This window comes from Zingiber officinale, chromosome 3A, assembly GCF_018446385.1.
Source record: "Zingiber officinale cultivar Zhangliang chromosome 3A, Zo_v1.1, whole genome shotgun sequence".
Classification (NCBI taxonomy): domain Eukaryota; kingdom Viridiplantae; phylum Streptophyta; class Magnoliopsida; order Zingiberales; family Zingiberaceae; genus Zingiber; species Zingiber officinale.
This window is the reverse complement of record NC_055990.1, coordinates 569,028-640,733: the sequence shown is the minus strand read 5'-3', so window position 1 is coordinate 640,733 and position 71,706 is coordinate 569,028. Positions and strand designations below refer to the sequence as shown.

The following is a 71,706-nucleotide window of genomic DNA, read 5'->3' as shown; positions in this document are numbered from 1 at the left end:
GCAGATCGGGACCCCTGTGTCTTCGCCTACCGCACGGCCCTCAGGCTCTCCTCCCCAAACTCGTCGCCGCTTACGTCGGTTGGGCGAAACTTCCACCATGGGGGAGTCCTCGCATCAGGCGGCCGCGACTGAAGAAGCGCCGTCCGGCCATCCGACCATCAAAACTACCCTCCGATTCCCGTCGGAGGAATATTTACTGTCTTCTGATCGGCCATCAAGCCCTGTCCACGAAATAACCCTGACGGGCCCGCTCGCCAAGCTGTTCGAGGACGCCCAGATTCAAGTGGCCCTCATGACGCCCAAGCAGCTCGGCGATAACAACATGCAGCAGGCCACTCAGGTAAATTCATTTTTCTTTCTGTGCTATGCTACCGTCCAGTTCCTCATTTTATTATTTCCCTTACAGCGCTGGGCTGAGCAAATCGCCACTAGCCATCGGCTAGCCGAGCTGGAGGATCTCTTGGAGAAACTCCAAGTGTCAGGGGGTCCATCGGCCGAGCGGGAGAAACAAACCCTCGAGGCCGAACAGAAGAAGTCCGCCGACTTGGCGACAGAGGTGGCTCGACTTGAAGGCCTGGTCAAGACACGCGACGCAGACGTGAAGCGCGCCAGCAGCCGGAAGAGGCGGGCGATTGCTGATCTGGACAAAATGAAAGTTGAAGTCCGAGCCCTAGATCAGCAATCTAAGAACCTGGAAGCCCAACTGCCGAACGGGAAGGGCGCTCTGCTGAACGCACCAAAGCGGAGGTGGACCCGAAAGTTCTTCAAGATTCGCTGATTTGAGCGGCGCTCAGACAATATAAGGAGGGAGAGTCGAGTCGCCTAGCAGCAGCTCGCCAAGAATACCTCCGCTCGGAGCGGTTCGGCGCAAAATTCGGTGGCAACGTCTCCTCAACTTTCCGCGAGGCGGTCAAGGTCACCATGGCGTACTTGAAGAAGGGTGGCCACCTTCCCGAGGAAATGCACATTCCAGCCTCCGACCTAGCGGCCATGATTGATGATATCCCGGACGCCTTCTTTAATTTTGAAGACCCAGAGTAAGGCGAGTTGTTTCAAGTGCTTTCTGTATTTCATCCGCTCAGCGGATGCAAAAATTTCTGTACGTGCCGTTCGGCCTCCTTATGTTTCTTTGCTTGCATTTTTTTGTTTGCCCTTCATTGTCTCGTTTTAGCGTGTTGCTGCGTATTCGTAGCATCAGTTGGACTCCCCTAGCTTCCTACTAAACGGCCGATCGGGTTAACCAATTGACTTATTTCCTCAGAATCGTTTAGCGCTTGGCTATAATAATTGCCTTCAGTGAATGCGAAGTGTTGGCAAACCGACGGCCGATCGGGTCAATCAATCTGGTACTTGCGAACAATCATGATCGGTGGGGCTCTCGATCTTTAACGACGGTGCTCGTCGGCGCGATTATTTATAGCCGATCGGCGCGGCTCTCGATGTTTAACGACGGTGCTCGTCGATCTTCCGCTCGGGGATTTATAGACGCCGGCTCGTCTCTCGATTTTTAACGTCGGTGCTCGACGGCGCGGATATTTATAGCCGGTCGGCGCGGCTCTCGATTTTTAACGACGGTGCTCGGCCTTCCGCTCGGGATTTATAGACGCCGGCCTCGATTTTTAACGCCGGTGCTCGGCGGCGCGGATATTTATCGGCGCGGCCCTCGATGTTTAACGACGGTGCTCGTCGGTGTCGGCGCGGCCCTCGATGTTTAACGACGGTGCTCGTCGGCCTTCCGCCCGGAATTTATAGACGCCGGCTTATCGATTTTTAACGCCCGGTGCTCGACGCGGATATTTATAGCCGGCGCGGCCTCGATGTTTAACGACGGTGCTCGCCGGCCTTCCGCCGAGGATTTATAGACGCCTGCCTCTCGATTTTTAACGCTTCGACGGCGGATTCGTCCCTCGATTTTTAACGACGGTGCTCGCCGGCCTTCCGCCGGGATTTATAGACGCCCTGTCTCGATTTTAACGCGTGCTCGATCGCGGATATTTATAGCGGTCAACGCGCTCTCGATGTTTAACGACGGTGCTCGTCGGCCTTCCGCTCGGATTTTAGTCGGCTCGCCTCTCGATTTTTAACGCCGGTGCTCGACGGCGCGGATATTTATAGCCGGGCGGCCTCGATGTTTAACGACGGTGCTCGCCGGCCTTCCGCCGGGATTTATAGACGGCTCGCTCTCGATTTTAACGCTCGGTGCTCGACGCGCGGATATTTATAGCCGGCCGCGCTCGATGTTTAACGACGGTGCTCGGCGGCGCGGAGATTTATAGACGCTCGCGGCTCTCGATTTTTAACGCCGGTGCTCGACGGCGCGGATATTTATAGCCGGTCGGGCGGCTCTCGATGTTTAACGACGGTGCTCGGCCTTCCGCCGGGATTTATAGACGCTCGCTCTCGATTTTAACGTTGCTCGACGCGGATATTTATAGCCGGTCGCGGCTCTCGATGTTTAACGACGGTGCTCGCCGGCCTTCCGCTCGGGATTTAGACGCCGCCTCGCCTCTCGATTTTTAACGCCGGTGCTCGACGGCGCGGATATTTATAGCCGGCGGCGCTCGATGTTTAACGACGGTGCTCGTCGGCCTTCCGCTCGGATATAGACGCCGGCTCGCTCTCGATTTTAACGTCGGTGCTCGACGCCGGATATTTATAGCCGGTCGGCGCGCTCGATGTTTAACGACGGTGCTCGCCGGCCTTCCGCTCGGATTTATAGACGCTGCTCGACGGAGCTCGTCGGCCGGATATTTAGCGGATATTTATAGCCGGTCGTCGCCGCCCGGGGATTTATAGACGCCGGCTCTCGATTTTTAACGTCGGTGCTCGACGGCGGATATTTATATGGCGCTCGATTTTAACGCTTGCTCACGACCTTCCGCCGGATTTATAGACGCCGCCGCCTCGATTTTAACGCCGGTGCTCGACGGCGCGCGGATATTTATAGCCGGCCGGCGCGGCTCTCGATGTTTAACGAGCGGGTTTATAGACGCCGGCTCGTCCCTCGATTTTTAACGCCGGTGCTCGACGCGGATATTTATAGCCGGCCTCTCGATTTTTAACGACGGTGCTCGCCGGCCTTCCGCCGGATTTATAGACGCCTGCTCGATTTTTAACGTCGGTGCTCGTCGACGCCGATATTTATAGCCGGTCGGCGCGCTCGATGTTTAACGACGGTGCTCGCCGGCGCTGATATTTATAGCCGGGCGGGTCTCGATGTTTAACGACGGTGCTCGTCGGCGCGGATATTTATAGCCGGCTCGTCGATTTTAACGTCGGTGCTCGTCGACCTTCCGCCGGGATTTATAGACGCCTCGCCTCGATTTTAACGCCTTGCTCGAGATATTTATAGCCGGGCGGCTCGATGTTTAACGACGGTGCTCGCCGGCGCCGATGTTTATAGCCGCTCTCGATTTTAACGTCGGTGCTCGGCGATATTTATAGCCGGTCGGGGCGGCTCTCGATGTTTAACGACGGTGCTGGTCGGCGCGGATTTATAACCGCCCTCGTCGATTTTTAACGCCGGTGCTCGACGGCGCGGATATTTAGGTCGGCGCGGCTCTCGATTTTAACGACGGTGCTCGCCGGCTTCCGCCGGGATTTATAGACGCCTGCCTCGATTTTAACGCGGTGCTCGACGGCGGATATTTATAGCCGGTCGGCGCGACTCTCGATGTTTAACGACGGTGCTCGTCGGCCTTCCGCTCGGGGATTTATAGACGCCGGCTCGTCTCTCGATTTTTAACGTCGGTGCTCGACGGCGCGGATATTTATAGCCGGTCGGCGCGGCTCTCGATGTTTAACGACGGTGCTCGTCGGCCTTTAAGGCTAACTCCTTACCAGGTCAAGCGACCTTGGCCTTCATTTCAAGTCTAGCTTGGATAATTACCCCCTGGCCGAACGGCTCAGGGTCCACTTCATCAAGTATCTTGGCTCGGATAATATACCCCCTTTCGAATGGTACGGGGCCTCCGTTTTTAGAGCGCTTGTCGCCAATTTGATCCGTATACCACCGGCCGAGCGGCTCGGGGCCTTCGTTGTCGAGCGCTTGGCTCGGAAAACCATATACCCGGCCGACCGGCTCAGGCCTCCACATCGAGCGCGTGGCTAAAATGTACCTGGCCGAGCGGCTCAGGCCTTCGCTCCAGGTAATAACGAACGATGCTTATATTCTATACGCAGCCCGGCCGAACGGCCTGGGGTCTTCGGGTTACGATGATAATGCCTTATATTCGCTCTTTTGACTTTTCATCTCTGCATTTCAAGTATTTGGTCGAAAAATGAAATACACGGTGATTTACAGTGATACACCTTTCACCCCGCCCGGTAAGGCTGGAGGTGGTTCGCGCTCCACGGCCTATCTAGCTGCCGTCCGTCCTCGTCCTCCAAATAATACGCGCCCGAGCGGAGCTTTTCGATGATTTTGAAAGGGCCTGCCCATGGAGCTTCAAGCTTGCCGACCTCTCCAACCGGCTTGACTTTCTTCCAGACAAGATCGCCGACTTGGAACGATCTGGGAATTACGCGCCGGTTGTAGTTTTGCTTCATCCGCTGACGGTATGCCATCAGCCGAACGGACGCCTTTGCCCTCTCTTCTTCTACCAAGTCCAGCTCCATGTTTCTTCGTTCGACGTTGTCATCATCGTAATGCTGACTCACCGCCGACTTCGACCGGTATGACAACCTCACCGCCATATACCAAATGGAACAGTGTGACTCCCGTCCCTGATGGCCCACAAGACGCTCGGCACTTCATCCGGCCAACTCCCTCCCAAATGGTCGAGCCGAGCGCGCAGAATACGAAGAATTTCCCGGTTGGCGACTTCAGCTTGACCGTTGCTCTGAGGATAGGCCGCGGACGTGAAATGTTGCTCAATGCCGTAGCTTTTGCACCAATCCTCTAACATTTTCCTTGTGAACTGCCGCCCGTTGTCGGACACTAGTCGGCGAGGGATACCGAACCGACAAATGATGTGTTGCTAGATGAATTTTTTAACCATTTGTTCGGTGATCTTTGCCAGCGGCTCCACCCACTTGGAGAAATAGTCCACCGCCACTAGTAAAATCCTTTGCTCGGCCGCCATCGGAAATGGACCCACAATATCCATTCCCATTGATCGAACGGGCATGAAATGGTTGATGCCTTCATCTCCTCCGGCCGGTGGGAGAAGTTGTGATACGCATGAAAGGCATGTGGATATTGTCCGAGCGGCAGCTTGTAAAGTTGCCCAAAAGTATCCGGCCAAGAGGATCTTGGCCAATGAGCGTCCGCCCGGATGACCCCGCATGATCCTTGATGTACTTCCCGGAGGATTCTGCGTCCTCCGAGCTTACACATTTCAAAAGCGCGAAAAAGCTTTCTTGTAAAGCTGATCTCCGATGAGTGTAAACCGACCAGCTCTTCTTCTGAGGAGCCGGGCTGCATATTCCTCAGATGGTGTGGTGCCCGAACGGAGGAATTCTATAATAGGTGTCCTCCAGTCACTTGGAAATGTGAGGCCTTGCATCCGGTCGACATGCGCTACCAGCAGTATTTTTTCAATTGGTTGCTGAATGGCGACCGGCGTTATTGAGCTCGCGAGTTTGGCTAACTCGTCGGCCGCCTGGTTCTCCGTTCGGGGGATCTTCCGAATAAGCACCTCTCGGAAAGTAGCTTGGAGTTTTTCAAAGGCCTCAGCGTAGAGTTTGAGCCGAACACAGTTGATTTCAAAGGTGCTGGAAAGTTGCTGAGCGGCCAACTGTGAATCCGAATAAAGTGTCACCCGACCGGCTCCCACATGCCGTGCTGCCTGCAGTCCGGCTATAAGGGCCTCATACTCTGCTTCATTGTTAGTAGCTTTGTAATCTAGCCGGACGGATAGGTGCATCTTTTCTTCCTGAGGTGAGAGTAGTAATATTCCGATCCCACTCCCAAGCCGAGTGGAGGATCCATCCACATATATTCTCCACATAGCTTCCGGCTCGGCCTTTGCACTTCGGTCACAAAATCAGCCAAGGATTGGGCTTTAATCGCCGAGCGGGGCTGATATTGGATGTCAAATTCACTTAATTCTGCCGTCCACTTGATGAGCCGTCCGGACGCTTCGGATTCAACAGCACTCTTCCGAGTGGACTGTTCGTCCGGACAATAATGGTGTGAGCCAAGAAATACGGGCGCCGAGCGGCTAGAACCAAAGCAAAGGCCAACTTCTCGAGCCGGTGTAACGAGATTCACATCTTTTAAAATGTGGCTTAGAAAATACACCGGCTGCTCTTCGCCGCTCGCCCTCACAAGTGCTGAGCCTACAGCATGCTCAGTTGTCGACAGATACATATAAAGTGACTCACCCCGACCGGCTTGGCTAACACTGGCAGAGAATTCAGATATGTCTTCAACTCCTCAAATGCTCGGTCACATTCTTCATCCCATTGGAACTTAGTGGCCTTGCGCAAGATCTTGAAGAATGGCAGGATCCGGTCGGCGGTTCCGGAGATGAATCTAGATAAAGCAGTTATCCGACCGGTCAACCTTTGCACTTCTCTTGTATTTCTTGGGGGCGGTCTTGCAGTGCTTTAACCTTGCTGGGATTTGCTTCGATTCCCCGCTCGGTCACTATGTACCCCAAGAAACGCCTCCTTTGGCTCGAACAGGCACTTTTGGGGATTTAGCTTGACTCCATATTTACGCAGCGCTCGAAAGGTTTCTTCCATATCCTTGAAAAGATCGGCCGCTCGGACGGATTTGATAAGAATGTCGCCCACATAAACTTCCAGATTCCGCCCGATCCGCTCCTTGAACACCTTGTTCATCAAGCGTTGATAGGTGGCACCGGCATTCTTCAATCCGAACGGCATCACATTGTAACAATATGTTACGCAGCTTACTTTTTCTTGATCTTCCCGGGCGAGCGGCACTTGATGATATCCTTGGTAGGCGCCAAGCATGCAAATTAATTCGCAACCGGCCGTAGAGTCCACCGCTGATCTATAGGAGGATAAAAACTTGGGCATGCCTTGTTTAAATCTCGAAAGTCGATGCACCCTCCACTTGCCGCCCGCTTGAGACCAAGACTACGTTGGCCCCAACCTGGAACCGCACTCGCGTATGTGGCCGACCTTCAAGTTTTTCCACCTCCGCCGGATAATGGCATTCTCGCCTACAACAAGTCCTTTTTCTCCGCTTCATCGCCGAGGCCCGGCCGGACATGCAATTCATGCGCTAGGCTTGGCGAAATTTCAGGTAACTCATGTCAGACGAAGACATCATGATTTCGTTGGAGGCATTGAATCGCTTCTCCTTCGTTCTTCCCGATCGGAGGCGATAAAGTCGTGGCCTCCGATCGGGTCGGATGGATCCGGACTTCCTCCTTTCATCATAAATTAAAGCAGGAGGTTTCTCGTTATGGCGTGTACCTCAATTCGGGGCGCCTTCCGAGCAAGCTTCCGCTCGGATCATCTCTATATAGCACCGCCGAGTTGCTAGCTGATCCCCGCACTTCTCCTACTTTGTCCTCCACGGGAAACTTTATCTTCCGGTGGAAGGTTGAGACCGCTCGGAATTCGCCGAGCGCCGGCCGTCCCAAAATGACGTTGTAGGATGAGGAGAGTCGACCACCACGAAGTTTATTGTCCTGGTCCTCCCGAGGCTCTTCTCCCATGAGGTAGCCACCGGATTTGTCCGACCTACCGAACTTGCCTGTAAACCCAGAGCGGGTCGCCATGGCAAGAACTCGGCTCGATCAATTTGCGCTGATCGAACGCCTTCTTGAATATGATGTTGACCGAGCTCCCTGTGTCAACAAATATGCGGTGAATGGTGTAATTTGCTATTACCGCTTTAATGAGCAGTGCGTCGTCATGGGGCACTTCTACTCCTTCTAAGTCCCCGGGTCCGAAAGTGATTTCCGGTCCACTTGCCCGCTCTTGGCTGCAGCCGACCGCGTGGATCTGCAGCTGCCGGACACCCGCCTTTCTGGCTCGGTTGGAGTCTCCTCCGGTCGGCCCGCCAGCGATGACATTGATCTCGCCTCGGGAAGTGTTGCTTTTATTTTCTTCTTCGCGAGCGGATGGTCGGGATCGTTCTCTGGACGCTCGGCGATTCTCTTGCCTGGGTGAGCGATGCCGATCGGGAGTCTGTTGCCGTGGCCTATCAACTCGAGTCCGATCGGCTTCCCGAATTCTTTGTCGCCGATCGGCTGAGGGAGATCGCCGTCCGGCATTCCGCGGCACAGGATGAGCCACGAAGGGAAGACTTCGACAATCCCTGGTGTTGTGCGTATCCGTCTGGTGGAAGGAGCAGAACATCGGGGTCCATTTCTTCTTTGGCTTGGGGACCTTACACGAGGGGATCGGATTGCTTCTGCCCTCGGTCCTCTAGGTGGCTGCTGAGCGGCGTGCTGTTTCCGCTCGGCATGAACAGGTGCCCGCTCTGTCGGAGTTTCCTTTTTCCGGGCGGCTTGCGCTTCTTCCACGTTAATGTACTCGTTGGCCCGATTTAGCATGTGATCATAATCTCGGGGCGGCTTGCGGATGAGCGATCGGAAGAAGTCGCCATCCACTAGGCCTTGTGTGAAGGCATTCATCATGGTCTCTGATGTGGCCGTTGGAATATCCATCGCCACTTGGTTGAATCGCTGGATGTAAGCACGAAGTGATTCTCTCGGCTCTTGCTTGATGGCGAACAAGCTGACACTTGTCTTCTGATAACGCCGACTGCTAGCGAAGTGGTGGAGGAAGGCCGTTCGGAAGTCCTTGAAGCTAGTGATAGATCCGTCCGGCAGCCTCCGAAACCACCGTTGAGCCGATCCCGAGAGAGTTGTAAGGAAGACGCGGCACTTTACTCCATCCGTATATTGATGTAGTGTGTTATCAAACTTACCCAGATGATCATCCGGGTCCGTTGTTCCGTTGTACTCTCCGATCGTCGGAGGCACGTAATGCTTGGGCAAAGGGTCTCGTAGAATGGCCTCCGAGAATTGGCGATTGATCCGCCGGGAGATGAATCGCCGGGAGCTTTCCCCTTCTCGCGCCTCGCCTGGCATTTCGTAAGAAGATCCTGTCTTTCCGAGCTGGTACGGTTTCAGGGGTGCGGAATAAGGCCCGATGGAACGCCACGGTGGCTTGAGGTGCTTCCGCTCGGCCACCCGACGCAGATGTTGCTTGTTGCTCCCGCCGGTCAGCTGCCTCTTTCTGTTTCTGCTCCACAAGTTTGGCGGCCCTCCTCTCGACCAGCGCGTCCAACTCTTCTTGTGAGAGTGCCACATTGTGTATCCTTCCAGCCTCGTCCATTGCCTCGGATGCAGTGCGTTCCCACAGACGGCGCCAATTTGATCCCGTCCGAACTGAGTCAACGGACGGGACGTGGCGCTCCCTGCTGGATCCTTGAGTGCTCCGGCGAACTCGCAACAAGACCGAGCCGGGGTGTCCCACGACGGCCTCCGACGCCAAGTCAGCGAGGAAATAGCAAAGAAGTGGCTTCAGAGATCCAGACGCGCTCCGGTGAAGAAATGGAGGCCTTATATAGAGCTATCGAAGAGCCTGTGCACGCCGATCAAGCCATCCGCTTGCACCATACCCAAGTATGGGCTGAAGAGCATATGAGGCCATATCACATCAGATCCACCTCTCCCCGATGTGACGGCGGAGCTTCCATCGCAATCTTGCACGGCCTTATCATCGACGTGCCTTCTCCGACATCCCATATCTCGAGACAAGCGCATAGGCCGCTCGGCTACCTTTGCCCTTATCTTGGCCGAGCGGACCACCGCTCAGCCCTTCGGTGCGGACTCTTGCTCGGCCCTTAGGTCCCAGCCGATCGGACTCTTCTCCCGCCTTGGCGTCAGAAACCCAAGCCCATGGATGGGTTATCTATAGCTCCGCTCGGACCATTATCCGCTGGGCCAGCCCTCCCTCCGTCCTTAGGCTGGGACCCTTCAGAGGGTGGGCCCCCCATTCTTACCGCTGGATCATACTCTAAGATTCTTAATTGTAGGTTGTTTACCAAACCACAATTCATGAGGTGTTTTCCCTAGAAACCTATGTATTAAAGTTCGATTTTGGGCATAACAAGCCGTATTAATTGCTTCGGCTCATAGGAAACTATGTAGTGAATATTCATTTAACATACTCCTAGCGGCCTCTTGCAAAACCCTATTTTTCCTCTCAACAACTCCATTTTGTTGAGGTGTTCTAGGGGTTGAAAACTCATGTTTGTAGCCTTTTTCCATACAAAAACTTGTGAATCTATCATTTTCAAACTCACCTCCATGATCACTTCTTATCTTATTTATTTTATGAGCCTTTTCATTTTCTACTCTATTACAAAAGGCAATCAAAGTATCTAGAGTTTGATCCTTATGTTTCAAGAAGAACACCCATGTATATCTAGTGTAATCATCCACAATCACAAAATAATATCTACTACCATTCAAGGAGGTATACCTACTACTATCAAACAAATCCATGTGAATAAGCTCCAAAGCATTTGAGGTACTTACAATATTTTTACCTTTATGAGTAACTTTGGTTTGCTTACCCATTTGACATGCATCATATATTTTGTCCTTTTGAAACTTCAACTTTGGCAATCCTTGCACCTGTTGGTTGCTACTCGGAAAACCTAGAAGTTCCACTGTACAAAAATTTTGTACAAAGGTCTGAACCTTTTCCTAGCTACCATGTGTTCTTTTAAATTAAATTTTGGATCGCCTGCGGAACTTAACACGTTTGATCCAAAACTTAATCTATTCGTTCTTTTAGGTTTTGACTTGGGTCTCCTGCGAAACTTAACACGTTCGACCCAAATCGCCTTAAGTTATTAATTCCATTAAATATTAATTTCCATAATTGGTTCCCAGTACTGACGTGGCGAGGCACATGGCCTTCTTGGATATGGGAGCAACCACCACCAACTAGACAAAACCTTTTATAGAAAGCTAATATTTAATTTCCTAAAATAACTTTAGGTTAACCGAAAAGAACAATCAAATCACAAGGATAAATAAAACAAAAGAACACAATATCGAAAAACATATTCGAAATACTAGAACGTAAGCCTCTTGTATTTGGTATTATTTCCATAAATAACTAGTATGATGCGGAAAAGGAAAAACTACTAGTTATACCTTCTAGAAAGACCTCCTGATCTTCTATCGTATTCCTCTTCTAACCTCGGACGTTGTGTGGGCAACGATCTTCCAAGATGAGAAACTACCAACCACCTTCTTCTCCTCCTAGCTAGGTTCGGCCACAAAGAAAGAAGCTTCACCAAGGAAGAAAATCAAAACACTAACCAAGCTCCAAGAGATGCTCGCTTCCTCTCCTTCTTCTTCTTCTTCTCCAAGTAGTATCCGGCCACCACAAGAGCTCCAAGGAAAGAGAGGGGTTCGGCCACCACAAGAGGAAGAGAGGGAAAGGATGGCCGGCCACACCAAGGAACAAAAGAGGGAGAGAAATAATAGAGGTTGTGTCTCTTGAAGGCACCCTCACCCCTTCTTTTATATTCCTTGGCCTAGGCAAATTAGGAAATTTAATTACAATAAAATTTCCTTAATTTCCTTGACATGATTTAATTGAGAAAAATAAAATAAAATTTCCCCAATTAAATTCAAGTGGCCGGCCACATCATGAAGAATAAATTGGACAAGTTTCAATCAACAATTAAAACTTCCTAATTTGTTTCCGGAAATTTTAAAATTAAAATTTCTCTTCAAAAATCTCTTCATGGTTGATAAAAAGAAATTTCCATAATTTTAATTTTACAACATGTGAATAATTTTTAAAGAGAAAATAAAATATCTCACCAATCTACAAATAAGGAAAGAGATTTAATCTCTTTCTTTAATCTATTGTAGATCTTTTACAAGAGAGATATTTTAATTTTAATTCTCTTTAATAAATTATATCTTCCACATAATAAAAATTAAAATTAAATTTCTTTTTAATTTAATTTGGCCCCCCCACTAGCTTGGGTTCAAGCTAGGGCCGACCACCCAATCCATACTTAGGCCGACCCTAGCTTGGTTCCAAGCTAGCTTGGCCGGCCCCCTATTGGTGGGTATAGAAGGTGGGTATAGTACTCTATAAATAAGAGGCTACGATAGGAACCGAGAGGAGGAATTGGTTTTGGTCTCTCGATAAAATTAAGCATCCCGTGTTCACCCCGAACACACAACTTAATTTTATCAATAATAATTCATTCCATTAGAGAACTATTATTGAACTACCGCACCAATCCCAAATTACATTTTTGGGCTCCTTCTTATTATGAGTGTGTTAGTCTCCCTGTGTTTAAGATATCGAATGTCCACTAATTAAGTGAGTTACTGACAACTCATTTAATTAATATCTTAGTCCAAGAATAGTACCACTCAACCTTATCGTCATGTCGGACTAAGTCCACCTGCAGGGTTTAACATGACAATCCTTATGAGCTCCTCTTGGGGACATTATCAACCTAGTATCTCTAGGACACAGTTTCCTTCTATAATCAACAACACACACTATAAGTGATACCATTTCCCAACTTATGGGCTTATTGATTCATCAAACTAAATCTCACCCATTGATAAATTAAATAAATAAATATCAAATATATGTGCTTGTTATTATATCAGGATTAAGAGCACACACTTCCATAATAACCGAGGTCTTTGTTTCTTTATAAAATCAGTATAAAAGAAACGACCTCAAATGGTCCTACTCAATACACTCTAAGTGTACTAGTGTAATTATATAGTCAAGATAAACTGATACCTAATTACACTACGACCTTCTAATGGTTTGTTCCTTTTCATTTTGGTCGTGAGCTACTGTTTATAATTTATAAGGTACTGATAACATCATCTTCTGCATGTGACACCACATACTATGTTATCTACAGTATAAATTAATTGAACAACTACAACTAAATGTAGACAATTTGACCAAATGTGATTCTTTATTCATAATGAATGTTTACAAAGCTTAGGCTTTCAGTATACACTCCAACAATCTCCCACTTATACTAAAAGACTAAGCTGCCATATCTGCTGTCATACATCTGATTCCCAACCCTTCAACATGCCCATCAAAAGCTCTTGCCTTAAGGACCTTAGTGAAAGGATCTATAGGTCATCACCTGATGTAATCTAGGCAGCAACAACTTCTCCTCATTTATACGATTTCTCGTATTGGGTGGTACTTCCGCTCTATTGTGTTTACTTGCCTTATAGACTTATGGTTTCTTCGAGTTTGCTACTGCACCAACATTATTACAATAAATTGTAACAATCTTTGGACAAACCAGAAATCATATCTAAGTCTATCTTGAGGTTATTGAGTCATTCAGCTTTTATGGCTACCTCAGAGGCTTGCCATATACTAAGCTTCTATGGTGGAGTCCAGAAAAATACCTATGCTTATCACTCTTCCATAGTTATGACTTTACCTCCTAAAGTAAACACAAAACCCCGAGGTTGACTTATTATTATCCCTATCCGATTGGAAGCCAAAATCCATGCAACCCACTAGGACCAAATTAACTGCCTTGTAAGCTAGCATATAATCTTTAGCGCCTCTAAGGTACTTCAATATATGCTTTACTGCAGTCCACTGTCCTTGTCCAGGGTTATTTTGATATCTGCTAACTATTCCCTTGGCAAAACAGATTTCTGATCTCGTGCATAGCATATATTAGGCTTCTGATAGCCGAAGCATAAAGAACTGCCTTTATTTCCTTTATCTCCTTTGATGTCTACAGAGACATATCTTTAGATAAAGTTACTCCATCCTAAAAAAGTAAGAAACCTTTCTTGGAGTTTTGCATGCTTAAAACGAGCAAGGATTTTTCCGATGTATGAAGCTTGGAATAAGTAAAATATTCTTTTCTTGCGATCCCTTATTACTTTGATCTCAAGAATATATACATTCTCCCAAGTCCTTTATATCGAATCGTTTGGTCAACCATACTCTTACTCCTGACAACATTTTGATATTATTTCCAACTACCAAAAATGTTATCTACGTATAGTACAAGAAATACCACCACGCTTCCATCACACCTTTTGTATACACAAGACTTATCCAGTTACTAAATGAATCCAAAGGTCTGGATTACTTTCATTAACTGGATGTTCCAAGACCTTGAAGCTTTGTATCAGTCCATAGACTGATTGAGCTTGCACACAAGATGCTCTTAGCCCTTTGCAATGAACCCTTCTGGTTGCTTTATATGGATGCTTTCTTCAAGACTTCCATTAAGGAATGCTGTCTTGACATCCACTTACCAAATAGATAAAAGAATCCGGATAGACTTAAGCATGGCTACCAGTGAAAAAGTTTCCTTTTTCATCTAGCCTTGCTTTGAAAGTTTCTACCTTCCTGTCTATCCCTCTTTTCCTATTATAGACCTTTTAATACCCAAAGGCTTTTACACTATTTGGTGGTTCTACAAGCTTCCAGATTTTATTAGAATACATATATTCTAATTCTGTTATTCATTACTCTTTGCCAAGATATTGCATCTTTATCTTGGAGTGCTTCGTCATATGTCCGGAGATCAGGTTCATGTCCTCCAGGGATCGAGTCCAAAAACTCTCCCAAAACATGAATCTTTTTAGGTTGCCTAACAACCCTCCCACTACGACAAGTCACTTTCTGCAATTGTGTATCATTTGTGATACGTGTTGCAGTTTCCTTGTGGTATCTCATCTTGTACAATTGGTACTAGATTAGACATGTCTTTTATTATTTCCTTAAGAACAAGTTTTCTTATGGGCACATGGTTTATTACATAGTCATTTTTCTAAAATTTGTCATTGATGCTAACAATGACCTTCTGATTTTTAAGACTATAAACCTACTTTCATTTCTCTAGGATAACCCACAAACAAGTAAATTCCTGTCCAACTTATCATTGTCTCTCTTCAGCATATGTGCTGGACTACCCGAATCCAAATATGCTTCAAAATAAGCTTACGCCTATTCAGCAATTCTATATGAATAGAGAGTTCTGACTTTGGAAGGTACTATGTTCACTTCCGTTTCCAGAGTATATCCTTAAAATGAATTTGGTAAAATAACTCATCATCAATCTACTTATTTCCATAAGAGTCCTATACCTTCTTTCTACTACATCATTCTGTAGAGGTGTACCAGGTGCAGTTAGTTTGGATTGAATCCCTACTTCTGATAAGTGATTCCTAAATTCTCCCAAGAGGTACTTGCCACTATGATTTCACCATAGTGTCTTTTTACTTTGTCGTTTCTCCACATCAGCCTAGTACTCTTTGAACTAATCAAAGTACTCAATCTTGCGGTACATTAAGTAAATTTATTTGTATCTTGAATAGTTGTCTATAAAATAGACGAAATATTCAATACTACCTCTTGTCTGGATAGTCATAGGATCACACAAATCAGAATGAACCAATTTCAACATATCTTTGACTCCATACCCCTTAGACTTGAAAGCTTTTTGGTTATTTTTCCTTCCAAGTAAGACTCGCAGGTTGGAAAGATTTCCACTACTAATGAACCCAAAAGTTCATCAGCTACCAATGAATCATACTCAAGTTAATATAACCTAGCCTTATATGCAAAAGATATAATTGGTTCATTTCCAAAGGTTACTTTCTCTTAAAGTTAGAAGATGTGTTACTAATTTCCATTTGTTGCATCGTGAGAGTTATTGGATTTATAAATTGCCAACCAACGTACCAGAACAGATAACTTCCCTTTTTTTCTTAATAACAACTTTGTTATTAAAAGAGGCAGAATATCAAGTTCTTTTAGAAACTGAAAACTAGTTCTTTCTAAACTTGGTGCATAAAGACAATTACTCAAAAATCCATGTTTTATTCTTATCAAAAGATAAACATCTCCCACTGCAACAGCTACCATTTTTACAGTACTGCCTATGTGGACGGTGTTTTAATTTTCATTTAGTTGCCGGGTTTCCTGGAACCTTGCAATGACTTGCGGACATGATTAATGGCTCTGTACCTACACTCCAGGTTCTGGTAGATAACACCACTAAACATGTTTCAACTAATGAATTAAATACACCTATGTTGTTCTTAGTTTTAAGAAGACAGTCTACTTTAATGTCCAAGTCCTATTTCCAATCACTACACTTGGGACTACTAAGCCTTTTCTATAGTATGACTACTAGGGGATTGACAAATATTTAAATCCTAAGAATCACAAAAATATTTGGTCAAGATCAACTCCTTAAAAAATCCCCATGAATTTTGTATGCCACGATAGTGTGGACGTATACAAAAACGAAGAGGAGATTTTATTCATTAATTTTATTATCTCGTCAACTTTACTTTATGACGAATAAAATTAATAGTTGATCTGTCTTTGATCAAATATTTGGTCAAAAACTTTTGAATTTTAAAAAAATATTGATTCCTCAAACAATATTATTTAAATTCACCAATACCTCAAACACCGTGAATTTTACATGCCACGTTAGTGTGGACGTATACAAATTCAACATTTGTAAAAGGAGGGTTTTAATCCATTAATTTTATTATCTTGTCAATCTAACTTTTTGACAAATAAAATTAATAGTTGGTATCATTTGGTCACACAAATAATAGCAGTGACTCCGATGGGAAGGATACTATTAGATGTGTCTAAGTGTATACCATTACTTGACACTAAGTCCATTAATAAGATTATGCCCCTTCCGTTGGGGAAGATCACACGCTCTTAATTAACTTCCTATAATCATCCAAAAATGGAAGTCTGTTCTAGTGATCCACAAACAAGCTCATCCGTTATGGAGGAAGGCACTCATAGCCAACGTGCAAGCTTGTTTGCATCACTTACAAACTAGTAATGGAGACCATGAGATTTACTTAAAAATCCCTCTCCCACTTAGTTATTTATAAATGAGGAATTTTAACTATGCTAGCCTACTAAATATGTAAACTAACATGCACACACAGCACAATATAAAAGCAATAAATAGAAAATCTAATTTTCAACTATTATGGCTTTTATCTCTTGTTGTCCTCCGTGTGTTGTCATCCCAAGCTGCTGCCATATTTGGTCACTGCCACCGGGTCTAGCTGTCACATCCATCTTGCTCCTTGTTCTGCTGCGCCTCTGGTCCTCAAAAGGTTCCACGCCTTACAAGATTCGATCCGCGACATAAATAGAATTTTACATTTTTCGATTCTATATTCCTCGAAGGAATGTACATGTAAACTAGATCGAACATAAAATAAAATTTACATCCATCGATCCTATATTCCATAAAAGGAATGTACATGTAACTAGATCAAAAATAAAATCCTAATAAAACTAAATACAGCTCCTGCTGTATTTTATAATACAGCTCCTGCTGTATTTTATAATACAATCATGCACACACAATAAAATGCCCTTGACATGTCCAAGGGTCCAATCACACACATAATAACTAAAAGCCATAATAGTTGGATCCTGCATCCACAAAGTTAGCACATCCTACTATTAACCTGCCTAAATTATGTATGACATGTGCATAATTAACCTAATACCAAATACACAGAGGCAAAACCTAGCTCTAATACCAATTGTTGGTTGCTACTCGGAAAACCTAGAAGTTCCACTGTACAAAAATTTTGTACAAAGGTCTGAACCTTTTCCTAGCTACCATGTGTTCTTTTAAATTAAATTTTGGATCGCCTGCGGAACTTAACACGTTGATCCAAAACTTAATCTATTCGTTCTTTTAGGTTTTGACTTGGGTCTCCTGCGGAACTTAACACGTTCGACCCAAATCACCTTAAGTTATTAATTCCATTAAATATTAATTTCCATAATTGGTTCCCAGTACTGACGTGGCGAGGCACATGACCTTCTTGGATATGGGAGCAACCACCACCAACTAGACAAAACCTTTTATAGAAAGCTAATATTTAATTTCCTAAAATAACTTTAGGTTAACCGAAAAGAACAATCAAATCACAAGGATAAATAAAACAAAAGAACACAATATCGAAAAACATATTCGAAATACTAGAACGTAAGCCTCTTGTATTTGGTATTATTTCCATAAATAACTAGTATGATGCGGAAAAGGAAAAACTACTAGTTATACCTTCTAGAAAGACCTCTTGATCTTCTATCGTATTCCTCTTCTAACCTCGGACGTTGTGTGGGCAACGATCTTCCGAGATGAGAAACCACCAACCACCTTCTTCTCCTCCTAGCTAGGTTCGGCCACAAAGAAAGAAGCTTCACCAAGGAAGAAAATCAAAACACTAACCAAGCTCCAAGAGATGCTCGCTTCCTCTCCTTCTTCTTCTTCTTCTCCAAGTAGAATCCGACCACCACAAGAGCTCCAAGGAAAGAGAGGGGTTCGGCCACCACAAGAGGAAGAGAGGGAAAGGATGGCCGGCCACACCAAGGAACAAAAGAGGGAGAGAAATAATAGAGGTTGTGTCTCTTGAAGGCACCCTCACCCCTTCTTTTATATTCCTTGGCCTAGGCAAATTAGGAAATTTAATTACAATAAAATTTCCTTAATTTCCTTGACATGATTTAATTGAGAAAAATAAAATAAAATTTCCCCAATTAAATTCAAGTGGCCGGCCACATCATGAAGAATAAATTGGACAAGTTTCAATCAACAATTAAAACTTCCTAATTTGTTTCCGGAAATTTTAAAATTAAAATTTCTCTTCAAAAATCTTTTCATGGTTGATAAAAAGAAATTTCTATAATTTTAATTTTACAACATGTGAATAATTTTTAAAGAGAAAATAAAATATCTCACCAATCTACAAATAAGGAAAGAGATCTAATCTCTTTCTTTAATCTATTGTAGATCTTTTACAAGAGAGATATTTTAATTTTAATTCTCTTTAATAAATTATATCTTCCACATAATAAAAATTAAAATTAAATTTCTTTTTTAATTTAATTTGGCCGGCCCCCACTAGCTTGGGTTCAAGCTAGGGCCGGCCACCCAATCTTATACCTAGGCCGGCCCTAGCTTGGTTCCCAAGCTAGCTTGGCCGGCCCCCTATTGGTGGGTATAGAAGGTGGGTATGGTGGTCTTCGGGCCGCGAAAACCGCTTTTTCGCGTCGCGGAAACCCCGAAGGACCCAAAGCCGTAGATCCGTGCAAAGATTCGTATACAAAATTCGAAAAACTATTTCTTGTACGAGTTCAAAAACCGATCTACTACTTAGATCTACGAGAAAAAGTGTTTACCCTTGAAGCGTGCCCTTCGTTTAGTCCCGCTCGTCCAAGGAAGCGTTGGATCTCGAGAGTGTCAATGTAGACACTCCTCTCTCGGTATCCACACGAACAAGGAGGGTTCTCTAACTCTCAAGGATGGAAGAGAGAGCACCACAAGTGTGCTAGCACTCTCTAGATGCTCTCGGATGGGATTGGAAAGAAGAGAAAAGAAGAGAAAACAAGAAGAATCTCACCACTCCTCTAGTAGTCTTCTCCTTTGTGACCTTCACACTCTCTTATTGTCTTGGACTTAACTCACACCTCTCCTCCCAATGAAGTGCACGGCAACCATCAGCCATGGAGAGAGCAAGCAAGAAGGAAGATGATACAATAAAACCACATCAATACACACAAATGAAAAAACTCCACACCATTAAGTGTGGCCGGCCACATAACTCATCTCATTAATGTGGCCGGCCACATTAAAGACAGGAGAGTGTAACCTCCAATGAGGTGGCACACCTCATGAGGTGGAGGTGATGTGGCAACTATGTGTCATGCCATGTAGGATGAGTCAACCTACATGATGTGGCAATGCATCAAGTCAAACTTGATGTTTCAACTTCCAATTTGGTCAAGTCAAACTTGACCCAATCTCTTCCTTGTTGAGTTAAATCCAAGCTTTGATTCAAGTCAATTTTAATTTAATGAATCTCAATTCATTAATATAAATTGACTCAATGAATCAAATGTAAATTAGACTCATTCAACAATTGAATCTAATTGAGTCTAACTCAATAAGTCTAATTCGAATCCAATCTTTGGTTCATCATATGAACCTAATCCTATTGGTTCATCATATGAACCTAATCTCCATCCACATGTTCTTTGTGTGTGACCCAATAGGTTTTTGTAACGTTGGCAATGTTTCTAAACTCTTTTAGAAACATAAGCAATGAGCGGCATCTAGCAATACATCATTGCTACCCAAGTTACAAGAAATGTTGAGATCCAACATCACCTTGTGACTACTAATTGTGACTCCTCACAATATGTGACATTGTCCTTCTATCCTAGACATCTAGATTGATCAATGTGAGGCATAGACCGTGTCATCCTCTAATCAATCTAAATCTTGAACTCCAAGTAGACGCACTCGATCAAATGAGCTCAACATCTAATGTTGACTCATTTGGGCATGGCCATGCATTTAGTGGTCTCACTCTATCAAGAATAGCGATGTCGCTCCAGTCATATGGGAGGAATAGATCCCATCTACATCACTCACATCCCTCTGCATAATTCGTTATATACCCAGTAATCGCCTTTATAGTCCACCCAGTTACGGGTGACGTTTGACGAAACCAAAGTACATAACTCTTTATGTAGGGATCCATGGTGACTTCAGGTCTAAGGACTAATAGTCATACTAATAGCCACATGAGAAAGTATATGACACTCATATAACGATCCATGATACTTTCTCATGGCGGGTCATTCAGTATACATTCTCCAATATATACACATGTGTCAACTTGATATCTCCATATCCATGACTTGTAAGATCAAGTCATCGAGTTGACCTACATGCTAGTCTTATTGCATTAACATTGTCCCTGAATGTTAATACTCGACTAGGAATGATTAAGAGTAGTGTTCCCTATATCATCTCACTATCGATTCAACCAATCGATTGATATAGGTAAGAACGCTCTACTCAAGGACGTTACTATACTTAGTTTATTTGGCACTAAAACAAATAAGCATAATAACCAAACTATTGCCTTTATTAATATAAGAATATGATATACATGAGTCCATACAATCATCAAATGATTGGCTCTAGGGCTCTAACTAACAGGTGGGTATAGTACTCTATAAATAAGAGGCTACGATAGGGACCGAGAGGAGGAATTGGTTTTGGTCTCCCGATAAAATTAAGCATCCCGTGTTCGCCCCGAACACACAACTTAATTTTATCAATAATAATTCATTCCACTAGAGAACTATTATTGAACTATCGCACCAATCCCAAATTACATTTTTGGGCTCCTTCTTATTATGAGTGTGTTAGTCTCCCTGTGTTTAAGATATCGAATGTCCACTAATTAAGTGAGTTACTGACAACTCATTTAATTAATATCTTAGTCCAAGAGTAGTACCACTTAACCTTATCGTCATGTCGGACTAAGTCCACCTGCAGGGTTTAACATGACAATCATTATGAGCTCCTCTTGGGGACATTATCAACCTAGTATCTCTAGGACACAGTTTCCTTCTATAATCAACAACACACACTATAAGTGATACCATTTCCCAACTTATCGGGCTTATTGATTCATCGAACTAAATCTCACCCATTGATAAATTAAAGAAATAAATATCAAATATATGTGCTTGTTATTATATCATGATTAAGAGCACACACTTCCATAATAACCGAGGTCTTTGTTTCTTTATAAAATCAGTATAAAAGAAACGACCTCAAATGGTCCTACTCAATACACTCTAAGTGTACTAGTGTAATTATACAGTCAAGATAAACTGATACCTAATTACACTACGACCTTCTAATGGTTTGTTCCTTTCCATTTTGGTCGTGAGCTACTGTTTATAATTTATAAGGTACTGATAACATCATCTTCTGCATGTGCAACACATACTATGTTATCTACAGTATAAATTAATTGAACAACTACAACTAAATGTAGACAATTTGACCAAATGTGATTCTTTATTCATAATGAATGTTTACAAAGCTTAGGCTTTCAGTATACACTCCAACAGCACCAACTCTTTCTTTGAAAGATTTTTGATATTCCTCATGTTGGTGTGAGCAAGTCTCCGGTGCCAAAGCCAAGTCTCTTCCTCTTTAGACATGAGACACTTAGCAAACACATTAGTAGCACCAAATAGTTCAACTTGATAAATATTTTCTTTTCTATGACCTATGAGAACATTGGTGTTTAGTTCACTATGCTTGACTAGGCATTGAGTTGAGTTGAACTCAACTCTATACCCCGAGTCACATAGTTGACTAACACTCAAAAGATTAAAAGTCATGCCTTTTACTAGTAACACATTTTTTATTACAAATATTTTGGAAATTCTAATATCTCATATTCCTATAACTTTTAACTCACCACTATTACCAAAAGAAACGGTACCTTTACTTTTGTGTCTAAATGATGAAAATTTTGATGAGTCCCCCGTCATATGCTTAGAGCATCCACTATCTACGAACCATGTTGTTGGATGCTCCCCCTTCGCGCATGCCTGTTTAAACACGATGAACCAAATGTTTTGGTACTCATACTTTGGGTCCGGTAGCATCAATAACAAATTGCTTGGGTACCCAAGCTTGAACAACCTTAACTCTTGAAGCATGGTTTCTACTAATTAGAGACATGAATTTAACTTCCTTATCTTGTGATTTAAAACCTAGTCCCGCTTTGTTGTACACGCCTCTTTGAGCTCCTAGAATCATGTCTAAGTATTTTGAGCTTGAAGTAAATTTTTCTAGAGCACATCTAAGATCATCACCTTGTGATTTCAATGATACATTTTCTTTTTCAAGATCATCAACATCATTTTTGTCATTTTCATGAAGCATGCAACTTTCACATGACACAATTTCATTTTTGAGTGATTTCAATTCATTTTGCAATCTTTTAACCTTCCCTTTTGATTTAGCTAGTGCATTGGTTAAGCATGCAATGGTGGCATACATCTTATCAAGTTTGGGAGAAATTACCTCATCATCACTAGATGATGACTCACTTGAAGATTCCACATCTTCTCCATGACTATCTTTATCTTCACTATCTTCTATATGGCTTAAGGCCATGAGAGCCATGTGCTTTGAGCTCTTCCTTTCATCTTCTTCCGATGAGCTTGATGATGAGTCATCCCATGTGGCTTTCAACGCCTTCTTCTTTTTCTTGATCTTTTCCTCTTGCTTCTTCAACTTTGGACACTCCGTTTTGTAGTGCCCCTTTTTCTTGCATTCATAGCAAATTACATCAGTCTTATTCTTAGAATCCACAAGAGATTTACCTTTTCTCTTCTCATCATTGAAGATTTTCTTAACATTCTTCTTGTCAAACTTCCTTGAATGTCTCATCATTCTTCGAACGAAGTTTGCCATTTCACTTGATGATAGCTCTTCATCACTATCACTATCACTATCTTGTTCGGATTCTGAAGATGGCTCCTTCTTCTCCTTTTTCTTTTCCTTGTGCTTCTTTTTGCTCTTTTTACTTGCAACCAAGGCTATACCTTTCTCCTTATGGCTTGTGTTAGCTTGCTCATGCAATTCAAGTTCACAAAATAATTCATCCAATTTCACTATTGACAAATCCCTTGAAACCTTATAAGCATCCACCATGGATGACCATAAAGAGTTTCTTGGGAAAGATTTTAAAGCATACCTTATGAGATCTCGGTTCTCCACACTCTCTCCAACTAAATGAAGACCATTTAGGAGTTCCTTGAATCTCCCATGTAGTGAGCTTACCGTTTCTCCATCCTTCATGGTGAATTTTTGAAGTTGATTTATCAACAAATCTCTCTTTGCAATTCTTGAATCCTTGGTGCCTTCATTTAGTTCAATAAGCTTATCCCACAAATCCTTGACACTCTTAAAAGGCCCAACTTTGTTGAGTTGTTCCGAGCTTAATCCACATTGAAGAGTCACAATCGCCTTTGCATTTGCTTGAGCCTTCATTTTTTGTTCAACAGTCAACCTTGATGACTCAAGCATTTTTCCATTTTCAGTTGGCGCCATGAATCCCTCCGTGATTGAGAACCACATATCAATTTTGGTCATGAGATAGTGTTCCATGCGACTCTTCCAATAAGCAAAATTGCTGCCTTCATAGAATGGTGGTCGTGAAGTACTATGCCCCTCCTTCATTGACATCTTGTAGCTCTTTAACTTGTGCTTTCTTGACAATGAATCCTCAAAAGCAAACCAATGCTCTGATACCACTTGTTAGGATCGGTTGAGCTAGAGGGGGGGGGGGGGGTGAATGGCTCACTTCGTTTTCTTGATCTTTGATTTTGCACAGCGGAAACTTGAAGCCAATGCTAACTCCAGTATTTACTTGGTATCCACCTCCTCAAGGAGGTGACTAGTCCAAGGATCCACGCCACTCACCACACTTCCACTATTCAAAAACCCTCCTTCTCAGAATCACACCGAAGGTGGAGAAATCTTACAACACTTACACCCTCTTCAAAAGGAAATAGCTCACACTCACTACAATGAGGAAGAGAAAAGATTTACAAACTTGAAATAGCTTCTTCCTTGTGGCGTGAGATTTGAAAGCTTGGAGAGATTGAGAGCTTTAACTTCCAACGCTTGAGAGATCTTGAGCACTTCAAGGATTCTTCACACTAGAGCAATAGAACAGTATTTTTCGTTAATCAGTGCTTATTCCTCTTTCTTCCAGCGTTTTAAACATCAAGCAAACTAGCCGTTTCTCACGCTGCCGTCGTCGTGAATCGATTGAGATTATGTCCTAATCGATTCACAAGTATCCGTTGGAAGTCATCGCGTCAAGATCAACGGTGCAGATTTTTTTATTTGACTTGGATCGATTGGGGCAGAGTTTGAATCGATTCAGCCACTTGCTCATGAAATCGCAGCTTTGTGAATCGATTGGCATTTCGATTCAATACCTTGAATCGATCGGTTGATCGATTCAGGATGATTCTGTGCTTCGCACAGAATGTTCACGGATCGATCGGCCGATCGATTCAATACCTTGAATCGATCGGTTGATCGATTCAGGATGATTCTGTGCTTCGCACAGAATGTTCACGGATCGATCGGCCGATCAATTCAATACCTTGAATTGATCGGCTGATCAATTCAGAAGGGTTCTGTGCTTCGCGCAGATCCTTTTCGATCGATCGGCCGATCGATTGACTTACCTTCAATCGATCGGCTGATCGATTCAAAGGCATTCTGCCTCACAGCCATGTCTGAATCGATTCACTAATCGATCTCTGATAGTGAGCCTAACACACATATAATCTTGTGACCTGCAGGAGCTTCTTTTGCTAAGAATCCGGTCCCGACCTTCTCGGACTTCTCTTGCATCTGGTCTTCTAACCTGCAAGAAACCTTTTTACCAAGAATCCAGTCCTCGACCTTCTTGGACTTCTTGCATCTGGTCTTCCGACCTGCAAGAAACTCCTCCTGCAAACTCACAATGCATGTTAGTTCCAACGTATTAACCTAAACTTAAATAATTATCAACACATTAAAACTTCCATGGCATGATTGCACCAACAAGGAAAAGTATCCAAAATACTAAGTATAAAGGCACGAAGCACCGACCGGGGGAGAAAGATCAGTCCCACAGAGACCGAGCAGGATCCGACTCATCTATTAGCCGATCGGGCAACCGTTCACCAGGCTACTTGTCTAGTCAGTCGGGCTTACAACCTTCTTTGACTAGACTTGAGAGGGAGGCACGTGATCCGGTGTAAGACGGGGCCCGCACGATAGGAAGTCAAAGTGGTCAACACCCAGGGTAGGCGGTCGATCGGGCGAGATACCTTCCCGAGCGGCATGAAGAATGGCCGACCCGACATCTCGACAGCTCGGCTTGGCACCGAGTTTCCGACGCTCATAAGGCAAAGCGAGAAGAGATGAAGGTCGAGCGGACATCCTGCTCGGCTAACCAGTAACATAGCATCAACTCGGCAGCTAAGGCTCTCTCGCTCGATAGGGTGGAGTCGGACATCAAATCAGCGGCTGAGCGGACATTCGAGTCGGTTCGACCTACCGGGAGGGCGTTAGCCGAGCGGTCCCTTCTCTCGGCCAGGGAAAGGTTCTAGCCGAGCGATTCCTACGCTCGGCTCGGTAAAGGACAAATGGAGCAGTTGGCGATATCTTCCTATGAACCAGTGCCACCAACAAAAGGCATGGTCGGCGGCATGGTGAGACAGAGAATCGTAGGGGGGAAATTTTCACTGTCGCGTCAGAGATATGCTCATGCTATTAAAGTATGGCGTCCTGCACGCTTTTCTGACACATCCATTCTAGGTATGCTTTGAGGAGCGTGTACGCGCCTTTGGGGAGCCCTATATAAGGACCCCCAGACTTTGACGGAGGTATGCTCACTTATTCACTGTAGCTACAGTTCTCTTTTCTTCTTCACTCTATTTCTTTCTGCCGGAGGTTTGACTTGAGCGTCGGAGGACCGTCGCCGGGGAACCCCTCCCCGGCTCGGCATTGTGTTTGCAGATTCACGGCGGCAAAGGATCTACGTCTTTAGAGTTTTCGACCAGTCAACAGGAGCGCCACATCCCCAGCGTCTATCGACTCAGCACTCGGACAAGATTAGTAACATATCAAAAAAATTGGAAAGATCAACTGAAAATCAGATATATCTATACCGCTTCTCTCGACCATGACCTTCACGATTGTGATAGGAGGTTTCAAAAGTGAATGTAGAATTAAAATAAGGGAACTTACGACCTTTAAAATTTTGTGCTGCTAGACGTTAAGTTAATTCTATGACTTGCCTCTGTAACTCCTTAATCCACACGCTATAATCATGATATTGGACTTCCTCATTTAGAACCTGTTCTTTACGACTACAATCGCGATGATCCACCATTGAAACTGATGGTTTTTCTCAGAAGCAGATGTTGAAGTACTAATACCAAGTGACGTCGGACAAAATAGTGATTATTCTGTGACTGAAGTTAGAGAGAAATTGTGAAGAAAAGCAAGACAAGAGAAATCAACAAATAAAGAGAAACTGTCATTTTGAGATTATACCCAAAGAAAAAGTTTTATTCAATAACAAAGATCATCCTTAACATCAATTAAACATATGTTTTCATAAACTCAAAATCCAAAAAGACAAAAATTACCAAAATACCCTAAACATAAAAAAAAAACTCAAAAACCATCAAAAATGAAAATTATTAAAAAATAATAATAATAAAAATCTTCGCAAATTTTGTTGACATTAATTCTCTAAATAAAGAATCAAAGAGATGACGATAAGTTCAAATGGGAGGTAAGTAGAAGTTCACAGTTCTATGGTAAAGTTCTGATCCATATTCGACTGAATTCAGACATCTCTTGCTCCAACAATTTGATGAGTGATGTCTTTGCTACCTGCACAATGGTGGTCTATAGGCATGCCTGTATGCCCTTCCAACTCGATCGCAATTGAAAGAAATGCCAAACAAATTGAGCCAAAGAAGAAAAGGGACCTCAATGAATCAGTTCAGTGGCACATTGGTTTCTTTAATCAGGTGACTCTGAAAAGGCAGTATTACATACCTCTAATGTAGGGGAATGTAAGCGGAAATCGATCGAGCTACAAGAATTTTACAGACTTAGGCTGTTAAAATTATACGAAGAACCGTGACTAAGTACAGAGCCAACAAACAGAATCTTCAAAGTTAACTGATTCTAGAAGGTGGCAGTGTTCAAGAAAGGTTTGGGCAGTGTAATATCCCTCCATCTTGGTATTCCAGCCTCAAACGAGTGCTCCAACACCATCAACCATGATCTTGTTTGCATCTTTCAAGCTATTAAAAGAAAGAACATACAGAACAATGTAAAACAGAGATCCATCATTACCTTTTAAACTCGAATCAAACACATAAGAGAGCAGCATAATCATGTCTCAACAATCTTATAGCCGCTACATAAATTTTATCCTACCATTCAACTCTATGTTAAGGTCATGTTCTTATTAGTTTAGTAAGTGTAACCATAATTTCAGTTAAATTTTGGTGGTATGTGCAATAAAGATGAACGCCCAAGCAAATTAAATGGCTATTGATGAACACATATTCCAAACTAAAAGCACTCTTCCCAAATTAAAAGATATACCAAACCAAATTAAAAATACCAAACTTTCAACATCTAAAATAAAGTAATTACAAAATTTGACTACAATTCAAATTTTAAAAAATAAATCGATTCCTACTTTACATAATTGTGGGAATGCAAGAGATGGTGTACACAAAAGTGTATATGAAAAAATCAGCTAGTTCAGTTAGTAAAGTAAAAAAAATGAGGGTTTGAAGGCATTCGCTATATATTATCTAAGAAAGAAAAAAGTGGACTACCATGTTGATGATAAAGTGTGTGGATGGAGAGGCAGCCAGAAGAATTATAGTGATTCTCATGCAGGATGGCTTTTGTAGACAAGGGAGGACTGAACCATCTAAACTATGCATGTGAAAGGGAAAGCTACCAAACAAAACAGTAGAATGAATACACAACAAAAACATAAACAAAGATTAATTAATTAGTTTGAAATGTCAATTAAAGGTGTCTAAGGGTGTCATTAAATGCCTAATACCAGGCATAACTATACTCTTAAATTTTGGTGTAGAGTTTACAACATAACAAAACAATGATAAAAGTAGCAACATGATACAAACAAAGATTTAATTAGTTACAACAATGATAAAAGTGAGCTTATTATGGATCAAGAATGTTTATTGTGTATAGAGAGAGAACATAATAATCTCTCAATCAACAACAATTCTAAATTACTCTTCCTTCAACTAATAACCAATTCAGATGTAGTTATATATGAATAACCTATGACTATTGAATAATATCTGAATACGTTCGGTTAAGTAATTTTATACAATAAGTATTGAACAGATCTTTAAATCTCATATATGAAATTTTATTATTGTAATAATGTACCATAAAAATTTAATCTATGTACCATTATATTAGTTCTCCTAGCTTTAACTCCTTTTAACACGCAGGGAAGTCGGGAGGAGGTGGAGGAAGAATTGAGTCCGGCGTGGTTCCATCTTCTACTACAAAAACTGTTGCTAAACCTAATGGCACGTGTTGCTCCAAATGGCAGTGCATAATCCACACTCCTACAAACACAGGAAATTAAAGCTTAATCGATATGGATTATAAATCATGAAGATATACGTAGTTACGTTAGTTGAATTTACCTGGATTGTTGGCCACAAATCGAATGACAGCCCATCCGCCGGCAGGTACACCGATTGTATTCCTCACTTGCGGATCCACCAAGTTGTATCGACTTCTCGCCGTCGTGGCATTGTAATTTCCGAAGCCTTGCGCGAGCACGAAGAAGTTGAAGCCGTGAAGGTGCAGGGGGTGGTTCTCTGTGCCGACAAAGGCGGTGTTCTGCAGCACCATCTCCACCGTCGCGTTGTACTTCACTTTCTTCACTTTGGTTCCCCTCTGCGTGCGGAGGAGCGGGGCGAGGCGGGGATCAGTGTTCAAGCTGTTGTTCGTGAAGTCGAACATCGCCGGAGGGTGGTCGGGGAAGTCTGGTTGGTACTCTGCTTCGTGGAAGCCACTGAAGTGCGCTTCCAGAAGCGACATGGAGGTGGGGAACCGGAAAGAGACGTTGTTCATGCTGGCGCCAAGCGTGCCTCGGCTCCTGTTGCACACCACCTGTGTTGGCTCGCAGGCCAGCACCCCCAGACCGACGGTCACGAACATGTGCTCCTCCGCCTCCAGGGGGACGGCGGGTTCCCCTGGCCTCCGAAGGCCGGTTAAGTTGGTGTAGAACCGGTGGGCGGTGGGGGTGTCGTTGAACGCCGGCATACGTGGCATCTGCGGAGGCACGTCGTCGGCGTCGGCGTAGCGCACGATGGCCGTGGCCGTGGTGCTGTCGAAGCTGGGAGGGCCGTTGAGAGAGCTGAAGTAGGGCTGAGAGGCCATGTAGTAGCGAGCAAAGGGAGCGTCCGTGACCATCAACGCGTCGACCGTTTGGCCAGGCGCGATCACCACCACGTCGGTGTCGTAGGGCTTGGTATAGCTGGCGTCGACGGCGACCACGGTGAAGGCGTGGCCGGCGATCTTGAAGAAGAGCTCACTGTTGACTGCGGAGTTGATGATGCGAAGTAGGTAGGTCTTTCCGGCAACCACCTCAAGTTTGTACGTATCTATTGAAGAACAAACGGAAAAAACAAGGATCAATCACCATCCCTCAATCTAAAGAATTCGGAGGAAGTGATTAATATCAATCCGTGCTTACGATTCTTGCAGCGGGTGTACAAGTGGCCGGGCTTGCCATTGATAGTGAAGGCATTGGAAATGTTGACGATGCCGCCGCCGGTCAAGAAGGCCTGCTTTTCCAAGTCTCCCACGTCGGCGTTCCACCACTCGCCTACGACCATCCTACCAAATTAGGACAAGGACAAGAACTAGAAGAAGAGCTTTTCGGGGTGTTTACGTACCGAGCAGTATGGGGACTTGCCGGTGCGGCTGGCGGAAGGGGAAGGAGTGGTTTCTGGGGCGGATGATGAGGGCGCCGTGGACGGTGGCGCGGAGGAAAGAGGTGTGGGCGTGCCACCACAGCGTGCCTTCCTGCCCGCTCACGTTGAACCTGTAGGTGTAGCTGCCGCCGGGTCGTATCGGGCACTGCGTGATCATGTTCGGTCCGTCCGCCCACCCGCTCTGCTTCTGGAATACTCCGTGCCTGCGCATGCACCATGTAACTAAATAATAAACCATAAATAAAAACAAAAGCGTCGTCTTCTTCGCTGGATCGCACCAGTGGATGGTTATGTCGTAGGGCGAGAGGTTGACGACGTGCACGAGCAGCGTGTCGCCTTCCCTGACCCGGATTGTCGGGCCGGGCAGCTTCCCGTTCACTGCGGTAATGACCCTCCTCTCGCACAGCCGGCTGACGGTCAAGTTTCTGACCTGTTCGAAGCCACAGATTTACAGAGCGATGAAAGAAATCGAAGGTAGATTGTTTACTTACATGGAAAGTGCGCTCCACGACTGCTGAATCTGCTGCGAGCAGAGCACAAAGAAGAGCAACGGCGAACAGCAGGATTCGGCTGCCGCAGGTCATGTCCTTTTTTTCTGGTTTGATCAGGGAAAAACAACTGAAATCAAATATTTATTGTTGTGGGTGTGTCAATTAAAGGAAATCGCATCTGATGATTAACAAGAAATGGAAGCATTAATTTGGACTTTGGAATTGCCAATTTCTTACGGTGCAGGTTTACCACTCAATGCATTCACATCCGTTGAGAAAGTTATCTATTTTCTGTTTTTTCTTTGTTGTAGAATGGAGTAGTTTTAAAAGTGCAGGTGTTCAATGTCCTATTAGAGGAAAATATATATATGTTGAGAATCAAATAATGGGTGCTTCAGAATTAGACTGGAGTGTTCTTCATGTAGGTATGTGAAAATTGTTTCTAGTGTTGATGTGAGATTCATAGAAAAATAATTTGTTGGTGTGAGGATGGAAAATTTAGCTGATGTCAAAGATAATTAAAATATATAAACATACAAGGTTGAGAATTATGCTTGTGGAGAAAGGTAATTTGCTCGTTTAGCATCCCCGTTAATCTGTCCTTATGTCAATAAGGAAGAAGTAAATTTCGGATGATTATTAGTCATTAGTGCAGGTGGCTAATAATTTCCTTTTTACTCCCCCCTCTGGCAAATTCAATGGGAGGTTTCTAACATTAAATTTCCTTGTTAGTCTTTTGAAACGTTGTTTAGATAATGATTTAGTAAAAATATCAATAATTTAATAATCTGTAAAAATATAAAAGATTGATAATTGTTGAGTCGTCACACAGTCTCGAATAAAATGAAAATAAATTTTCATATGTTTTGTGTGAGCATGAAATATTGGATTTACTATGAGATATGTTGTTCCAATATTATCACACTAAATTTTTGGTGGAATATTTAATGGAAGATGAAGTTCAGAGAGAAATGATTGAAGTCAAATAAGTTTAGATGTTGTATTTGCTATAGCTTTATATAGTCTCAGTCTTTGAACAAGATACCGTAGCTTAGGTTGCTTTTTTGAATTCCATGAAATAAGATTTCGTCCGAGAAATATTGCATATCCACTAATGGATCGTCTATCTTCAAAAAAAACTTGTCCAATTTGTATCACTAAATGCATGTAAATCTCGAGATGATTGACGATATAAAAGATGATGATGTAGAATAGTACCTTTGAAATATCAAAGTATTCTTTTCACACATTCCTAGTTTTGTTCAGTGGAAGCATGTATAAACTAACAAGCACAATTTACCCAAAGGTAATATCAGGTCGTGTGATAGTGACTTATTGTAAAGTTCCAATAATATGTCGATAAATCTGGGGACCAAACATAACAGGAGATGGTGCAGAGAAGTTAGCAATAGCAATTGGTGTAGAGACCGGACGTGCTTCATCCATTTTTGCATTTTGAAGAAGCCTAGTGATGTATTTACTCTGAGAGAGGAGACAACCTTCATCGTATGGGATAAGTTCAATACCCAAAATAAAATGAGCATTGCCCACATCTCAAGAAGGAAATTCTTGATTGAGAATTAATCCTGTCGGGAAGCTCAGAAGACGGATCTGCCGGAATGACGTGTCTGGAAGGTTGACTGCATCCCCATGACCCGGCTGATGAGCTGTCTCCTGTGTTGACCAAGTCGTCCGAAGTCTTCTGGTCAACAGTACCTGTATCCAGTGACCGGGTTGCCCTGGTCTCTGGTGCCCCGGTGCTCGAGGCGATCCCACAAATATATGAGCAACAAAATAATAGTGGAACAGTGAAATAAATATAATATGAAGGTGATGACGTACCCTGGCCCCAGGAGGGGGGGGGGGGGGGGGGTGGCGCCCTCGGATAGGTGGGTGAGCTGATCGAGTCGTCGTGACTCTGAATTATAGATAAATGTCCATCAAGCGAGTAGCTGGCTTCGGTGGCTCGAAGCCGGGCGCGATATGGATCCATAAGGCGACGCACGGTCCTACTACAGCCTCGGCTTGCAAGCCAACATACAACAGTGGTATGAAGGTCGAACACTCCCTCGGCTCGCGGGTCGGGGTACAATAGCGGCACGAAGGCCAAACACACTCTTGGCTCGCAGGTCGGAATATAGACATAGTACGATACCTGAGCCCTCGGACGGCGGCTGCTTGGAGGGTGACGACGGTGGCGCCCGCTGGGGACGACTGTGGTGGTCGTAGGAGGCGTAGTCGGCGGTTGGAGGTGGCATCGGGCACTGGGGTCGACGAAGGCGGCGACAATGACAGCTCTTGGAGTCGGCTGCGATGGTGGTGGCGATGGCCTCAAGAGGCTGAGGCGGTGCCTATAGGGGATGGCGGCGCGCATTGGCGGCAGCGGCGCGTGCTGATGGTGGCCGCAGGAAGTGGCAGCTGTAGTCGCCAGAGGCAGAAGCAGTGCCCATCAGGGGCGGTGGTACGCACTGGCGGCAACGACGCGTGTTGGTGATAACGGGGCTGGTGCCCCTCGTCGCCGTCCACCAGGTCTGTCGGGCGATGTCGTGAGGAGAAAGAAGGAGGGTTGCGGTCAGCGTCGCGAGGAGGAGAGGAAAAGAGTGGTGATCGGCGTCGGTGAGGAGCGAGAGGGGGAGAAGCTGCACCCGTCCCTGCTCAGGTTGGCGGCGGCTGCTCCCAACGAACCTAGCCCCCTTTCTCTTTCCGTGAACAATGTTTATAAGCACAAAAAACCCTAAAGCCTTATCCTCAAAAATGATGAAAATGCCCCTTCCCTCTCTTTAATTCCCCTCATACCCTAAACTACATCCGGATCACAAGCCTCCCCTTCAAGTTTAGTCGAAGGAGGCGCGAATCCGACTGACTGGACAGTCTACTGAACGCGAAATCAGATCACCGGGCTCGTCTTATTACGTCGAATGGGTAGCTGTGGCGATGTCGAGCAAGTGACTCAAAGTAGTATCGAGCGTGCGGCCGAACGAATGGCCGAGCAATACCGGTCGGATGGCTACGCGAGTGCTGACCGAGCGGCTCGAAGAATGACCAATCGGGTGATCGTAAAATGCTGGCCCAATAATCGAGTAACGCTAAGTGGGAGGATGCAGAGAGAATGAGCGATGCCAACCACGCGACCGCGAAGAGACCGATCGGGCGATCAGAAGGATGTTAATCGAGTGAGTAGACGCCGAGCAGACAATGCCAAGCGCGCAACCGAGCGACGAAAGTCATAGTGGAGCTGTTGCCAAGCAAACTATCGGACGAACGCCAAGTGCGTGCCTGGACAAATATCGAGTGGGAGACGAAGGAGCGCTGGGTAGGAGTGGAGCCCGAGAACCGAGCGGGAGCATAGCCTATGAAATCGAATGCGCAGAGACAGAAGTCATGAGCCGAACGGGCACATCATACGTGGACTAAACTGGAGCATAGCCCGTGAATCGAAGGTGCATGGAAGCGAAAGTCGTGAACCGAGCAGGCATAGAGCTCGTGAGATTCCTAGTCCGAAACCAGTGTACCTACTCTCGTCCGTGATCATTAAAGATGTTCGACCCTGAACGGGTGAGATAGGAGATCTGAAGCTGGTCCGAGACCAGTGACGCACACTCGACCCCGAGCGGGGGAGATAAAATATCTGAAGCTGGTCCGAGACTAGTGAAGATCGCTCGACCCTGAACTGGAGAGATAAAATATCCGACGGATTTCAGGCCGGGGGGTTTATAGTCTTCGGTTCGACTCTAGAGTTTAACGTCGTTGCTCAACGGTCTTCAGGCCGGGGGGTTTATAGTCGCCGGTTCGACTCTAGAGTTTAACGTCGTCACTCGACGGTATTCAGGCCGGGGGGTTTATAGTCGCCAGTTCGATTCTAGAGTTTAACGTCACCGCTCGACGGTCTTCAGGCCGAGGGGTTTATAGTCGTCGGTTCGACTCTAGAGTTTAACGTCGCCGCTCGACGATCTTCAACAATGAGCTTGCAGCTCAGATAATATACGCCAGGTCGATCAGCACGGGGTCTTCGACATCGAGCCGGTGGCTCGGATAATATACGGCCGGCTGATCGGCACGGGGTCTTCGACATCGAGCCGGTGGCTCGGATAATATACGCCCGGTCGATCGGTACAGGATCTTTGACATCGAGCCGATGGCTCAGATAATATACGTTCGGCCGATCGGTGCAGGATCATCAACATCGAGCCGGTGGCTCGGATAATATGCGCCCGACCGATCGGCACGGGGTCTTCGACATCGAGCCCGTGGTTCGGATAATATACGCCCGGACGATCGGCACGGGGTCTTCGACATCGAGTTGGTGGCTCGGAGAATATATGCCCGGTCGATCGATACGGGGTCTTTGACATCGAGCCGGTGGCTCGGATAATATACGCCAGGCCGATTGGCACGGGGTCTTCGACATCGAGCTTGTGGTTCGGATAATATACGCCCGACCGATCGACACTGGCACGGAAGTCCTTGACCGAGGAACAAGGGCAAATCATATAACTGAAAGAGAAAAATAATGCAAAAACTGACTAAGGTCATGAGGATGGTAGAATTTTCCGACATCGTCCATCTTCACGTTCCAGATCAGATGCGTTCCCATAGACGACACCAAATTGATCCTGTCGGTAAGCTGAGAAGACGGACCTGCCGAAATGACGTGTCTGGAAGGTTGACTGCATCCCCATGACCCGGCTGATGAGCTATCTCCTGCGTTGACCAAGTCGTCCGAAGTCTTCTGGTCAACAGTGCCTGTATCCAGTGACCGGGTTGCCCCGGTCTCTGGTACCCCGGTGCTCGAGGCGATGACATACCCTGGCCTCGGGGGGCGCCCTCAGATAGGTGGGTGAGTTAATCGAGTTGTCGTGACCCTGAATAGTAGATAAATGTCCACCAGGCGAGTAGCTGGCTTCGGTGGCTCGAAGCCGGGCGCGATATGGATCCGCAAGGCAACGCACGGTCTGACTACAGCCTCGGCTTGCAAGCCGACATACAACAGTGGCACGAAGGTCGAACACTCCCTCGGCTCGCGGGTCAGGGTACAATAGCGGCACGAAGGTCGAACACACTCTCGGCTCGCAGATCGGAATATAGGCATAGTACGATACCTGAGGCCTCAGACAACGACTGCTTGGAGGGTGACGACGGTGGCGCCCTCTAGGGACGACTGTGGTGGTGGTAGGAGGCGTAGTCGGCGGCTGGAGGTGGCATCGGGCGCTGGGGTTGTCACGCCCCAGAGGAGTCCCTATCCGAAGAAATTTCGGCAACATCTCCCCTGTATGGGTGACAATCTGAAAGCATTACTACATACAAAATATACCTCAGCCACACTCGGCTGAATATATATGCAAAATAGAAATAACATAACCACGCAGTTAATATACACAGCTTACCCGGCTGGACATAAATGAATAAGCACACAGCAGCGGAAGACATAAAACGATACGAACGTAAAACCAACAACGATACTAACAAAAATACCTGCCATCACAGACTTGACCCAAAATTCATAGCGACTTATTGAAAACAAAATACACAAAATCAACATACCACCCCAAACGATAACAAAACCAAAACGAAAACTATCCTCGAGTGTGACGTAGGACCCAGGACTGGCAGTCAACATCTCTCCAAGCATTCATGACTCATCTATCTGTTACCTGGCGAAAGAAAATCATTTTGTGGGGTGGTGAGTATTGGAACTCAGCGGGTAAGGAAAGAGATAGTGCATGAACATAATAAACTAATAGAGAATGACAGAAGGAATACAATCTCATAAGAGGAATAGCAGATACTACAATAGAACCAAAATAAATGCTCATACCTGAAACCATATCCTAGGCTAGGTATAGTAGGTCGGAACTGGTACTAATCTGCTACAGTACTGCTCATACTACAGAGGTAATATGCAAGGTATATACAAAATTTCAATGACTAAACATCTACAATGAGAATATGTCTCAACACAAGTAAGCATATCAGCATATGTGAACAATATCAGTAAGTAAGGAATAACAGCATATATAGTCAGCAGCAGCCAAAGCAAATATAATAACAACAGCGTATGCACGGATGATCACTCCTGCCCACGTCTCTGCACCATGACCCCTCTATGATCGAGAGGTCGGGTCAGTGACAGACTGTACACCACTCCAGCTACCACTCACACGAGTGGCCGAGGGGACAGTTGCATAGCAGCTAACTAGCTACATCTGCGACGGGGTCCCTGCTGCTCATACTCCATCTACCACTCACACGAATGGCCGAGTACGACATGACAGGACAAGCGGCATCGACTCTAGCTACCACTCTCTCGAGTGGCCGAGGATGCGACCCCTTTTTAACGACTTTCTCGACCGCAAGGGAGAATTGGTCGTTGACATGTATACCATGACAGGATGCGAACAATGCAACAGTCATCATATATATATAAGCAGAAAGAGGTATGCTACATGAAGCCAGCATGCTCAATACCATACATAAATAAGTAACAATCAAAGCATACAAACATGGTATCTAGTATCTGCTACTGATCATGGACAACAACAAGAGACTGTATAGATATGGAACGAATTTCTCAAAGATTGCGTGGAAGTATTAAGCACAGGAAAGTAAGAGTGGAGTCAAGGTAAATAGTCCTTATCTAAAATAATTCATGCACTAAGGTCAAAGTACTAAAAGAAAACAAAGCAAGAAGTACCCGCCTTAAATGTAGACTGAGCTAAACAATCTCCACATCGAAGTGCTCGTCTCGAATTACAGTCCTGTAAATCACATAATGTACAGTTTAACTAATTGCATAAACCACAACTAGCTAAACCCAAACCCAACCGTTCTAACTTGTCCTACGGGGAACTATTGGTGAATAAAAAAAACTAACATGTAGCACCAAATTCATCTACCCTTCAACCCTGATCCAAGAATGATCACACAACTAATTTTCGACAATACTATCAGAAAATAACCCAAACTCTTAATAAGCTAATCCTCTAGCAATGTCCCTAACTTCCGAAAACAAAAGAAAGAATCTAGACAGGTATTGATCAAATCCATTCCACTAGAACTGTGCAAAGAATTCAAAAAACTCTACAGGACAAGAACTACAATCATCACAATTTATCCATTGAAGCCAAACCTATCAACTAATATGCTGAAAATTCATGGAAGGATTAGGGAGAAATAAAACACCAATCATCAAGATAAATCCACCACATAATCTATCGAGAATTTGGAAGCTACCAAAGGAACAAAATCACCAACCATTTAAAGCTTAATCTACCCAGAACATGTACCGAAATTCAGGAAGCCATGAAGAGGAGCAACAACATCTTCCCTCGATTTTAGTCTACCAATATCATACTATAATCCCGAAGGCAATAGAAAAGCAAACATCATCTCTCCAATCCCAAACGAATTCACAAGAATCTTGTCCAGAACTCGAACCAAACGGGGGAAATAGGGCAACACCAAACTCGATTACAAATGCCTCAAATCAGTAGTAGAAAACTGCGAGACTCACCTAAATACCTAACCCATACCTCACAGATCTCATATAGACAGAGGGGAGAATACCTGCCAGATCAATTAGGGCACAACGCGAAGAGAGGAGGTCGACGGCTGCTGGTGGTGCTCGAGCGAGGAGAAGGGCCGCAGCTGTGGTGCTTGCGTGAGGAAGATTGCCGGCTGTTGCTTGCGGGATAGAAGAGAGGCCGATGGCTGGGGAGAAGGGGACGACGAAGGAGGGAACGACGTCTTCTTCTCTGGCGATGACCCGCGACTGCAGGCGATCGGCGCGAAGGAGCGGTCGCGGCTGATGATCGCGCACGGCGGCGATGGGTGGAACAGTAGGATCACGAGAGGGAGAGGAGGAGAGCCGGCGACTGTTGGGGTGCGCGCGTGCGAGGAAGAGAGGGAAGGAGGAGTTCGGCGACAAGGAGGAAGAATAGGGATTAATAATCGGAATCGATTAATCAATTGGAAAACTTAGGTTTCCTTTTATAACTTAGGGTTAGTTTAATTAAAGCTAAGTTAATTCCTTAATCAATTCCTACTTTTAGGTATTCCAACAAGACTTTCTCGCAGCCCAATTAACAGATCCCCTCTAAATACGTCATACAAGCTCCGATTAAATCCTAAAAAAATTTCTAAAAATTCTTGAAAAATCCCATAAGATTATTTGTCAAATAACCTTTTTATTTAATTATTATTTTGTTCGGTATTTTACATTCTCCCCCACTAATAAAAAATTTGGTCCCCAAATTTACTACTCAACTCAGGGATCCTCATCCAAGGATAACAACCAAGCAACATACTCATACACTAGTCCATCATAGTGTCATGATCAAATCCTTAACCGAAAAAGATGCTTCTGTGGGTTATGGGTCCACCCTGCTCCTGCTACTCCCACATTATTGTCTAGTCAACTATGGTATGTCAACTATCTCTGAACTTAATATCGCACTCTAGAGTACGGAGCATCGACAAGGTGGTAGATGCGGAGACATGATAGTCTTGAGAGATTACAGAAATGGTTTGTAACCTTAGTCAATCGAAGGAGGGAACATCGACAAAAATTGTCCAACTAAAGATGAATAAAGGTTGCTGCTTGAATTCTGCATGCTTGGCACGTCTGAAGTATCAATTGACCATTTTGAACAATCTATATGACACCAAAGGATCAAAAGTCCTGGAAGGACAATGGTAAACTAAGATGGAGTGAACAACCCCAGGTCTGGAAAACTTATCCTAGGGATCTCTCCCCTTATGGACATTGCAAGGGAAGGTGCACAATTCTAAACCCGAAGGTGTGACTTTAATTATGGAGTAAAAGAACCAGGACATCAAGGTGTGACCACTTATTTAAACATCAAAGGATCCACAAGGTTGAAAAGATAAATATTGCCTCCAACCACCTAGAAGCAGATGCACATGTATAATTTTTGAAAATTGAAAAAGATTTATTTGAACTAACCCAGGCACAATTTAAGAAGCGTTGCCACTGACAACTATTTTAAACCAATGGATAGGGATAGGAATTCCAAAAATTGAACAAGCTCCAACAAGAGCACACACTCAGCAAATTAAATACCTATGCAAGTTTTAAAGCCTTATTGCTTACATTGAACCATTGATGGCAAACCAGGAGGTAGGCTTCTTTGTCATTAAACTTTTACTTCACCAACAAGAGTAAGTGAAGGTAAAACATTGCTCACATGATATGAGGAATTTGGCCGTCTAGTGTGCCTCTGAAATTAGAAGTCATAGGTTCCCAGGGATCCACAACTATAATCACAGTTCAATCCACAACCTCACACCTACACTTGCCAACACTTACCAAATAGATAGAAGACATGCTAAGGGTCTTTGCTTCAGTTTCAGAAACTATTCTCAAATAGCTAGAAAAGCAGGTGCTTGTTAATTCTAGACGGAGTTGATGAAACCTAAAATGTATAAGAATCTTTTGAACACTGGCTGAATTGTATGCCATCTATAAAGTCACACAAATTCCAATAATAGAAGTTCTGACCACCATCAAGTTACACACTGTCATTCATGGGGAGCAACTAAGGCTCAAGGCTCTATTGAAGTATCTACTAGTAAAACCAAGGTCTAAGGCCTAGTATTCCATCAACAAAAGAGCTTGAACAACTACTTGAGAGCTAGGAGGATTAACACTACACAGAAGACTCATAGAAGGAATAGGCCCAGTGCTAGATGAGAAGCTAAACCACGTGGTTGAGAATGAGCTTTGAATCAATTGAGGACCCAAGACGTCACATATGGTATAAATAACTAATTAGGTACACCTAGTACAAAAAACTCAACAAGTTCTAATAACGATGTATGAAGTACACATGGTATTACCAACTAGCCAAGTATTAATAAATATGTATGATAACGGTATACAAACATACCTCCTATACCTTGGAGATGTCCTGCCGCTGCCTGGTCTCACAACTCGAGAGTCACATCGAGGGATCAACTTACAAAGGGAAAACAAAATAATCGAAACACTGAAAATCATAAATCGAAACAAGATCGAAATTTCAAAACACAAAACACAGCATTTGACTCGAACCATGCTCTGATACCATAAAATTTATATCAGATTAACTCGAAAATAATCATAAATCGAAACAAGATCAAAACTACTCTGATACCATAAAATTGGTATCAGATTAACTCAAAAATCGTAATTCGAAAAACAAACAGACATCGTATACCTGCTCTGATACCACTAAATTGTCACGCCCCAGAGGAGTCCCTGTCCGAATAAATTTCGACAGCATCTCCCCTGTACGGGTGACAATCTGAAAGCATTACTACAAACAAAATATACCTCAGCCACACTCGGCTGGAATATATATGCAAAATAGAAATATCACATAACCACGCAGTTAATATACACAGCCTACCCGGCTGGACATAAATGAATAAACACACAGCAGCGGAAGACATAAAACGATATGAACGTAAAACCAACAACGACACTAACAAAAATACCTGCCATCACAGACTTGACCCAAAATTCATAGCGACTTATTGAAAACAAAATACACAAAATCAACATACCACCCCAAACGATAACAAAACCAAAACGAAAACTATCCTCGAGTGTGACGTAGGACCCAGGACTGGCAGTCGACATCTCTCCAAGCATCCATGACTCATCTATCTATTACCTGGCGAAAGAAAACCATTTTGTGGGGTGGTGAGTATTGGAACTCAGCGGGTAAGGAAAGAGATAGTGCATGAACATAATAAACTAATAGAGAATGACAGAAGGAATACAATCTCATAAGAGGAATAACGGATACTACAATAGAACCAAAATAAATGCTCATACCTGAAACCATATCCTAGGCTAGGTATAGTAGGTCAGAACTGGTACTAATCTGCTACAGTACTGCTCATACTACAGAGGTAATATGCAAGGTATATACAAATTTCCAATGACTAAACATCTACAATGAGAATATGTCTCAACACAAGTAAGCATATCAGCATATGTGAACAATATCAGTAAGTAAGCAATAACAGCATATATAGTCAATAGCAGCCAAAGCAAATATAATAACAACAGCGTATGCACGGATGGTCACTCCCGCCCACCTCTCTGCACCATGACCCCTGTATGATCGAGAGGTCGGGTCAGTGACAGACTGTACACCACTCCAGCTACCACTCACACGAGTGGCCGAGGGGACAGTTGCATAGTAGCTAACTAGCTACATCTGCGACGGGGTCCCTGCTGCTCGTACTCCAGCTACCACTCACACGAGTGGCCGAGTACGGCACGACAAGACAAGCGGCATCGACTCCAGCTACCACTCTCTCGAGTGGCCGAGGATGGGGCCCCTTTTTAACGACTCTTTCGACCGCAAGGGAGAATTGGTCGTTGACATATATACCATGATAGGATGCGAACAATGCAACAGTCATCATATATATATAAGCAGAAACAGGTATGCTACATGAAGCCAGCATGCTCAATACCGTACATAAATAAGCAACAATCAAAGCATACAAACATGGTATCTAGTATCTTCTACTGATCATGGACAACAACAAGAGACTGTATAGATATGGAACGAATTTCTCAAAGATTGCGTGGAAGTATCAAGCGCAGGAAAGTAAGAGTGGAGTCAAGGTAAATAGTCCTTATCTAAAATAATTCATGCACTAAGGTCAAAGTACTAAAAGAAAACAAAGCAAGAAGTACCCGCCTTAAATGTAGGCTGAGCTAAACAATCTCCACGTCGAAGTGCTCATCTCAAATTACAGTCCTGTAAATCACATAATGTACAGTTTATCTAATTGCATAAACCACAACTAGCTAAACCCAAACCCAATCGTTCTAACTTGTCCTACGGGGAACTATTGGTGAATAAAAAAAAACTAACATGTAGCACCAAATTCATCTACCCTTCAACCCTGATCCAAGAATGATCACACAGCTAATTTTCGACAATACTATCAGAAAATAACCCAAACTCTTAATAAGCTAATCCTCTAGCAATGTCCCTAACTTCCGAAAACTAAAGAAAGAATCTAGACAGGTATTGATCAAATCCATTCCACCAGAACTGTGCAAAGAATTCAAAAAACTCTACAGGAGAAGAACTACAATCATCACAATTTATCCATTGAAGCCAAACCTATCAACTAATATGCCGAAAATTCATGGAAGGATTAGGGAGAAATAAAACACCAATCATCAAGATAAATCCACCACATAATCTATCGAGAATTTGGAAGCTACCAAAGGAACAAAATCACCAACCATTTAAAGCTTAATCTACCCAGAACATGTACCGAAATTCAGGAAGCCATGAAGAGGAGCAACAACATCTTCCCTCGATCTTAGTCTACCAATATCATACTACAATCCCGAAGGCAATAGAAAAGCAAACATCATCTCTCCAATCCCAAACGAATTCACAAGAATCTTGTCCAGAACTCGAACCAAACGGGGGAAATAGGGCAACACCAAACTCGATTACAAATGCCTCAAATCAGTAGTAGTAAACTGCGAGACTCACCTAAATACCTAACCCATACCTCACGGATCTCATATAGACATAGGGGAGAATACCTGCCGGATCAATTAGGGCACAGCGCGAAGAGAGGAGGTCGGCGGCTGCTGGTGGTGCTCGAGCGAGGAGAAGGGCCGCAGCTGTGGTGCTTGCATGAGGAAGATCGCCGGCTGTTGCTTGCGGGATAGAAGAGAGGTCGATGGTGGACCTGGGGAGAAGGGGACGACGAAGGAGGGAACGACGTCTTCTTCTCTGGCGATGACCCGCGGCTACAGGCGGTCGGCGCGAAGGAGCGGTCGCGGCTGATGATCGCGCACGACGGCGATGGGTGGAACAGCAGGATCACGAGAGGGAGAGGAGGAGAGCCGGCGGCTGTTGGGGTGCGCGCGCGCGAGGAAGAGAGGGAAGGAGGAGTTCGGCGACAAGGAGGAAGAATAGGGATTAATAATCGGAATCGATTAATCAATTCGAAAACTTAGGTTTCCTTTTATAACTTAGGGTTAGTTTAATTAAAGCTAAGTTAATTCCTTAATCAATTTCTACTTTTAGGTATTCCAACGAAACTTTCTCGCAGCCCAATTAACAGATCCCCTCTAAATACGTCATACAAGCTCCGATTAAATCCCAAAAAAAATTCTAAAAATTCTTGAAAAAACCCATAAGATTATTTGTCAAATAACCTTTTTATTTAATTATTATTTTGTTCGGTATTTTACAGGGGCCGGCGGAGGCGGCGACAGCCGCTGTCGGCGACAATGACAACCCTTGGAGTCGGCTGCGATGGTGGTGGCGATGGCCTCAAGAGGCTGAGGCGGTGCCTGTAGGGGACGGCGGTGCGCGCTGGCGGCAGCGGCGCGTGCTGGTGGTGGCCGCAGGAAGCGGCAGCTGTAGTCGCCGGAGGCAGAATCAGTGCCCGTTGAGGGCAGTGGCGTGCATTGGCGGCAATGACGCGTGTTGGTGATAGCGGGGGTAGTGCCCCTCATCGCCGTCCACCAGGTCTGTCGGGCGATGCCGTGAGGAGAAAGAAGAAGGAGGGTTGCGGTCGGCGTTGCGAGGAGGAGAGGAAAAGAGTGGTGACCGGCGCCGACGAGGAGCGAGAGGGGAGAAGCTGCCCCCATCCCTGCTCAGGTTGGCGGCGGCTGCTCCCAACGAACCTTGCCCCCTTTCTCTTTCCGTGAACAATGTTTATAAGCACAAAAAACCCTAAAGCCTTATCCTCCAAAATGATGAAAATGCCCCATTCCCTCTCCTTAATTCCCCTCATGCCCTAAACTACATCTGGATCAAGAATGCTTAATAAAGTTGTGATACCCTTGTAATCATTGCCGGTTATTAGGATGTCATTCACATAAATAAGAAAAAATATCATAGCTCCATCATTATATTTGTGGAACAAAGACGAGTCAGTTTTTAACCCAAAAAATCCTTGAGCTTATAACTAATTAGATAATCGATGAAACCGTGCATGAAGAGCTTGCCGAAGGCTATATAATGATTTCTTGAGTTTGCAAACATGAGATGAAAATTATAGATGAATGAACCCAGGTGGTTGCTCTATAAATACAATTTCCTCAAGATGACTATGAAGAAACACATTTAAAATGTCTAATTGTCATACAAGACTAATATCTATTGATAACAATAGCTTCACAGATGTAATTTTAATTTGATGATTGGGTTGAAAGTGTCATTGAAGTTAATATATGGTTGTTGACTAAATCATTTGGTTGCAAGTCGAGCTTTGTGTCGTTCAAGAAAACCATCATCTCAATGCTTAAGACAGAATATCCATTTAGAATCCACAACATTCATGAAGGGAGTGCGCGGATCTATGCTCCATGTTCCATTGCCAAGAAGTGCATCAAATTATGTAGCTATTTGCACTAGGCCAATTTGGATCCTTATTTGTTTATGTAAAATAAGTTGGTTTAATAGACTTTGAAGAGACCACTAGAGCTCATGGAAGGGGATGTCGAGTTGTTATTGGTGGGCATAGTGCATATATGTCACTTAAGGGAAGTATGTGACGAGGAGGAACATTATTTGAATCACTTGATGAAGTTTGAAAGTTTGACGTGATGCTTGAGTCGGGATTTAGTTTTGATGTTTGAGAATATAAGGAGATTGCTGGTGAATAGCGTAAAGAATTTAAAAAATGAGCATATAGTAATTAAAGCAGTTGAATTAATCTGAGTAAGTATAACGGAAATAAATTAAACTTAGATTAATTCAATCAAGTAAAACAAAGATGTTAATAACATGCAACTGATTTAGTTAATAGTTTAAACATATTAATTGATCAATCAAACTAAAAGTATAGACAATAGACATGCAACAGTTATAAAATATGATTCTTATATTTAATTTCTCTTAAGTGGAGAAACCTTATTGAAAAAGATTCTAAAAAAGTTTAAAAGTAATAAAGCAAATAAGACAACACTAAAACAAATATCAATGTTACTCTAGGTGTTGTCAAACAAAAATGAAACGTGAGTCATAGCATAGAAGACGAAGGAGTATTGAGAGCACAAGAACAAGAGTGGATTCTATGTAGATGAATTGTCTTGAAGCTTTATCTCGAAACTCCTTATATAGGGCTCCCCCGATCGCTTGGAGCCATCCTGGTCGTCTGTACAAGTGCTGACATGGATATAACTTTTATCCGTAAGATAACGTTAACGAAGCTCTTCGGTCGCCAATACACCCTCCGGTCACCTAGGCAGAGGTTAAACTTCATCTTGGTCGACTTGCTTGGATTGTTGATAACATCGTCTCCCGATCATCTGGACCCTACATGGTTGTCTGGACCCTCCTAGATCCCTATGTCAAGAGTTAACACCAACTAGTTGGCCTTGGAATCCATCCGATTTCCTGAAACTATTGAGCATGCTTCCTTGCAGTGGTTACACATAATAAGTATGATATAAAATGTAAAGCTACTTGTACTATTGAGCATGCTCCCGAACAACTTTTTGATTTTTATTATTTTACTCTCATCTAGTTTTAGGAAATGTTTTTTTCTTTGTGTAGTATTTGTTTTAAATGGAAATAATATCAAAGAATTTTTATCTCTAGGTATTAGCAATGAAAGCGAAATGAGAAGAATTTTTGTTTTTATATTTCTAAAATTTATTTAGTTGGATTTACTTTAGATATTACATATAAATTAGTTTACTAGAAATATTAGGTTTTTATTACGACACTTTAATTTCATTTAAAGATTTTTCTTCTCCTGATCTAATAATATTGTATATATATTAAAAATTATTTATATGATATTTATAAAAAATATAGTATAAAATATGAAATACAAACTAATATTTTTGAAATACAAAAAAGCTAGAAGTAGTAATTTAAAACTTACAAATATATAAAATTTATTAAAAGTATAAACGAAACATCCACGAAGATCCTCAAGTTCTACATTGGAATTTGAAAATTATTTTTCAACTTTTTTTTTATTTTAATGAAGCAGAATTTGATATCCTAAAATGATGGTCATATAAAGCTTAAAGTTTTCACATCCTCTCCATAATTGCTAAGAAATTTGAGCTTGTTTAGTGTCAAAAGTTGTTCTAGAACAAATATTTAGTATTGGCGATAACATATTAGATGAATGAGAATTGACTTTGTCTTCTAATTTATTGGAAGCCCAAACATTACTCGATAATCGGACTAGAGCCAAAAAAAAAAAAAAGAATCCAAGGAATGTAACTTTCAAACGACCTCAAAGAAGTTGATATTGAAGAAACAAATACTATGACAACGGGAAATAAAATTGAATAATGTCACTTCATAGGGTAAAATGGTAAAAAGGTAAGAGAACTACATAAGCTTTGATTTTCTTATAGCCTAAGAGGATACATAGTTAACTTAAATAAATGTAATTCTTTTTTTTTAATGAATTTATAATTTTTTTAATATAATAATCTTAAACCATGGTAAATCATGAACAGTAATCATTTTGGACAGTTCATTAAGGGTCAACCTTTAGGGTACGTTTGGTTGAGAGTTATCCTTGATAATCTTGATTATCCATCCAAGATTATCAACGAAAATCATATTTGATTTAGGTAATCGATGATCTTGAGTAATGTTCTATATCCGACATGTCAGTAAAAGGAACATGCAACCCGGAATCGGAAAACCTCGGAAAACTGAGATTTTCTTGATTTCGTGGTTAACGACATTTTTTTATCCAAAATACCCTCGAATAAGAGAAAAATGTGATAAAAAAGAAAAATATAAAGAAAAAACATAATAAAAAACTAAAAAAAATAGAAAAAACATAAAAAATAAAAAATAGAAAAAACATAAAAAAAAATAAAAATACACATAAAAATAGAAAAAAATTTAAAAATTAACAAATTTAAAAATATAAAAAATAATAAAAGATGTAAAAAAAATAAAAAAATATATAAAAAATAAAAAACATAGAAAATAGAAAAAAATGTAAAAAAAAAACCGTTAAAAAAATTTAAAATTTTTTAAAAATACACATAAAAATAAAAAAAAATTGTGAAAAATAAAAAAAAACATAGAGTATATATATATATATATATATATATATATATATAGAAAGAGAGTTGGTTTTATAACTAAGAATAATATAGTAAAATATTAAAACAGGTTATTCATTAAAATCTTCAAACAAATAAATTTTTGTTACATTACCTAGGTTGAACTAATTCCCATAATTTTAATTATGTGATTACTTGATAATAGCATAACTAAAATTATACATGATAATTTGAACCAAACACACTCTTAAAAAATAATTTGAATCAAACACACTCTTAAAAAATTGTTAAAACAATTGTTCTAAACCATCAAATCAACCATTTTAAACCATCAAAACGTCAATTTCAAACCATCAAACTATCAATTCCAAACTTTAATAAAAAGAAAAGAGCTCGCTCCCACCCCACCATATGAGAGAGCTCATTCTATTTGGCACGTCATCCACAAGGCATACAATGCAAGCTCTTAGTTCTCCTTTAACTACTCTTAACAAGCAGGGAAGTCCGGAGGAGGTGGAGGAAGAACTGAGTCCGGCGTGGTTCCATCTTCTACTACAAAAACTGTTGCTAAACCTAATGGCACGTGTTGCTCCAAATGGCAGTGCATAATCCACACTCCTACAAACACAGGAAATTAAGCTTAATCGATATGGAGTACTATATATCATGAAGATATACGTAGTTACGTTAGTTGAATTTACCTGGATTGTTGGCCACAAATCGAATGACAGCCCATCCTCCGGCAGGTACAGCAATTGTGTTCCTCACTTGTGGATCCACCAAATTGTATCGACTTCTCGCCGTCGTGGCATTGTAATTTCCGAAGCCTTGCGCGAGCACGAAGAAGTTGAAGCCATGAAGGTGCAGGGGGTGGTTGTCTATGCCGATAATGGCGGTGTTCTGCAGCACCATCTCCACCGTCGCGTTGTACTTCACTTTCTTCACCTTGGTTCCCCTCTGCGTGTGGAGGAGTGGGTTGAGGCGGGGATCAGTGTTCAAGCTGTTGTTCGTGAAGTCGAACATCGCCGGAGGGTGGTCTGGGAAGTCTGATTGGTACTCTGCTTCGTGGAAGCCACTGAAGTGAGCTTCCAGCAGCGACATGGAGGTGGGGAACCGGAAAGAGACGTTGTTCATGCCGGCTCCCAGCGTCCCTCGGCTCCCGTTGCACGCCACCTGGGCTGGATCGCAGGCCAGCACCCCCAGGCCGACGGTCACGAACATGTGCTCCTCCACCTCCAGGGGGACGGCGGGTTCCCCTGGCCTCCTAAGGCCGGTTAAGTTGGTGTAGAACCGGTGGGCGGTGGAGGTGTCGTTGAGCGCCGGCATGCGTGGCATCAGCGGAGGCGCGTCGTCAGCGTCCTTGTAGCGCATGATGGCCGTGGCCGTGGTGTTGTCGAAGCTGGGCGGGCCGTTGAGAGAGCCGAAGTAGGGCCGAGCGGCCATGTAGTAGCGCGAAGAGGGAGAGTCCGTGACAATCAAGGCATCGACCGTTTGGCCCGGCGCAATCACCACCACGTCGGTGCCGTAGGGCTTGGTATAGCTGGCATCGACGGCGACCACGGTGAAGGTGTGGCCGGCGATCTTGAAGAAGAGCTCACAGTTGACTGCGGAGTTGATGATGCGAAGTAGGTAGATCTTTCCGGCAACCACCTCAAGTTTGTACATGCCTATTGAAGAACAAAAAAAAAAAAGGATCAATCACCATGCCTCAATCCAAAGAGTTCGGAGGAAGTGATTTAATATCAATCCGTGCTTACGATTCTTGCATCGGGTGTACAAGTGGCCGGGCTTGCCATTGATCGTGAAGGCGTCGGAAATGTTGTCGGTGCCGTCGCCGGTCAAGAACGCCTGCTTTTCCACGTCTACCATGTCGGCGTTCCACCACTCGCCTGCAATCACCCATGCCATCCTACCAAAATAGGACAAGAACTAGAAGACGATCGAGCTTTTCGGAGTGTAACGCACCGAGCAGTATGGGGACTTGCCGGTACGGCTTGCGGAATGGGAAGGAGTGGTTTCTGGGGCGGATGATGAGCGCGCCGTGGACGGTGGCGCGGAGGAAAGAGGCGTGGGCGTGCCACCACAGCGTGCCTTCCTGCCCGCTCACGTTGAACCTGTAGTCGTAGCTGCCGCCGGGTCGAATCGGGCACTGCGTGATCATGCTCGGCCCGTCCGCCCACCCGCTCTGCTTCTGTAAGACTCCGTGCCTGCGCATGCACCATGTAAATAAAAGCAAAAGCGTCGTCGTCTTCTTCGCTGGATTGCACGCACCAGTGAATGGTTATGTTGTATGGCGAGTGGTTGACGACGTGCACGAGTAGCGTGTCGCCTTCTCGGGCCCTGATGGTCGGACCGGGCAGCTTTCCGTTCACTGCGGTTATGACCCTCCTCTCGCACAGCGGGCTGACGGTCAAGTTTCTGATCTGTTCCAAGTCAAATTCAATGTCATTAATTACTATCGATCATTTGGTTCAGATTCACAGAGCAAGAAAAGAAATCAAAGGTAGATTCTGTTTACTTACATGGAAAGTGCGCTCCACGACTGCTGAATCTGCTGCGAGCAGAGCGCAAAGAAGAGCAGCCGCGAGCAGCAGGATTTGGGCGCCGCAGTTCATGGCTTCCGGCGAGCCTCAGCCCTCAATGGTGTTGCTGTCATCAATTTCTAAGTTTTTTTAAGGGAAAAAAAAACATAATCTGGAAATCGACGTGGCTAGTTAGTTTATCAGCCATTAATTATCTGACAATTCAGTCTTATTCACTGCCTACTCAGCCCATAATTGATTTGTGTCCCAACCTCTCAATTGGGATGATGGGACCCACGTTCTATCATCCCAATTGAGAGATTGAGACACTGCCTGTACTTAGTTGGTTGACAACGACTAATTAATGACTAATTAATCGTCCCACGGCTTATAAAATGACGGTCTTATTCCTCTTTAGAACCGTCGAGAATTTCTCTTTTCTTTTATGACAGAAAGCTTGTAAAACTCTTTTTCTCTATTTTGTATATTTGTGAATTTTCTATATGGTACCAGAGTAAGAAGATTGGTTGCAATAGAAAGTTTGAACTTATTCTTTGCATTAGTTCGAACAATCCAGATAAATCTTTATACGTTCTCTTAACATGGGAGATCAAGAAGCAAGTTATGTTGACAGTAAGATAAATTCGTACGAAACGAAAACTTACAGTGTTTGGAGAAGAAGATTAAGAAGAATCAGTCGTTGGAAGAACGATCATAAATAAATCGAAAAGTTTTTCACAGTTGTACGAATCAAGATGTTCTGTTTGCTCTTAGTGTTCTCTCTTTATCGCACGTCACCCTTTCACCAATTGCCTCGGATGCCCCTGTTATAAGAGGAAGAGGAAGATGACTCTTCCCCTGCCTCCATTAATGGAGGAAGGTAAAAAGGTTGGAAGATGAAGGGAAAGAGGTGCTCTTTCACCTTCTTAATTCCAACATCTCTTACTCATCCAAGTTAATAAATCCATAAAGATTATTTAGTTATAAAGACTATGTAAGAACATTCTATTCATATTTTAAAGAAAATGATTCGTGCGATAACAAGCACACTAAGTAATTACTACTAAGAAAGTTGTTACAATTAACTTAGTTGTTCTATCAATCGAATCAAAGACATAAATAACTTGCCTTTACCTTAGATTATATTATTTACATCAATATGAACATCTCTAATCCTTCATAATAAATATTATGTCGAGAGCATATTCAACGTCTCCAATCAATACAATTATTCATAATCACATTTTAAATATTCAACAAAAAATGTAACTGATCGACCAGTGAATAAATGTCAGAGATGTAAATCAATTTTAATTTTCTTTTTTAGTTAGAATATATTCATTTTAATTAGTAGTTTTCCTAGATCCTGTATAGACCGAATCATCCATAACCAATAGGAAGCATACTAAAGTAGCAGGCACTGATTGAAACTTCAAGTAGACAGATAAATAGTTACTTAGGGTAAGATTGAGATTAACCTTATAATCTCAAGGATTTCACATAGTAGAAAAGCAGAGATTCATTCTTCTACTACTCTTATTGTCATTATAACACATGGTATGAATCACATGCTATGATATTTTTTTCTTTACAAAAAAAAGTGCATGTTTTTCTTAAAATCTAAAATCGTACAGATTTTGATCAAGACATACCTAATGTCTAATCATAAATCCAACATATGAATTTCAATTTGGCCTTAAGCAGATTCAGTAAATAGTGAGTTCATTTATTCGATCATTATAAACACATAAATGATCTCATCTTGATATAATTATTAAAGCGACATTAACTTATGAGTATGTCTTTATTCAAAACTACATAAGTTGTCCCATAAATAACGGTCTTATCTCTATTTATACTTAATAAATAGAGATAATTGTTCATGTGAGTGGACCAATCTCAATCTATTAACATTCTCACCGAGACTTTTATCCAAAATATAACATAAAATACATTGAATAGATCATTACATTTTCATGTATTTACAAAGTGTTATATTTTACAAAGTTCCAAAGACTTCACATTTCTTTGAAATAACTCTTTAATCAATGACTTAGTAAAAGGGTCTGCAAGTATAGCATATGTAGGGATATACTCAAAAATTATCTTTTTTCTTGTCAATAATATCTCTTATAAAATTGTACTTAATTTTTATATGCTTGTCTTTGCTGTGATATTTGGGATCCTTAGAAAAAGCTATTAAAACTTAATGTCACGGTACACTATAACAAGACTCTCACTGCTCTCAACAATGTTCAGATGCTTCAAGAACCTTCTGTAAGGAATCGGTGACCGGCTAGAAGGAGGATTGGATAGACGTCACCCCCAAATCGATTGCTTTCTACGATGTTAGCACAGCGGAATACAAATACACATAAATAGAAAGCTAATCTAAAGACAATAAGGAAATGCAAACGAATACAGGCCGATTAGTGTGGTTCAGAGATAAAGCTCCTACTCCACGGCTGTCCGTAAGGTGGACGATCCCTATCCGTCGGTGGATTACTCCCCGGAAGACCTCCGACTAGCTCACGTACCTCCTTGTGGGTGGAGAAACCTCACCACAACTCTCACAAGAACTCTTGAGAAGCTAGGGGACTGGTAGACTACTAATAGGGGTTAACCACCTCTATTTCATCAACCTCAACCAAGCTCCCAAGCTTTGATTATATAGGTCGTGGGTTGGAAAATCCCGCCAATCAGTCGACTACCAAAACCATCAATTGACTGCCCTCTGTGGAGATTCGACCGTTATAACCCAACGGCTCGATACGAGTCAACTAATACTTCCATCAATCGACTGCTCCACACTAACTGTAAAATACCGAACCAGATAATAATTAAATAATAAGGTTATTCGAGGAAATAATCTTATTGAAATTTTTAGGAATTTTTAGAAATTTTTTGGAATTTAATCGGAGCTCGTGTGACGTATTTAGAGGGGATGCACTTGTGGGCTTGAAAAAAGTCTGTTTGGAATACCCAAATGTGGGAGTTGATTGAGTTAATAAACCTAAGTTCCAATCAAAACCTAGGTTTTGTTTTTATTTATTTATTTTCTTTTCCTTATCTTCTCCTCCCAATTCCCTTTGCGTCGAATCCCTTCTTCCCCCGAGCCTCACCTCGCGACACACCTCCTTCGCCGAGCTCTCCCTCCTTCTTCGCTCTCCCTTGCGAGTTCCAGCACCAGCGGCCGGCAAGCTTCTCCTTCTCCTCACGTGAGCACCCTAGCCACCGAGCCACCGCAGACGTCGGCTCCTCTCTTCCTCGCACCTAGCACCGCCGACCTCGATGCTGAGGTCCACGATCGACCACCTCTTCTCCTTCTTCCCTCTCCTTTTTCGTGCGGTGGTCGATCACCACTTGACCGAGAGGCGAGCCTCATCGGCTAGCGTCCGACAGACCTCCAGCCAGCCAAGAGCCGCCCTAACGCCAACAAGAGGTGAAAAGGGGTTTACCCTTCTCTGCACCGTTACTACCCGTCGCCAGTTGAACCCTAGATCAGTCCTACTCGCGTTGTCGCCACCGTGTGTTGGCCGCCGGTGTTGCCGTTCGTCCACGCGAGCATCTGATGCCGATGTTTCTTCTTCCTCTCGATTTTACCATGCTGCTATGTGCCCTAGTTTCTAATGTTGCCCTTGTACAATTCATTGACACAGATCGCGTCATCACCGACCACTGCCACTGTGAGCTATCTGCACGGCTCTGTCAACCACCAGTTACCCTTCTATTCTTAAGCCCTTTTTGGTCCCATGAGAAGCTTTCGATCAGAACCTCCAAGGAGCACTGTTCCGATAAGATTTAGAAAGTATTATCGATCCGACCGGAAGTTATGGATCAATTGAGGGTAAGATCTCTGGTTTAAAAGGGTTAATGATCAGTAAATTTGGTTTAATTTCATATATGGAGTGTTTGTTGTGGAATGGTTAAAGTGCCTTGATCCTATATTGTTAGTTTATGTCTTTCTTGGATTAAAGTGAAACATGTGGAGGAAGAGTTTGGATCAATTTAGCTTGATTAGTAGTTGATACCAGGATTATGATCCTTAGTTGTGCCTCGTGTCTTGTATTTGTAGGGTTCGAGTTGGACGTTAACTTTTGGACCTATTGGAGACGGTTGACACGATCTTCGCAATAAAGGCGGGTACTTCTTACTTTGATTCCTTAGTTCTTTGAACTTAGTGCATGAGCTATTTTGGATAAGGACTGTTTAACCTTGACTCCACTCGTAATTTTTCTTGTGCTTGATACTTCCACTCAAAACCTTCGAGACATTCGTTTTTATATCCAAACAGTCTCTTGTTGCTATCAATGATATTTAGCAGATACTAGATACCAACCTTGTATATTTTGTTTGTTATTTACTTATGTATCGTATTGAGCAGGCTGGTTTCATGTAGCATACCTTATACCTGATTTTGCTTATGTATATATGATGACTGCTACATTGTACGTATCATGTCATTGCATGCATGCAGGCGACCACTTCTTCTTTGTGGGGGAGTGAGCCGTCGGGCCGCGCCGCACACTCGGCCACTCATGGGTAGTGGTAGCTAGAGGAGATGTCGCTTGTCCTGTCGTGCCGCACTAGGCCACTCATGGGTAGTGGTAGCTAGAGTTGTGAGCAGTAGGGATTGTTGATACAGTCTGACCTGGCTGTTGTTTTGATGTTGACACGGATTTAAGTTTGTATCAGATGTTAATTAAACTCGGTTTGATTAATGATCAAGGTTGATCAAGTGGAAGGGAAAAGTCCAAGTTGGACACTTGGCACGCGAAGTCAGAGAGGGCTTGGTAGCTCGTTCTCCGGACTAAGTCGGAGAGGGCTCGGTAGCTCGTTCTCTGGACCTGACGAAGTCAGAGAGGGCTCGGTAGCTCGTTCTCCGGACTAGGTCAGAGAGGGCTCGGTAGCTCGTTCTCTGGACCTGACGAAGTCGGAGAGGGCTCGGTAGCTCGTTCTCCGGACTAGGTCAGAGAGGGCTCGGTAGCTCGTTCTTTGGACCGGACGAAGTCGGAGATGGCTCGGTAGTTTGTTCTCCGGATTAGGTCAGAGAGGGACCTAAGTGGACATTCCATGGTACATTGGATCGGTCGGCAGACCGATCATGATACATAAGAGAGTGGATCGGTCGGCAGACCGATCCAGTGAAACTAAGTTTCCATGGATCGGTCTGGTGACCGATCAGGAAACACTCAGTAGCACACTGAGTGTAATCTGATCGGTCTGTAGACCGATCAGGAAACACTCAGTAGCACACTGAGTGCAATCTGATCGGTCTTGGAGACCGATCAGGAGATGGGATTGAGAAGAGAAGAAGGCAGGGATCGGTCGTGGAGACCAATCCACCTGCAGCCTGATCGGTCTCCACGACCGATCAGACAAGCTTCGGACCGATCAGGATATGTCCTGATCGGTCCATGGATCGGTCTGGTGACCGACCACACACAATCAGATTTGTTCGTTGTTTCTGCGATTCCTCCACTACATTTGATCTGCCTGATTCATGTGATATAACCCTCTGTGCTGTTAGCTTTTGAGTTTGCAGGATCACAGGTATCATTCCAAGCCTAATTTCAAATTAAGTCCATAAGAGGAATACGACAAATGACCTTTCTGCTGTGATTCGCGGCGCATGGTGCATTTGAAGCATCAACGACTACTGGTGTGATTTGGCTGCGATCCGCTTGACTCCTGGTGATTGGTTCGAGCTCAAAAGACACCAGTGAAGACTGTGATTTCATTGGCGTGAGTTCAGAGAACCAGGGAAGGAGGAAGAGGGATTGGCTGCAGCGATGATTCTGTGCAGCTTGACCACGATCTGTGACAGCGGAGAACAGGGGCTTAAGAAGCAGTAAAAAGCGAGAGGAAAGAAGAACAAGAAAGCAAGAAAGTGAAAAACGTTCTGTTGATCGTTGAGGTGTGCTAAGTTCTTGAGCTCTCGGGTGAGAAACTGCGATCTGTGAGTTTTCTGTTTCCACTGATCTCGCGTGGTTGTAAGCGTTAGTTCATTCTTCTTTGCCACCGAGCTCTGTAAGTCTTGTGCTTTAACATATATATTTCTTGAGACTTTGTGGAGAGGTTACTCCACCGAGAAGGAGGATCTTTAGCCGGAATTTATCCGGGGTGCGATCTATTGAAGATCAAGGGGTCGTCCACCTTACGGGCACGCCGAGGAGTAGGGGCAAGTTATCCCCGAACCTCGTAAATCTGTATGTTAGTGTGCTTGTTTCCTCTTTGTTTTAGTTTCCTAATTCCGCTGTGCTAACAAGTTTCTTTGTAGAAATTTGTGTTTAAGTTTTTAAGAGGCTATTCACCCCCCTCTAGCCATCTAAGATCCCAACAAGTGGAATCAGAGCCTGGTGCTCTTCATCTGAACTAACATCCTAAGGAGCAAGAAGATGGCCATGAAGGAAGGATTCAGCACCAACAGACCACCCTTCTTCGATGGAGCAGATTTCCAATATTGGAAGAGTCGCATGGAGTATTATCTCAAAACTGATATCTCCATGTGGTTTTCTGTAAAGGAAGGATTTACGCCTCCGAAGGACGAAGAAGGTAAGGAACTTGATTCATCAAGATGGTCTACCGAACAAACTCGGAAAGGGCAAGCCGATGCCAAGGCGGTAGTCACCTTACAATGTGGGATTGCCAAGGACCAACTCGTCAAGGTAGGTCCATTCTTGAGTGCAAAAGATTTATGGAACAAGCTTATCGAGCTCCAAGAAGGAACTCGTGATTCTCGGATAGCCAAGAGGGACCTATTCTTGAATCAACTACAAAATCTCACCATGAAGGAAAATGAAACGGTAAGTGAACTACATGGGAGGTTCAAGGAAATCATCAATGGTCTACATTCCGTAGATGAACGCGTGGAGAATCGCGATCTAGTAAGGTACGCTCTTAAAGCCTTTCCAAGGAATGCCTTGTGGTCATCTATGGTAGATGCCTACAAGGTTTCCAAGGATCTTTCCATTGTTAAATTAGACGAATTCTTTTGTGAAATGGAACTTCATGAACTTGCTAACAAAGGTCAAAGAGAGAAAGGTATTGCCTTAGTTGCAGGACCAAAGAACAAGGATGGAAGAAGAAAGAGGGAAAAGAAGAAGGAGAAAGAGATTTCTTCATCTACATCCTCCTCTGAGTCCGATGATGAAGGTGGATCATCATCAAGCGAGATGATAAATTTTGTGAGGAGGATCATGAGAAGAAGCAGGAGATACAAAGGTAAAACTGTAGATCAAAATATTGATAAGTCTAACGTTACTTGTTATGAGTGTAGCAAGAAAGGCCACTACCGGAGTGAGTGTCCAAAACTCAAGAAGGAGGAACGAGCCAAAAAGAAGGAGGAAAGAGCCAAGAAGAAGAAAGCTCTCAAGGCCACTTGGGATGAATCTTCCTCAAGCTCATCGGAGGAGGAAGAGAAGAAGGAGAAGAGTACTCGGCACTTGGCACTCATGGCAAGGGAGGAGTCCGAGTCCGAGAGTGATGACTCAAGCACTTCAGCCGCGGCTTCATCATCTTCGGATGATGAAGAGGTAACCTCTTCTCACTTAGAAAAATGCTATAAGACTATTACACATTTGTCTACCTTGCTTAAAAAATCAAAAACAGAAAATAAATCATTAAAAGAAGAAGTAGAAAACTTGAGGGCCCTTAGGGAAGATGAGGTTGATGACCTACATCTAGAGGTCCTTGAGGATGAGAACAAGGCCTTGAAGGGTGAGGTTGAGAAACTCAAGAAAATGCTTGAAAAATTCTCAACTAGCTCTAAGATCCTAGACATGATTCTAAATGCCCAAAGGGCGGTCTACAACAAGGCTGGATTAGGATACCAACCTAAGGAGTCTAGCTTTATTTCTTTAGTGTCAAGAACCCAATTTCATAGATCGCATGTTTCTAGGGTTCATGAGACTAGGAAGAAGGTAACAAAGGCATGAGTGCCTAAGTCTTTCATTGTAGATGCATTAGGTCCCAAGATTTGGGTACCTAAAACATCTATCTTTCGTGTCTTGTAGGCATTGGTAAAGGGGGAGCGTCTATCAACTTGGTTTGTTGATAGTGGATGCTCCAAGCACATGACCGGGGACAAGTCACTATTTTCTACCATTCAAAACAAAAATAGAGGTAATGTGTCCTTTGGTAATAATGGTAGCCTTAAGGTTATAGGGGTTGGAGACATTCACATATCCGAATATCTCCAAATCAAGAATGTCCTTCTAGTCAAGGGGATGACTTTTAATCTCCTAAGTGTCAGTCAATTGTGTGATACGGGTTACACAATTGAGTTTCATTCGAGTCAATGTCTAGTCAAAAACATTGACACACTTAACACGGTACTAGTAGACACAAGAGTAGATAACATTTATCAAATTTCTTTTAAAAGTGCTACTAATGCCTTTGCTAAGTGTTTCATGTCAAAAGAAGAAGAATCGTGGCTTTGGCATAGGAGGTTGGCTCATGTGAACATGAAGAATATCCGGAAGCTGGTCAACAAAGGGTTAGTGCGAGGCTTACCAAGCATCAAGTACCAAAAGACCAAATTGTGTGATGCATGTCAGAAGGGTAAGCAAACTAAAGCGCCTCATAAAGGTAAAAGCGCTGTAAGTACAACTACTGCCTTAGACTTATTACATATGGATTTGTTTGATTGCAGTAGTGTTATTTCATTAAATAGAAGTAGATACTGTTTAGTGATTATTGATGACTTTACTAGGTATACATGGACCTTCTTTTTGAAAACTAAGGATCAAACCATAGATATTTTTATTTCCTTTTGTAGAAGAACTGAAAATGAAAAATCAACAACAATTAAAACCATTAGAAGTGATCATGGTGGGGAATTTCAAAATCATAGGTTTTTAGAATTCTGTCAAGAAAAGGGATATAGGCACGAGTTCTCTACTCCAAGGACCCCACAGCAAAATGAGGTTGTGGAGAGAAAGAACCGAGTCTTACAAGAGGCTGCACGAAGTATGCTCAATGTGTTGGTTGCTACTCGGAAAGCCTAGAGGTTCCACTGTACAAAAATTTTGTACAAAGGTCTGAACTTTTTCCTAGCTACCATGTGTTCTTTTAAATTAAATTTTGGATCGCCTGCGGAACTTAACACGTTTGATCCAAAACTTAATCTATTCGTTCTTTTAGGTTTTGACTTGGGTCTCCTGCGGAACTTAACACGTTCGACCCAAATCACCTTAAGTTATTAATTCCATTAAATATTAATTTCCATAATCGGTTCCCAGTACTGACGTGGCGAGGCACATGGCCTTCTTGGATATGGGAGCAACCACCACCGACTAGACAAAACCTTTTATAGAAAGCTAATATTTAATTTCCTAAAATAACTTTAGGTTAACCGAAAAGAACAATCAAATCACAAGGAAAAGAAAAACAAAAGAACACTATATCGAAAACAAATTCGAAACTCTAGAATCGTATGCCTCTTGTATTTAGTATTATTTCCAAAAATAACTAGTATGATGCGGAAAGAAAAATTACTAGTTATACCTTTTAGAAAAAAAACCTCTTGATCTTCTACCGTATTCCTCTTCTAACCTCGGACGTTGTGTGGGCAACGATCTTCCGAGATGAGAACCACCAAGCACCTTCTTCTTCCTTGCAAGTTTCGGCCATCAAAACTTCTTCTAGGATGAAGAGTTTCGGCCACCACCACCATGCTCTAAGGGATGCTAGAAAAGAGGCTTCTTTTCTTTCCTTCTTCTCCTTCTTAGATCCGGCCACCAAAGCTAACTCCACCATGAGAAAGTTTCGGCCACACAAAGGAGAGGAAAGAAAAGAAAGGGCCGGCCACCACCCAAAGAAGAAAAGAGGGAGAAAAATAAATAGAGACATTCACCTTGAAGCCTCCTCTACCCCCTCTTTTATAATCCTTGGTCTTGGCAAATAAGGAAAATTTAATAAAAAACTTCCTTAATTCTTTTGCCATTAAAAAGGAAAATTTATTTAATTAAAAATAATTTTTTTTTCTATTTGTAATGGCCGCCACCTTAATCCTTTAATCAAGGAAATTTTAATTCACACAAGAATTAAAACTTCCTAATTTGCTTTCGGAAATTTATAAAAATTTCTCAAATAATTTTTCCCTTCATGGTGGTTAATAAAAGGAAATTTAATAAATTAAAATCTTTCTTTTAAACATGTGGATAAAAGAAAGTTATCTCTAAAAATTAAAATATCTCTTAATCTACAAATAAGGAAAGATATCAAATCTTTTCTTAATCTTTGTAGAAACTAATAAAAGAGAATTATTAATTTTAAACTTTCTTTTAAATCATGAACATGGTTAAAAGGAAAGTTTTCTTAAAATTTAAAATCCTCCTTTAATCAACAAATAAGGAAAGATTTCAAATTTTAAACTCTCTTTAAACATGTAGATGATTTACAAATAAGGAAAGTTTTAAAAATTAAAACCATCCTTTTAAACTACAAATAAGGAAAGAGATTAATCTCTTCTCTTAATCTTTTGTAGAAAGCTATAAAAGGAAATTTTAATTTTAAACTCTCTTAAAAACATGATATCCACATAAGAAATAATTTTAATAAAAATCCTTTTTAATATTCTAGTGGCCGCCACCTAAGCTTGGGACCCATGCTTTGGCCGGCCACCTACTTGGCTCATCCACTTGGTCTTGGCGGCCCTAGCTTGGGTTCCAAGCTAGCTTGGCCGGCCCCATTGGATGGGTAAGAAGGTGGGTATGCGGTGGGTATAAATCTCTATATACTAGAGGCTACGATAGGGACCGAGAGGAGGAATTGGTTTTGGTCTCCCGATGAAATTAAGCATCCCGTGTTCGCCCCGAACACACAACTTAACTTCATCAATAATAATTCATTCCACTAAAGAACTATTATTGAACTACCGCACCAATCACAAATTACATTTTGGACTCCTTCTTATTATGAGTGTGTTAGTCTCCCTGTGTTTAAGATAACAAATGTCCACTAATTAAGTAAGTTACTGACAACTCACTTAATTAATATCTAGCTCCAAGAGTAGTACCACTCAACTTCATTGTCATGTCGGACTAAGTCCACCTGCAGGGTTTGACATGACAATCCTTATGAGCTCCTCTTGGGGACATTCTCAACCTAGATCACTAGGACACAGTTTCCTTTTATAATCAACAACACACACTATAAGTGATATCATTTCCCAACTTATCGGGCTTATTGATTCATCGAACTAAATCTCACCCATTGATAAATTAAAGAAATAAATATCAAATATATGTGCTTGTTATTATATTAGGATTAAGAGCACACACTTCCATAATAACTGAGGTCTTTGTTTCTTTATAAAGTCAGTATAAAAGAAACGACCTCTAATGGTCCTACTCAATACACTCTAAGTGTACTAGTGTAATTATATAGTTAAGATAAACTAATACCTAATTACACTACGACCTTCAAATGGTTTGTTCCTTTCCATCTTGGTCGTGAGCTACTGTTTATAATTTATAAGGTACTGATAACATGATCCTCTGTGTGTGACACCACACACCATGTTATCTACAATATAAATTAATTGAACAACTACATTTATCACAGATGTAGACATTTGACCAATGTGATTCTTATTTCTAGATAAATATTTATACCAAAAGCTAGGCTTTTAGTATACACTCTAACAATCTCCCACTTATACTAAAAGACTAAGCTGCCATATCTGCTGCCATACATCTGATTTCCATCCCTTCAACATGCCCATCAAAAGCTCTTGCCTTAAGGACCTTAGTGAAAGGATCTATAGGTCATCACCTGATGCAATCTAGGCGGCAACAACTTCTCCTCGTTTATACGATTCCTCGTATTGGGTGGTACTTGCGCTCTATTGTGTTTACTTGCCTTATAGACTTATGGTTTCTTCGAGTTTGCTACTGCACCAACCTTATTACAATAAATTGTAATAATTTTTGGACAAACCATAAATCATATCTAAGTCTATCTTGAGGTTATTGAGTCATTCAGCTTTTATGGCTACCTCAGAGGCTTGCCATATACTAAGCTTCTATGGTGGAGTCCAGAAAAACACCTATGCTTATCACTCTTCCATAGTTATGACTTTACCTCCTAAAGTAAACACAAAACCCCGAGGTTGACTTATTATTGTCCCTATCCGATTGGAAGTCAAAATCCATGCAACCCACAAGGACTAAATTAACTGCCTTGTAAGCTAGCATATAATCTCTAGTGCCTCTAAGGTACTACAATATATGCTTTACTGCAGTCCACTGTCCTTGTCCAGGGTTACTTTGATATCTGCTAACTATGCCCTTGACAAAACAGATTTCTGATCTCGTGCATAGCATACATTAGGCTTCCAACAGCCGTAGCATAAAGAACTGCCTTTATTTCCTTTATCTCCTTTGATGTCTACAGAGACATATCTTTAGATAAAGTTACTCCATCCTGAAAAGGTAAGAAACCTTTCTTGGAGTTTTGTATGCTTAAAACGAGCAAGGATTTTTCCGATGTATGAAGCTTGGGATAAGTAAAATATTCTTTTCTTGCGATCCCTTATTACTTTGATCTCAAGAATATATACATTCTCCCAAGTCCTTTATATCGAATTGTTTGGACAACCATACCCTTACTTCTGACAACATTTTGATATTGTTTCCAACTACCAAAAATGTTATCTAAGTATAGTACAAGAAATACCACCACGTTTCCATCACATCTTTTGTATACACAAGACTTATCCGGTTACTAAATCCATAGATCTGGATTACTTTGATAAACCGGATGTTCCAAGACCTTGAAGCTTTGCCTCAGTCCATAGACTGATTGAGCTTGCACACAAGATGCTCTTAGCCCTTTGCAATGAACCCTTCTGGTTGCTTTATATGGATGTTTTCTTCAAGACTTCCATTAAGGAATGCTGTCTTGACATCCACTTGCCAAATAGATAAAAGAATCCGGATAGACTTAAGCATGACTACCAGTGAAAAAGTTTCCTTTTTCATCTAGCCTTGCTTTGAGAGTTTCTACCTTCCTGTCTATCCCTCTTTTCCTAATATAGACCTTTTTACACCCAAAGGCTTTTATACCATTTGGTGGTTCTATAAGCTTCCAGATTTTATTAGAATGCATATATTCTAATTCTGTTATTCATTACTCTTTGCCAAGATATTGCATCTTTACTTGGAGTGCTTCGTCATATGTCCGGAGATCAGATTCATGTCCTCCAGGGATCGAGTCCAAAAAACTCTCCCAAAACATAAATCTTTTTAGGTTGCCTAACAACCCTCCCACTACGATGAGGCACTTTCTTCAATTGTGTATCATTTGTGATACGTGTTGCAGTTTCCTTGTGGTATCTCATCTTGTACAGTTGGTACTAGATTAGACATGTCTTTTATTATTTCCTTAAGAACAAATTTTCTTATGGGCATGAGGTTTATTACATAGTTCTTTTCTAAAAATCGATCATTGATGCTAATAATGACCTTCTGATTTTTAAGACTATAAACCTACTTTCATTTCTCTAGGATAACCCACAAACAAGTGAATTCCTGTCCAACTTATCATTGTCTCTCTTCAGCATATGTGCTGGACTACCCGAATCCGAATATGCTTCAAAATAGGCTTACGCTTATTCAGCAATTCTATATGAGTAGAGAGTTATGAATTTGGAAGGTACTATGTTCACTTCCGTTTCCAGAGTATATCCTTAAAATGAATTTGGTAATTTTCTAAATAACTCATCATCAATCTACTTATTTCCATAAGAGTCCTATACCTTCCTTTTTCTACACCATTCTGTTGGGATATACCAGGTGTAGTTAGTTGGGATTTAATCCCTTCTTCTGAGATGGGACTTCTAAATTCTCCCAAGAGGTACTTGCCACTACGATCTCACCGTAGTGTCTTGATACTTTTACCTTGACATTTCTCCACATCAGCCTCATACTCTTTGAACTAATCAAAGCACTTAGACTTGTGGCACATCAAGTAAATGTATCCGTATATCAAATAGTTGTCTATAAAATAGATGAAATATTTGAAACAACCTCTTGCTTGGATAGTCATAGGATCACACAAATCAGAATGAACCAATTTCAACATATCTTTGACTCCATACCCCTTAGACTTGAAAGCTTCTTGGTTATTTTTCCTTCCAAGTAAGACTCGCAGGTTGGAAAGATTTCCACTACTAATGAACCCAAAAGTTCATCAGCTACCAATGAATCATACTCAAGTTAATATAACCTAGCCTTAGATGCCAAAGATATAATTGGTTCATTTTCGAAGGTTACTTTCTCTTAAAGTTAGAAGATGTGTTACTAATTTCCATTTGTTGCATCGTGAGAGTTATTAGATTTTAAATTTTCAACCAACATACCAGAATAGATAACTTCCCTATTTTTCTTGATAACAACTTTGTTATCAAAATAGACACAATATCTATTCTATAATAGTTTAGAAACTGAAATCAGGTTCTTTCTAAACTTAGTATGTAAAGACAATTTCTAATAATCCATATTTTATTCCTTTTAGAGAATAAACCTCTCCCACTGCAACAGCTGCTATTTTTGCAATAATGCCCATGTGGACGGTGCTTTTATTTTCATTTAGTTGTCGGGTTTCCTGGAACCCTGCAATGAATTGCAGACATGATTAATGGCATCTGTATCTACACTCCAGGTTCTGGTAGATAACACCACTAGACATGTTTCAACTAATGAATTAAATACACCTAAATTGTTCTTAGTTCTAAGAGGACAGTCTACCTTAATGTCCAAATCCTATTTCCAATCAATTATTATTGGGACCACTAAGTCTATCCTAAAGTATATCAGCTAGGGATTGACCATCATCCTAAGAATCACAAAAATATTTGGTTAAGACCAACTCCTTAAAAATCCCCATGAATTTTGTATGCCATGTATACAAATTCAAAGAGGAAATTTTATCATTTAATTTTATTATCTCGTCAACCTTACTTTATGACGAATAAAATTAATAGTTGGTCTATCTTTAATCAAATATTTGGTCAAGACTCTAAATTTAAAATAATATTGATTCCTCTAACAATACTATTTAAATTTACCAACACCTCAAAACACCGTGAATTTTGCATGCCACGTTAGTGTGGACGTATACAAAATCAACATTTGTAAGAGGAGGGTTTTACCCATTAACTATCTTGTCAACGTAACTTTATGACAAATAAAATTATCTCAAACACCGTTAATTTTGTATGCCACGTTAGTGTGGACGTATACAAAATCAATCATTTGTAAGAGGGGTTTTAACCCTTTAATTTTATTATCTTGTCAACCTAGTTTTATGACAAATTAATAGTTGGTTTCATTTGGTCACACAAATAATAACAGTGACTCGATGGGAGGATACTATTAGATGTGTCTAAGTGTATACCATTACTTGACACTAAGTCCATTAATAAGATTATGCCCTTCCGTTGGGGAAGATCACACGCTCTTAATTAACTTCCTATAGTCATCCAAAATGGAAGTCTGTTCTAGTGATCTGCAAACTAGCTCATCCGTTATGGAGGAAGGCACTCAGAGCCAACGCGCAAGCTTGTTTGCATCACTTACAAACCAGTAATGGAGACCATGGGATTTACTTAAAAATCTCTCTCCCACTTAGTTATTTATTAATGAGGAATTTTAACTATGCTAGCCTACTAAACTTGTAAACTAACATGCACACACAGCACAATATAAAAGCAATAAATAGAAAATCTAATTTTCAACTATTATGACTTTTATCTCTAGTTGTCCTCCGTGTGTTGTCATCCCAAGCTGCTGCCATATTTGGCCACCGCCACCGGGTCTAGCTGTCGCATCCATCTTGCTCCTTGTTCCGCTGCGCCTCTGGTCCTTAGAAGGTTCCACGCTTTGCAAGATTCGATCCGCGACATAAATAGAATTTTACAATTTTGATCCTATATTCCATAAAAGGAATGTACATGTATCTAGATCAAAATAAAATCCTAATAAAACTAAATACAGCTCCTGCTGTATTTTATAATACAATCATGCACACACATATAAATGCCCTTGACATGTCCAAGGGTCCAATCACACACATAAAACTATAAGCCATAATAGTTGGATCCTGCATCCACAAAGTTAGCACATCCTACTATTATCCTGCCTAAATTATGTATGACATGTGCATAATTAAACTAATACCAAATACACAGAGGCAAAACCCTAGCTCTGATACCAATTGTTGGTTGCTACTCGGAAAACCTAGAGGTTCCACTGTACAAAAATTTTGTACAAAGGTCTGAACTTTTTCCTAGCTACCATGTGTTCTTTTAAATTAAATTTTGGATCGCCTGCGGAACTTAACACGTTTGATCCAAAACTTAATCTATTCGTTCTTTTAGGTTTTGACTTGGGTCTCCTGCGGAACTTAACACGTTCGACCCAAATCACCTTAAGTTATTAATTCCATTAAATATTAATTTCCATAATCGGTTCCCAGTACTGACGTGGCGAGGCACATGGCCTTCTTGGATATGGGAGCAACCACCACCGACTAGACAAAACCTTTTATAGAAAGCTAATATTTAATTTCCTAAAATAACTTTAGGTTAACCGAAAAGAACAATCAAATCACAAGGAAAAGAAAAACAAAAGAACACTATATCGAAAACAAATTCGAAACTCTAGAATCGTATGCCTCTTGTATTTAGTATTATTTCCAAAAATAACTAGTATGATGCGGAAAGAAAAATTACTAGTTATACCTTTTAGAAAAAAAACCTCTTGATCTTCTACCGTATTCCTCTTCTAACCTCGGACGTTGTGTGGACAACGATCTTCCGAGATGAGAACCACCAAGCACCTTCTTCTTCCTTGCAAGTTTCGGCCATCAAAACTTCTTCTAGGATGAAGAGGTTCGGCCACCACCACCATGCTCCAAGGGATGCTAGAAAAGAGGCTTCTTTTCTTTCCTTCTTCTCCTTCTTAGATCCGGCCACCAAAGCTAACTCCACCATGAGAAAGTTTCGGCCACACAAAGGAGAGGAAAGAAAAGAAAGGGCCGGCCACCACCCAAAGAAGAAAAGAGGGAGAAAAATAAATAGAGACATTCACCTTGAAGCCTCCTCTACCCCCTCTTTTATAATCCTTGGTCTTGGCATATAAGGAAAATTTAATAAAAAACTTCCTTAATTCTTTTGCCATTAAAAAGGAAAATTTATTTAATTAAAAATAATTTTTTTTTCTATTTGTAATGGCCGGCCACCTTAATCCCTTTAATCAAGGAAATTTTAATTCACACAAGAATTAAAACTTCCTAATTTGCTTTCGGAAATTTATAAAAATTTCTCAAATAATTTTTCCCTTCATGGTGGTTAATAAAAAGGAAATTTAATAAATTAAAATCTTTCTTTTAAACATGTGGATAAAAAAAAAGTTATCTCTAAAAATTAAAATATCTCTTAATCTACAAATAAGGAAAGATATCAAATCTTTTCTTAATCTTTTGTAGAAACTAATAAAAGAGAATTATTAATTTTTAAACTTTCTTTTAAATCATGAACATGGTTAAAAAGGAAAGTTTTCTTAAAATTTAAAATCCTCCTTTAATCAACAAATAAGGAAAGATTTCAAATTTTAAACTCTCTTTTAAACATGTAGATGATTTACAAATACGGAAAGTTTTTACCAAAAATTAAAACCATCCTTTTAAACTACAAATAAGGAAAGAGATTAATCTCTTCTCTTAATCTTTTGTAGAAAGCTATAAAAGGAAATTTTTAATTTTTAAACTCTCTTTTAAAAACATGATATCCACATAAGAAATAATTTTAATAAAAATCTTTTTTAATATTCTAGTGGTCGGCCATCTAAGCTTGGGACCCATGCTTTGGCCGGCCACCTACATGGCTCATCCACTTGGTCTTGGCCGGCCCTAGCTTGGGTTCCAAGCTAGCTTGGCCGGCCCCATTGAATGGGTAAGAAGGTGGGTATGCGGTGGGTAAAAATCTCTATATACTAGAGGCTACGATAGGGACCGAGAGGAGGAATTGGTTTTGGTCTCCCGATGAAATTAAGCATCCCGTGTTCGCCCCAAACACACAACTTAACTTCATCAATAATAATTCATTCCACTAAAGAACTATTATTGAACTACCGCACCAATCCCAAATTACATTTTGGGCTCCTTCTTATTATGAGTGTGTTAGTCTCCCTGTGTTTAAGATAACAAATGTCCGCTAATTAAGTAAGTTACTGACAACTCACTTAATTAATATCTAGCTCCAAGAGTAGTACCACTCAACTTCATTGTCATGTCGGACTAAGTCCACCTGCAGGGTTTGACATGACAATCCTTATGAGCTCCTCTTGGGGACATTCTCAACCTAGATCACTAGGACACAGTTTCCTTCTATAATCAACAACACACACTATAAGTGATATCATTTCCCAACTTATCGGGCTTATTGATTCATCGAACTAAATCTCACCCATTGATAAATTAAAGAAATAAATATCAAATATATGTGCTTGTTATTATATTAGGATTAAGAGCACACACTTCCATAATAACTGAGGTCTTTGTTTCTTTATAAAGTCAGTATAAAAGAAACGACCTCTAATGGTCCTACTCAATACACTCTAAGTGTACTAGTGTAATTATATAGTTAAGATAAACTAATACTTAATTACACTACGACCTTCAAATGGTTTGTTCCTTTCCATCTTGGTCGTGAGCTACTGTTTATAATTTATAAGGTACTGATAACATGATCCTCTGTGTGTGACACCACACACCATGTTATCTACAATATAAATTAATTGAACAACTACATTTATCACAGATGTAGACATTTGACCAATGTGATTCTTATTTCTAGATAAATGTTTATACCAAAAGCTAGGCTTTTAGTATACACTCTAACACAATGAGTACTCACTACCGAGTTACTTATGGGCTGAAGCTGTAAATACAGCTTGCTATGTGCAAAACTGAATCCTGATACATAGGTTTTTAGGAAAGACTCCCCATGAACTTTGGTTTGGAAAACCCCCTACAATTAAACATCTTAAGGTGTTTGGTTGTAAGGTGTTTATTTTGAACACCAAGGACCATCTTGGAAAATTTTCGGCCAAGGCTGATGAAGGGATACTGGTCGGGTACTCGCTCACCAGCAAAGCCTATCGAGTCTGCAACAATAGGACTAAATTGATTGAAGAGTCCTCTGATGTAGCTTTTGAAGAAATCCCTAACTTAAATGATCAATCAAGGGATGTAGGAGAAATTCAATTTGAACTTAGAAGGCTAAGTTTGAATGATCGAAACATAGAAAGAGTCGAAGTTGACTCTGATGATGATGAGCAAAGGCAACAAAGAACTCAATCTGATCCTTTGCCTGATATTGAGTCCTTGCCTGTGCCTAGTGAGACCATTCATGAGGCACCACCAACACCAAGACAATCTAGGATAGCCACTAGTCATCCCTAAGACCAAATTGTGGGAGACATCCAACAAGGGGTTAGGACTAGGTCATTCTTTAGAAATGAGTCTAATGAAGTCGCATTGATTTCAGAGATTGAACCAAAATTAGTTGATGAGGCATTGCGCGATCCTGATTGGATCATAGCTATGCAAGATGAGTTAGGTCAATTTGAAAGGAGCAAAGTGTAAGACTTAGTTCCTAGACCTAAGAAGACCACCATTATTGGAACTAAATGGGTCTTCAAAAATAAGTTAAATCAAAAGGGAGAAGTTGTAAGAAACAAGGCAAGACTTGTAGCCAAGGGTTATAGTCAAGTCGAAGGTCTCGATTATGATGAGACTTATGCTCCCGTGGCCCGATTAGAGTCCATTCGTTTGATGCTAGCTTTTGCTGCACATAGAGGTTTCAAGCTCTATCAAATGAATGTTAAATCTGCCTTCTTAAATGGCTTTATTAAAGAAGAAGTCTATGTTGAACAACCACCGGGGTTTGTGAATACCGAAGCTCCAAACCACGTGTACAAGCTCAAGAAAGCACTTTATGGGCTTAAACAAGCACCACGAGCTTGGTACGAAAGGTTGTCAACATATTTACTAGAAAAGGGTTTTGTAAGAGGCCTAATAGACCCAACACTATTTCTGCGTAGAGATGGTAAAAACATTTTTGTAGCCCAAGTGTATGTCGATGACATAATTTGTGGATCAAATAGCAAGGGCTATTTGAATGAATTTATTTCTCACATGGAAAGTGAGTTTGAGATGAGTTTAGTAGGAGAATTGACATTCTTCCTTGGACTTGAAATCAAACAAACTCGAGATGGAATTTATGTCCATCAGACGAAATACACTCAAGAGATGCTCAAAAAATTCAAAATGAGTGACTCTAAGGAAGTATCCACTCCAATGGCGACAAACACTCGTCTTGACAATGATGAGAGTGGGAAACCAGTTGATCTAATGCAATATAGAAGCATGATCGGTAGTCTTCTATATCTCACAGCTAGTCCACTGGACATACTTTTTGCTGTGGGCATGTGCGCTAGATATCAAGTCTGTGCCAAGGAATCTCATTTAACTGCAGTTAAGAGAATTCTAAGATACCTTAAAGGCACAATTAGAGTAGGTCTTTGGTACCCTCGTACTGAGTCTTTTGACTTGATAGGTTATACCGACTCCGATTATGCTGGGTGCAAATTGGATCGGAAAAGCACTAGTGGGGGTTGCCAATTCTTAGGATCATCATTGGTTAGTTGGTCAAGTCGGAAGCAACATTATGTTGCTCTCTCCACGACCGAGGCTGAATACATTGCCATGGGAGAGAGTGTATCACAATTGTTGTGGATGATTCACACTCTAGAAGATTATGGACTTTCATATAAAGGAGTGCAAGTGTTGTGTGACAACATTAGCACAATAAACCTAACGAAAAATCCAGTCCATCATTCTAGGACCAAACACATTGAAGTGCGTCATCACTTCATTAGAGATCACGTAGCTAGGGGGGACATTGCACTCACATATGTTGAGTCAAAGTCAAACCTAGCCGATATTTTCACCAAACCCCTTCCGGAAAATGAATTTAGTCATTTAAGGAGGGAATTGGGAATGTGTTTGGCTCAATAAGTCATTTTGACCACATCATGATCAATAAGGACCATTAAAATGACAAGAGAAATTGGGAAATTAATTTGGACAACTTGGGAACATCTCACACAAACTATAAGGTTTAACAAAATATTTTTGTTTGCTAGAAATGGGGTGAGATGCTAGGATCAAC

At 42.2% G+C, this 71,706-nt stretch overlaps 2 protein-coding genes across 2 annotated transcripts; both read right to left on the bottom strand.

Moving 5' to 3' along the window:
* Positions 1–28,813: 28,813 nt before the first annotated feature.
* Positions 28,814–31,238, bottom strand: LOC122053496 (laccase-25-like). The gene is made up of 6 exons (XM_042615551.1): positions 30,897–31,238; positions 30,684–30,835; positions 30,367–30,608; positions 30,165–30,296; positions 29,107–30,072; positions 28,814–29,025 (listed from the first exon to the last, which is right to left on the bottom strand). Exons 1-6 carry the CDS (start codon positions 30,987–30,989, stop codon positions 28,895–28,897), a joined length of 1,716 nt encoding a protein of 571 aa, XP_042471485.1. The 5' UTR covers positions 30,990–31,238; the 3' UTR covers positions 28,814–28,894.
* A 17,075-nt stretch (positions 31,239–48,313) lies between these two features.
* Positions 48,314–50,378, bottom strand: LOC122053495 (laccase-25-like). The gene is made up of 5 exons (XM_042615550.1): positions 50,215–50,378; positions 49,909–50,150; positions 49,701–49,832; positions 48,645–49,610; positions 48,314–48,561 (listed from the first exon to the last, which is right to left on the bottom strand). The coding sequence occupies exons 2-5, from the start codon at positions 50,102–50,104 to the stop codon at positions 48,431–48,433; spliced, it is 1,425 nt and encodes a 474-aa protein (XP_042471484.1). The 5' UTR covers positions 50,105–50,150; positions 50,215–50,378; the 3' UTR covers positions 48,314–48,430.
* Between the last annotated feature and the right edge of the window lie 21,328 nt (positions 50,379–71,706).

What these genes read in the sequence shown, in the direction of transcription:
- LOC122053495 (XM_042615550.1), bottom strand. Translation starts at nt 50,104, where the DNA reads ATGATCACGCAGTGCCCGATTCGACCCGGCGGCAGCTACGACTACAGG. An exon ending in GCAAGTCCCCATACTGCTCG is followed by an intron (nt 49,833 to 49,908) that starts GTGCGTTACACT and finishes GGGTGATTGCAG; the next exon opens with GCGAGTGGTGGAACGCCGAC. An exon ending in ATTTGTGGCCAACAATCCAG is followed by an intron (nt 48,562 to 48,644) that starts GTAAATTCAACT and finishes CTGTGTTTGTAG; the next exon opens with GAGTGTGGATTATGCACTGC.
- LOC122053496 (XM_042615551.1), bottom strand. Translation starts at nt 30,989, where the DNA reads ATGACCTGCGGCAGCCGAATCCTGCTGTTCGCCGTTGCTCTTCTTTGT. An exon ending in TACGACATAACCATCCACTG is followed by an intron (nt 30,609 to 30,683) that starts GTGCGATCCAGC and finishes GTGCATGCGCAG; the next exon opens with GCACGGAGTATTCCAGAAGC. An exon ending in GTACACCCGCTGCAAGAATC is followed by an intron (nt 30,073 to 30,164) that starts GTAAGCACGGAT and finishes GTTCTTCAATAG; the next exon opens with ATACGTACAAACTTGAGGTG.